Source organism: Typopeltis vanoorti, chromosome 7 (genome assembly GCF_054136105.1).
Source record: "Typopeltis vanoorti isolate ZY-2024b chromosome 7, IOZ_Tvanoo_1.0, whole genome shotgun sequence".
NCBI classification, from domain to species: Eukaryota; Metazoa; Arthropoda; class Arachnida; order Uropygi; family Thelyphonidae; genus Typopeltis; species Typopeltis vanoorti.
In genome coordinates, this window is record NC_143555.1 from 149,918,350 (window position 1) to 149,990,438 (window position 72,089).

The window sequence follows — 72,089 nt, forward strand, 5'->3', positions numbered from 1 at the left end:
CAATGTCAACAAGATATCGCAAAGAATTTTACAATATAAAATTGGTTATCATTCTACCATGAAATAAGACCGTATCTAAGCACAAGAATATACGTGAATTGAGGTATCTCTCCCAAGAAACAACTCTCTAAAATAAAACATAGCAAAAACCCAACCGGAAAACTAAAGACATTCAAAATAACTTTCAAAAAAAGGTTCCGTATTCACATCAGCAACGTTCGTAGTCTTACCAACAATTTAAATAATAAGTATCACTACCTGCAGTCATCCACACAAGGCTTTTTTTTATTCTTTAGGGAATCTCAGCAAGTGATTTCGCAGCCTATTGTCCATCTGAACTAAACAGACAACATCTTAAACAATGACAAGTGGCACATGCGCATTCAACCAGACTCCTTCCCCAGCTGAGTGCACGATCTGCTCTAGCTCAAAATTTCGTCATCACACTTCGCTGTATTCATTTACGGTCTCTATTGTTGTCCAAATTCTGATAGCCACTTTGACCTTTCCGATTACTTGAATTTTTTGCAGTATTTACTTTATTTTCCTCTTTCTACCCGAATACCACATAATCCTGCCTCACCACCCTGATAGTATCTTCGACCTTTTCTCAATCCTGTCCAGCTTGACTTGTGCTCCTTGATTGCTGATCCTCTTTTTCACGGTAGGATCACAGTTTCCTTCTCCTGATAACTACCTGTTCTTACCGAATTTCCGACCCCTATCCAAGTTCCTGGATCTCCAACAAATATGCCAAGCTGGTTCTAGAAAAAAATTAGCATATCACAAGTGAGTTTTCAATAGATCTTCAGTATCACACGATAGCTGAAAAAAAAACATAAACAAACCAATCTGATTATAAAAACGCGAAATGTAGAATATTTGCTTCTTGTTCAAATGTCAATCGAGCCATCGGATCCCTTGCCAAGCTGCTGCACGTAACTTTTGCCCATCCATGTTTCCACTTCTCTCGCATCAGATTATACTATTGTAACATCACCAAAGACAAGGTTAAGCTCTTGCATCATCCCTCTCCTCCAACTGCTGCAATAATGACGAAGGTAAAGTACTGCTCACTGTATATCTCCCTCAGGCTTTCCTCAACTTTGAAATGACTTAACCGTCTCAGACGAAGACCAGTTAAGTCATCTTATTATTAATTATTTGCATCATGGATGGTATTCGAATGAAGGTTTTCCAACTAAAAATAAAGAAAAGAAGTTAGCTGTGAAGCTGGACAGGAAATGGATGTTGATCACCAACACCTCATGTTGGATTCCTAAATCATTTAATACAACTAGTATTCTGGTGCTGATAGTCCCCCTCCCCATTGTGCTATTATGTTAATTCCAGAATTCACACATACATTGTTAACATCCAGGAATGTGTTAGCAGAGCTAATATGATGATCACTTAAATAGGATGGGAGAGGAAAGATTAGCAAAACAAGTGTTCGCTACCAGGTTGGCAGGAAAAAGATCCAGAGGAAGACCAAGATATAGGTGGATTGATAATCTGATAATGTTGGAGTCTTGACAGGTAATAGACTGATTTGGAGGAAAATTGCAGATAGGAAGTTAGTAATAATGTAAATTTTTCATGTAGTACTATCATATCGTACACTCCTTGAAGGTACATGAGAGGAATTTGATGACGATGATGATGACACATACTGTTTACCATCTTTTCAATCTTTCCTACTTCACTCCTACATTCAAAAATGTTCATAAAAATAAGATAACAATCGGTTCTGTTCAAAAAATTAACCCTATCAAAAATCACGCAAGAATTCATCACTGGCCAAATTCTTCACCATTTGCCGATTAGAAGCCAACAGTATGAATTATTTCACCATGCTCGATGTACAGAACAATCTCCTATCCACCAATCATTTTTGGACTCAAACCGTGGAAAGATTTAGATAAAGTATTTGGTCGCTTTTATCATTTTGGTCCGGTAAGCAAAGAGGTTTACTCAGCAAACACCCATCTTATGTTCTGCCTTCCACCCTTCGCAAGTGGGTCGTCAGCTTCCGTCCTGTTCATTACCACACGTGTCACGGTTGATGGCTTCCTCTCTTCAGATTCCCAATATTGCTGGAGCAGCCCAGTGCTCTCTCCTTTTACTCGCTCACAGTCTTAATCTCATCGCTTGCAAGAAACATCTCGCTTCCTCTTGATAATACCTTAATCTCCATGCATGATAAGATTTTGTGTTTACACTTCTAGCGTTTCCTGACACAAATACATCTCACTATAGGGATGCTATCCCCCCCCCCAAAGAAACTTGTTATTCTCTTCCCGTACCACTGCTAATACTGCAGTAATCCGAAATTGGCCTAACCTTGGAATACTGTTCACACATCTTAAGTAGTGGTACATCTGAAACCTTCCTAAGATTGCTTAATACACTGCAGAAGAGGGCAAGCTACATAGACATTCAGAAACATTCACGTGTTCAAGAAACACGTGAACAGATCCCTTCATTCATATTACTGTCTTTTTTCTGCACACGGCACTGATGTGCTAAAATCTTGCAACTTTTTTGTGTGGATTTGATATTAAGAAATGTAATAAAGACTGGAGGTGAGAGAATTATTAGTATCAGACAAAAATATTTTTATGTACATATAATAGCTGAAGATATTAAATGAAATAATTAAACTAATTTAAATTTATAGTAATATTAATGTTGAAAATATTAAAAACCTTTCTGTTTTTCTATTACAACTATTTATTTTAAATTTAAATTTCATACACCTTAAATTTTTTTTATAAATATATTACTATAAATAATTTGAAATTGAGGAGGGAGGCTAACTAAAATCCTACCAGAATACATTGGTCCTGTACCCATCATACACAAAAAAGAAGAAATAGATGAAGCAGTAAGCAATCTAACAAGCCAAATTAAAAAAGCACTAGAAGTAGTCACCAAAACCACAACCAACCGCCCAACCAGTCGGCTCCCAGAAAACATCATGGATCTCATCAGAACAAAAAACAAAACCAGGAAAAGATACCACAACACAAGAGCCCCACAGGACAAGAAAATACTGAAAAAGTTGAACAACCAAGTCAGAAAAGCGCTTCAAATCCACAGGAATCAGGATTGGGACAATAAACTATCATCACTCAACCCAGAAGATCACTCAATATGGAAATTTTTGAAGATTCTGCGCACCAAACACAACCCCCTACCGCCCATGCAAACTGCTCATGGAATGGTGCACACTGATAAAGAAAAAGCAGAAGCAATAGCAGAAAACCTAGAAAAGCAATGGAGCCCATCATATGACAATATAAACATCACCCACATATATAAAGTCCACCAGCAGGTCAAGCGTACCTTAAGACAGTCCGAAGACAAACCAGCCAGCATCACTCCTCTACTCCAGTTGAAATAACCAACATCATAAAACATCTAAACAACAAAAAAGCTCCAGGTCCAGATGAAATTACTAACAGAATCATCAAATTACTTCCTAGAAAGGCTATTATGCACGTGGTTAACATAACCAATGCAATATTGAGGATACAACACTTCCCCTCTGCATGGAAAACAGCAGACATCATACCAATAAAAAAGCCAGGAAACAATCCACAACTCCCGCAAAGCTACCGTCCAATAAGCCTGCTTTCCAACCTAGGAAAGATTGCTGAAAAAATTATCCTTTCAAGACTACAAGAAAAATCAGACCAATTAGGAATAATTCCAAACGAACAATTTGGCTTCCGCTGTATGCACAACCGACTAGTGGAGCATATCACTCAAGGATACAACTGGAACCTTCACACAACTGCAGTTTTTCTGGATATTGCCAAGGCCTTTGATAAGGTATGGCATCAAGGATTACTCTACAAACTCATTCAGGTCAACATTCCAATAAACCTTACCCGTCTAATAAAGTCATACCTCACTGACAGATTCATGCAGATAAAAATAAATGGCACCATCTCAACTAGGCGCCAAATCCTGGCAGGAGTACCACAGGGATCTCTATTGGCTCCTTTACTTTTCACAATCTACGTGGCTGATATTCCTCAGAACCTGAGGACTACCATCACCCTATATGCTGACGACACAGCCATAATGACAAGATCTCTCCGCCCGCACCTGGCGATCAGTCGTCTCCAGGATACCATCACAAAGCTAGAGAAATGGTTCTCCGACTGGAGGATACAAGTAAACCCCGTCAAAAGCTCAGCTATACTATTCACCAGACGCAAAGCCTTCATCCAAGATGATATTCATCTCCTCGGTAAAAAGATACCATGGCAGACAGAAACCAAATACCTTGGAGTACAGCTAGACAAAAAAGCTAAATTTCAACAGCCATATCAAGCTCATAGGCACAAAGACATCCAGAACCATAGCCCAACTCTATCTCCTGATCAATCGCAACAGCAAATTGGATAAACGCAACAAGCTGTTATTATATCAGATGGTAATACGACCAGTAATCACATATGCATCCCCGGCATGGAGTCACACATCCAAATCTAACATCCGGAAACTACAGAGGATACAAAACAAATGCCTGCGGATGATCTTGGACGCCCCATGGTCCTTCAGAAACACGCAGATCCACAGAGAAACTGGAACTCCTGACATCCGTTCTCTCCTTCATGACCATGAGGAAAAGTTCTTCAGCAAGGCACATTCTCATCCCAACCCACTAATCAGACAAGCTTCCAGTTATAGTGAACATGACTATCACAAACATAAAAGACCTAAGGCAATCCTGCTTTCAGCAGAACAGAGCTAACCCCATAGTTCACAAAGTGCGAGCATAAGACTCACAACCTCCCCATCAAGCTTCTCGACACAGATAAAGGGGAAAATAAAAAGCATTTTATGCTTCACCCAGCAAGCCAGTAACGTTGTTGTTGTTGCTGTTAGGAGAGAGGTTGGGCTATGGGATTCATTCATTCAATCCAGTACCCTTGGAGGGTAATTGATCGCAATGCTGTTGCCAATGAAGTTCTAACTGAGGCTCGGCTATTGCTGTTACCCTCCTGCCATGATCAGAGCTTTAATAGCTCAATAACACCTTATCCCTACACTGTCCTCTACAGATAACGGGGAAGATGAAAAGCATTCTTGCTTCGCCGCTTTAAGCCAGTCCTTATAAGGATAAGGACTAAAATAATTATCTTTTTAACGAAAAGCATTCAAAATATTTCTTAAAGTTAAGAACTTTAAGAAATATTTTGAATGCTTTTCGTTAAAAAGATAATTTCTATGAGGTGTAAATAACTTTTTAGTAATCGCTGCCCCTAGTTTGTTAAACTTTTTTAAATAAAATAATTAGAATGACAAAAAAAATCAGACAATAGAAATCAATTTTACTTCAATATTACTGTAAGAACTTTAGGAAATCAAATAATGTTCTTTGTTTGCTCATTTTATAAAGGGATAAATTTTAAGAAATAACAAATCAGCGTTATAGCACTGAAAGTTTCCAATAGTAATTGCACTTAACAACGTTAAATTCTATGCATTCGTACTAGTATTGTTTGAATCTTCAGAGAATCACTTCTATCCCACGTTCACCAGTCCAGTAGGCAAATGTCACGACTTGCAGTGTTGCCAGCAGAAAAAAAATTGACTTGTGGCGCCACCACAAATTGTATTAAACTGCATAATTCAGATTACTAATACAAAACGATACAAGTTTGAAACAAAGTAAAATAAAGAGCAAAAATAAAAATTTTAAGAGATTTCAAAATTTTAAAAAGTAGAAACATTCCATAAATTCTCCGCGGCCCCTATGGGGGCGCTGCTTATAAGTTAAGAATCACTGGATTAAAGGATGTGAAAAATCCATAATTTCTTAGCCTCACACTTGAATTTGAAACCATCTCAAAATTGACCAGAGTTTATAAGAAAGCAACCGTTTGCATCGAATACTGTCATGGTATTGTGCTACATAAAACACTCGAACTCTGCGCATGAATCCGGGACAGAGTTCTCGTTAGAATACAAAATACTGTTGCATATTTTTTGTTCATAGGGAAAACGTGGAACATTATTTCAAGAAAATATAGATTTTCATAAAAGATTTTAAATATTAAAAGAGATCACACTTCTCGTTGACCCGAAAAAAAATATTTATTTTTATTTTATATGTTCCACTACTGCAATGAAAACTGGATCACACGAAAAGCTTGGATATATAATTGGGCAAAAACGAAATAAAAAAAATCAGAATTCCCTAATTGGTCATTTATTTATTTTTATTTTTTATTTTTGGTCAATAATCGTGAATTATGTTTTGACATATTTCTAAGAACAATCATTTAGATTTACGATGGGAAGTGATTAACTGAAATATCTTATTTACTTCCGTGTGCCAGGAAGGTTTCGAAATATGTGTTCGACTAGCACAGTCCTTTCTTTGATTTGTTCTCCTCCCCATTTCCTCCTCCATAAGCATCCTCTTGTCTCCCGTAGTGAGTCCGATAAAAAGCTTGTCTGAGAAGAGGAAGGTTTAATCCTTTGAAAAGGTCCACACTCCATTTTTTTATGATGCAGTCATTCAAGCATACCGTTCATTTGTTTGTCGTCTTACGGTGTCCATTTTAGAATTGACATAAAACTTTTATTTGGGATTATTGTGGAATATTGCGTCGAAGTTTCCACTCTACTTAAGGTTTTAAGAAGGAGAACAGGAATTTTTCTTAAAAATATGTAAGAACAGCATATATTTTTCGACTGAATCTTTAATGCTAAATCTTACAATGAAAAATAAATAGCTGATTTTTGTAATAACCCAGTTCATAAATGACTAAATGCCGCACACCTGAACGAATTTATAATCCTATCAGTGATAAGCATCCCACAAGACTGAAACAATGCAAACATAACCCAGCATTGCTTGTGGAAAGCTGCAAATAAGCCAGTATTATTATTCACTGTTTGTTTCTGTGATTACTGTATCAAAATTAAAAGCAAATTATATTGTGGAAATTGTTCTTTCGAGCAGTAGGAAAATATTCATTAATTGTTCTTTCGAGCAGTAGGAAAATAAAATTAAAAGCAACTTATATAAAAATTAAATAATTATGGAAATTGTTTTTTCGAGCAGTAAGAAAATAAAATTAAAAGCAACTTATAAAAATTAAATAATTATGGAAATTTTCGATATATTTATTAATCGTTCTTTCGAGCAGTAGGAAAATAAAATAGTAATAAATAAATAGGAGTATTTATTTTATTTTAAGATTTTTGTTTTTGTTTTAATTAGGTCAGATTGTCACCCGCTGACAGTCTTTTTGCCTCTGATTTTTATCGGTCCTACCAGAGTTTAAATATATAAAAATCTCACATGATGTGAAAAATAAACCTGGCATAAAGATATTCAACTTAAAAAAAGACAAACAGACCTCTCCTTTTTGTTAATTTATTGCTAAAAGTGACTTTGCATAAACCGGTTGAGCGCTCTGCTCATCATGGGTCTCTTTTTCAGGATGGGGAGTTATTTAGCTATATAAGCTCTGGTCATGGCTGGGTTACGGCAATAGCCGAGCCTCAGTTAAAACTTTATTGGTCACAGCATTGCCATCCGTTACCCTGGAATCTTCAGGCCCTACCAAATCCATATCCAGAACAGATAAACACTTTCAGTTACCTTGGATGTGAAATATCATATGAAGGAGAAAAAGACATAAAATTAAAAACTTCAAAATTTTTAAAGATTATAGACCTGATAAATACAGTAGAACACTCAATCCAAATATAGAACAAAAAGAAATATACTTGAAAATATACAATACTTGAGCAGTGTCCACATTATTATATGTCAGTGAAATTTGAGTAATAAACAAACAAGATAAACAAAGAATAAAAACAAGTGAAATGAGATTTACGAGAAGAACTGCAAAATACACATTATTAGATCAAAAAAGGAACGAAGACATTTTAAAAGAACTAAAAACAAAATCAATAGAAGAAAAGCTAAACAATTATAAACCAAAATGGATTGAACATGTAAACCGAATGGCCAACACCCGACATCCTAAACGAATACTAAAATATAAACCAATTGGAAAGAGAAGGCAGGGTAGACTACAAAAAAAAGGATATTAGATGGATAATGAGACCTGAACAGACTAATATCGTCTATACCCATAATTAGCGTTATGATGATGATGACTTAAAAAAGATCGCACGGATATCAAATTTAATACAACGGGCTTAGGATAAAATTAGGAACTTCTATTGTAGGGACCAAGCATAGAACTTTTAAAATCCTCCAATAAGCAAAAGTGGTAGTCACACCCCGGAGGGTATACCATTCACTGACATCCCTGGTGAGATTCTAACCGCAGCAGTTGGGTGAAGTTGATTCTGTCCACTTAGCCAATCAGCAACTTTCCGCCTCCGTGCAATTCTCATAACCATTATGGGTTATTCGACGTAACTTTCGTCATTTAGGTCTTTAAATCATTTTATAACTGAAAGCCTGAAATGCATACACTGGGTTGCAAATGCTCTCTTCTGTTGGATTTATTCTCCCCGAAAAATGGAGTCGTTTTTTGTAGAAGTCAGAAATGATCAATTTCCAATCTTATACTTAGTGTTCTTTAGGTTCATATAGGGATCCTGTGTATTATTCCCTTTGTACTACTAGATTCTCAGAATATGCGTCTTGTCGTACATGGAGCCTTTTAATAGAATAATCACAACTGACAAAATAGAATTGCCCCTTAAGTCAATATTACGTGGAACTGACCCTACTTCCCAGGGTTACGCAAATGGTTCACAGTTGCGGTACACGCAGATCATGTGATTCAAATGGTGTGTGCATCTGAATGCTCACACCATTCTTTAGCTGTCGATGAATTTGCAGTCCAATCACAGCGACCTCACATGTTGAAATGTAGTGATGGGATGACGGTGATGTATGCAGGAGCTCTTCCATGGAAATGAAGGTGAAGGACTTCCAGCAGACTGGCTTGTTTGGCCGAGTTGATGGTCTCCACTGTACAACCAAAAGAGGCTGAATCCCACCAAGGACATGGATATTATGGAATACCTTTGGGTGGTACAAGAATTTTACCTCCTCGTTAACAAGGTTTTGTGTGTTAGTGTGTCAAATGCTTTTGTTAGGTCAATGAATACGACTATTGTTATTCTGTTTTTATCCAATGCAGCATTTATTAGGTTTGTGAAATCTTCCAAGCGTGTTGCTGTTCCTTTATTTTTTTGAAAGCCATATTGTGTTTTGGGTATGATTTGAAATTTTTCAACGTACGTGAAGAGTTTGCGATACACGAATAATAATAATAATAATTTTATTCGAAATGTTGAAAAATTTCAGTTGATATCTTCTTTCTTTCATCGATTTAAGGCAAAGCAGCCTTCCAGTCTCGTGCAATTGTTTTTTTTTAGTCTTCCAGTTCTTCTTTTAAATTTTTTTATATCCCTATGTATTTCTGAGAGCCTGCTATTGTCCATTCAATTTAGGTGTTTTAACCATTTTTGTTTATATTTACTTAAGTAATTATTTATTGGTTTTATGTTCAAGGACTGTAAACTTTCTTCATTTGCTTTGTGGTCACACTTGGTATATTCAGCTGTTTTTCTGAGAAATTTCATTGCTACTGCTTGAATTATTTATTTATTTATTTACGGCCATTGTTTCGGTTCCATACAGTAAAGCTGGTTTAGTAAAAAGATTACATAGTCTCATTCTGGTGTGTTTTTTGTACAAGGTTGAATTAAATATATTATTTATTATACCATTTACTTTAATAAAATTTGATATTTTAATGTCTATATCTTTTTCTTCTTCAAGACATTCATTTAAAATATTACGATTTAATGATATTATCATATTAATATGATATACAGTTAATACTATTTATTTAAATAGTATTTAAAGTATTAACTCTAAGCAGTTATTATTATCGTTATAAGTGATATTTTTTCAGATCGTATTTCACAATAGAATCAGTTATATCGATTTTAAAAACTACTTTCCTAAAGAAAATAAACAACAACAACAACAACAAAAAAACATGATTCAATAATGAAAGTATTTCTTTACTACAAAATAAATTATCGTTTATTTATTGGAAGCAACAGATTTTATTTTCAACTTATTAATGATTCAAATTTTAGATGTTTAACGTATATACACACATAACTACTGCTGTAGCCAAGGAAGTTTTAACTGAGGCTCGGCTATTGCCGTTAAAAGCTATTGCCTGAGTAACGGCAATAGCTTTTAGCTCAATAACACAGATTTTCTTCAGTCAGATGAAGGGATGAAGAGTCAAGCACTCAGTCTATTCCCCCCCCCCCAAAAAAAAATAAAATCTTCAGTATAACTACACACGAATAAAAATGAGAATTAAAACCTTTGCATAGTTACATGATACTGTCTACTGATGTAGACGGTATTGACAGGTACCTAGACAAACTTTTGAATATCTATAACAATACAATCGCAAAAATTATTTTTATAAATATTTTGTTCATAAAACAGCAAACTGAACGATCTTTTGTAAAATTGCGTTTATTAAATGGTAAGCGCATACCTTTATTTTTTAATATCTCAATAGTTAAGTAAACTCCATGCAGAATGCTGGTTTTGCATAATTCCCGTCAAGGAGAATGGTTATTAAAATTTATGTTTAGCCAATCACTTGCATCTATCTGCACAGGGCATACCTAAAGTTTAACATATATGAAAAGCAAACTAAATAAAACTAAACTAATAAAAATTTCTCTCTCTCTCTCTCTCTCTCTCTCTCTCTCTCTTTATAACAAAAAAACCAACCGTGAACACGCACTTCTACAGTCATAAAAATTGCCCCCCCCCCGAAAAAAAAAAAACGTCAGACTCTACGACGGTTAGGATTTCCCACAGTCACATAATCATAGCGTACTCTGCGCTGATAAAAGCGCCATAAGAAGGAAAATAAATAAATAAATAATATTTATTTATTTATTTATATATTAGAGAGAGAGAGAGAGAGAGAGAGAGAGAGAGAGAGAGAGAGAGAGAGATGTCTATATCAATTACCAGTCCTTCTGGGAACAGCTTGGCCTCTACAGAATATATGCCGAAGTCAATACCAATGGCTTCCCATCCAATATGACAACTTCTGTTATTAAACTTATCCGAAAGAAAAGAGACGCTACAAAATTAGGAAAGTGGTGACCCATCTCCATCATAATCACCGACTGTAAAATAATATCAAAAGCAATTGCCAACAAACTTAAACCAACGCTGCACGAAACAATAGATGGGCCCCAGAGCTATTCTATCCTAGGACGATGCATCTACGAAACCTACACTTCATAAGGGATCTGATAAGCTTAGCAAACAACAACAGTGAAGCAATGGGCCTTGTAACACTTGACCAAGAAAAAGCTTTCGACCGCTTTGAACTATTTAACTTCTTGAAAGCCTTCGGCTTTGGTTCAGGCATCATTCAAGCCATTGAGTTGTTATATGCTAAAGCACACCTGTATTAAAATAAACAACAGGCTCACCATATCTATACCATACAGTAGAGGCATTAAACAAGCCTGTCCACTTTCCGGTCCTCTTTACACAGTTGCCATAGAGCCCTTTTTGCGCAGAGCAAACACATTGCTTAGGGCACCCCGTGCTATACTTTCTTACCAAGACATAACCCTGACAGCATACGCTGATGATGTTCCTGAAGCAACGTCTGTTCATCATATACGAGATGCGATGCGGTTGCGAAAAGTGACTATACTGCATGTTAGGACGGCCTAGATGCAATAATGTCGAAGAGATAGATGAGGAGAATGTGGTCTTCACCATATTCTCTTTCTGCCCATAGTCAACCAAGAACTTGAAATGCAATGCAATAGTGATTGGGACGCCTTCAACCATTACATCTCAAGATAAAAAAAGGGAAGAATTTGAAAATTCGTCAAGGTATGGTGTTGCTAGTGCAATAAATGATGTTGCTATCCCAAATCCAAACGAGAGGATAACAAGAGATTAGGCCTTTCTAAGATGTAGAAGTAAAACTTTAAGAATGGCAACGTGGAATGTCAGAATATTGCATCAATCTGAAAAATTTGACAACCTTCGCCAAGAAATGAAAAATATGAGATGAGACATTATGGGACGTAGTGAAGTAAGATGGAAAGAAGATGGAAAAATCTAAAGAAAAAATCCACACAATTATGTGCTCAGGTGGCCAATCACATACAAATAGTGTAGCAATAGTAATGAAGAACACGTGTCCGGACACTTGATCGCGGGACAATTTATCACTAGGACAATTCATCGAGGAGAAAATTCATCTCCGAAAAATTCATCGCGCGAATTATCGAATTCGGAAAAAATTCGCTGAAAATGTTATTACTAGAAAATTGAAATGATACTGCATTGCAGTGCAAGATAATTTTCACAAAATAAAATTTTATTATTATCTATGTATTAGTCCGCGCGGTTAGCCAAGTGGCTGGTTGCTTCACAACCATATGCCTGGGAAAGGAGTGTCCTGGAATCGAATCCCGGCGCTGACACGAGGAGCTTAGGATCTTTCTCAGACTTCGCCAAGTTAGCCAGTTTTGGGCAATGATTGCAGGGTTTTACTCCCCGGTTTATGTGGGGATTTTTCCTCCCTCAAGCAGGGGCAAACCGTCCTTGAGAACGTAACGCTTCTACAGACATAGGATGCACTGAGAGGCATAGGGCCAACCACCTTATCCTATATCTTATAGATAATAATAAAATTATATTTTTATATATAATTTTATTTTAAGAAATTTATTTTGCACTGCATTTACTTTTTATACATCGGTATCAATGAATTTAATTTTCTAGCGAATAACATTTTCAGCGAATTTTTTCCGCGATCAATAGTTCGCGCGATGATTTTTTCTGTGATGATTTTTCCCACGATGAATTGTCCCGCGATGAATTGTCCATGAACCGAAGAATAACACTGCCAACTGCATGCCAGGCTACTGGCCCATTAATGATAGAATAATAATGGTGAATCTGGCAGCCAACCTTTTAATGTAGTTATCATTCAAGTATATGACCCTACTTCAGAACACCAAGAGAATGAAATTAATAAATATTACGAGAAAGTTCAAGAAGCAATTTCTACAACAAAATCAAATGACGTATTACTAATAATGGGAGATATGAATGCCAAAGTTGGAAAAAACTGCATGGGACATTATGGACCGCGTCACAGAAATGACATAGGAGACAAACATATCAATTTTTGTAAAGCACATTGTGATAATTAATAAAATGTTCACACACCATCCGAGAAGAATTTACACCTGGAATAGTCCAGAAAACCTGACAAGAAACCAAATCAACTACATCATGATAAAGGACAGATTTAAAAATTGCATAAACAAACAAAGACATATCCGGAACAGACATCAACTCAGATTATAATCCAGTGATGGTAAGAGCAAGATTAAAATTGAAAAACATAGAAATCAGTAAAACAAATCCAAAATACGACACCAGTATTCTTAAAGAAGTTAGTATAAAAAATAAATTTGCATCTGAATTCAATAAAAACGTGGATATTATACTAACAGAACTAGAATGTGTTCAATAAACATCCAAGAAACAGCAAAAAGATATTATCTAAGAGAAACAAAAATGAAAGGAAACCGCGGATGACTAAGGAAATGCTCAACATGATGGAAGAAAGGAGAACACTGAAGAGCAAACCAGATTATAAGCGAGTGAACAAACTCATAAAAAAGGATGCAGGAAAGCGAAGTATACCTGATATACAGATAAATGCAGGGATATAGAAGAACTGGCTAATGCACACAAAGAAAGAGACTTATACAAGAAAATAAATGAACTAACATATAAGAAAAAGAAAAGCTTGAGGAGCAATATCTTAAAATCACAAGATGGTAAACCTATCATTAATAAGGAAGAAATGCTGGAAAGATGTCAAGAATACAAGAGCAACTGTACTATGCCCTGAGAAGAAAAACCTAACACAAACATCCTAGAGGTCCTAATACTCTTACTAGTGAAGCATATAATGCAATAAAGGGATTGAAGGACAAGAAAAAAGCAGGAAGCGATGAAATCACAGAGAAATGCTAAAAACTCTCAATGAAGTAGGCAGCACAAATGCTTTAACAATAGTATGCAACCAAATTTACAACACAGGATATCTCCCAAAGGCCTGAGACTCTATCTTCATACCCATTCCAAAAAATAACAATGCTACAGAATGCTCAGAGTATAGAACAATTAGCATCATGTTGCTAAAATATTGATAAAATTATTCTACAAAGAAACAAAAGAAAATTCAACTGGGAAATAGGTGAAAATCAGTTTGGATTGAAAGATAAACCTAGAATAAGAGATAGTATTTTCACTCTAAGAATAATAATAGCAAGATATCTAGAAAAAAAAATAGACATTTATATATGTTTTGTAGACTACACCAAAGTTTTTGATTTAATCAACTATATGAAACTAATCAGGTGCCTCAATAAAATCGGAATGGATGGAAAAGATATGAGGCTGTTAACAAGTGTAAACTGGGAACAAAGAGCAATAAGGGTTGATAATGAGATGTCAAAAGAATTTACAATTCAAAGAGGTGTATGACAACGATGTATACTATCCCCAATACCGGTTAATTTATATACTGAAGAAATATGCAAAGGAAGTTGAAAACATAAAAGGAATATCAATAGGAAGAAGGAACATAAGCAATCTAAGATATGCTGATGATACAGTTCTGTTGGCAGAAAATAAAAAAGACCTAGAAAATCGAATCAGCAATGTAAGGGTTATGAGTGAGGAATATGGTTTGTTTTTTAATACCGAGAAAACCAAGACCATAGTAATAACCAGGAAAAAGACAACACCTAAAATTGGTATCAAAATAGATGACATACCTATTTAGCAAGTAGACAAATTTTCATATCTCGGTATGTTAAGAACAGAAGATGAAGTACCAGAGAAATAAAAAGAAGAATTGAAATAGCTAGAGAGAAATGCAATATAATAATCAAAAATGTCCTAACACTTAGAGATCTGAGCATAAAAATGAGGATTAAGGTTGACAAAATGCTTTATATGGTCAGTACTATTGTATGAGACCGAGACATGGACAATATTAAAAGAAGCAGAAGATAAAATTAAAGCTTTTCAGATGTGAATTTTAAGAAGAATTATGAAAGTATCATGGACTCAGAAGAAAACGAATGCAGCAGTTCTACAAATGACAAGAGAAAAAAGAAGTCTTCTTAAAACTATCAAAAGAAGAAAAGTCAAATTTTTCAGACATTTTCTAAGACACGACAGCTTACAAAAAGCTGTTTTGGATGGCAGAGGGAACGAGGAATGCACTGAATTACTTGGTGCAGCAATCTTAAGAACTGAACATATCTAACATATGAGGAATGTGCAAGGGAAGCACAGGAACGAAGTTGGTGGAGTGACATAGCAGTCAACCTCCTGGATGGAGACGACACATAATGGTGATCAAGAACAGAGAGTCAGAATAAAATAATAATATATTGAAGAATTATGAGTCCACAGCTAATTGTTTTAATATTTAAAATCACACACACACACACAAACACACATACACACATACACACGTGCTACGAGTACTTATGAAAATTCAGATCATAGATTCTAGATTCTACTAATGCCTCTGGAAAGAGGAAACGCAGTGTGCCCGTGGTAAATATTGCAGACCTCTGAGTCTTTGTCGCCTCAGAATTAATTATAAACTTAATTTGACATTGAAAGTGTGTTGTAGTAGGAAAAATCGTAGGTCAAAAATCGTTCCTCCGTCACCTGGCACCCTTGGTGATAAGTATTCTCGTGTTTTTTTGTAATAGAGTAGAAAAAATAGATGCCATGAGACAGTTATTACTTAGTCCAAGAACAAACAAGTAAATTATGAATTTTAAGGTTGAGTAGTTTAGTATTCAAACTTAATTTGTTCAACATAAATAATACTAACCAATGTAACTGAGGCAGGTTATTTTTATAGCTCAGCAGTTAAGCTAAATCAGTATGACCAATGTCCTTTTGTTATAAGACGTGGATTTGAATCCCTCTAGGGCAACGACTATCGCTAACAAGAATTTTGTGTTTTTGTCGCCCTTTGTTTTTATAGTGTTTACATTTCGACATTTGGAAATTAACAGGACGTTTACTTAAAAAAAATAAAGAGTTTATTTCCGTGTGTTTCCTTGACTGGTATCAACAAATTCTGTACCTCTTTTAGAAAATCGAAAGAATATTCTTTTTACAAGTATCATGGCGAATGCAGGCTAATGTTTTAGTACTCATAAAATACAGAAGAGGTTTAAGAAATGTCTTGAAATTCATTAAAGTTAAGATGACCCACTTAACACTCTTCCTGAAATCTCCCTCCTTCCTGATGCGTTCTCGGGTGGTGTTGGACTAAATCGATTTACGTAGACGTCATGGCTCGTTAATTAGCTCTCTGATGTATCTTCGGAGCTGCAAATTACCCTGTCAAGCTTTTGTTTTTTTCTCCCACTAAAACCCTTGAACTAATTTCTAAGCAAGCAGGTCAGTCACCCATCACTGCTGTTAAATCTTTATTACACACTCTTCACTTTAAACGCGCCCGACTAGTTAGGGGAGAGTCGCTGCCCGAGGAAATGTTTAACAACTTGATAGTAACGAAGTTGCCTTCCATGTGATATTTTACAAAGAAACCAATGGAAAGAAATGATGCAAATCTTGCAGTTGAATTCAAGAGCAGATATTTCTCAAAACAGAATTCCTCTTAAATAGTTTACTATTAAGATCAGGGCCGCGCCAACCCGAGGGTGCAAGGAGTGCACAGTACCCCGGGCGGCAGCATTGATAGGGGCATTTTATGTAGCTAATATCTAATTTGGATTATACAATGCAGTATTAGGGGAGGCCGATAAAAGTTTGCACACGGGCGGAAAATGACCTTGGCGTGCCACTGATTAAGATGCTAAGTCCTCCATTATATATATATTTTTTGTTTTTAAACAGGGAATTTTATTATCATGTGCATGTTATCATGTACATTGCTTTTTTTTTTTTTCAAGTTTTACTGTAATTGTTTAAAAGGCATTTTTTTTGTGAAATATTAACACATAGTAAGTAGCGCCTGTGTTGTTTGTTGTTACTGCTTTCGGATTTACGACGAAGCAACTCAGGCTATGAGAATATTATTGCTGTTACCTTCGTATGTTCTTCTTGCCTGTTTTTGCAGGATGAAAGCTAACTCACCTTCAACTGAAAAGTTCTGAGTTCATAGTTCAAACCATAGACGGGATTTGAACTCAGTTTTTGTGTGTGTGTGTGTGTGTGTGTGTGTGTGTGTGTGTGTGTGTGTGTGTGTGTGTGTGTGTGTGTGTGTGTGTGTGTGTGTGTGTGTGTGTGTGTGTGTGTGTGTGTGTGTGTGTGTGTGTGTGTGTGTGTGTGTGTGTGTGTGATTCATAATCGAAAAACAAGAGGCTGAAAAATCACTTACTATGTGTTAATATTTCACAAACAAAATGCCTTTTAAACAATTACAGTAAAACTTGAAAAAAAAAAAGCAATGTTCGAATTTTTCCTCTTCAGTCAGCATTTATTAACAGCAGATGGAAATATTTAAAGTAAAAAATTCTATAATTCAGGAACTGGAAAATCAATCGGACCGAAACAACGTAAAACGACCAAGAAACAATAAATTAAGCGATTAGCAATCTTAGACATTTTAAAAGTATCAAGTGGGATGTGCGAAGCATAACAACAAAGGAATTAGAATTCGTAAAATAAATGAAAACTAAAAATATTAATATATCCGTGGAAATTGAAGAGAACAAAAGATAGAGATGGTTTTGCTATGCTACAAAAAGTGGAATGGACCAACATGTCAGAGCTTCTAGTGGTGTGGCCATTTTAATAAACGAAAGTACAATTTCATAAATGATCGAATTATAACAGTTAAATTAAAAACAAATGGAATCTATTTAAATATCATACGAGTATATGTCCCTGAAGAAGGTAGGAAAGAGGATTCCGAACAATTTTATGATACAAAAACAGTTAAATGTAATAGATTATATATTAATAGCAGGGGATCTTAATGTTAGAGTGGGAAACAATTCAATCCCAAATATTTACGAAATTCTTATATTTCGTAAATATAAGAAATATGGAGAAATTTGCATGAATAACAATGGTCAAGAACTATTAGACTTCTGTATTTTCAATCGTTTTAAAATAACCAATGCTTTTTTTAAAAAAAAAAGAATATAAATAAATATACTTGGAATGGCAGAGGAACAAGATCTATCATTGATTGTATCATTACTAATCAGAAACTAGCTCCACGTGTGAGAGATGTGCATGTTTACAGAAGAAGTGAAATTTTTTCAGTTCATTATTTAGTAGTCTCTGAAGTAGAAATACTGGCAAAATGGAGAAATGTAGTAAATAAGGAAAAAAAAAAACAGTATACAAAGTACATCTATTACAAGAATAAAGCATTGGAATTCTATATTAATCACGATTAACAGATTACCTAAAAGAAGTCCCAATCAGTGACGATATAGAAGAATGGAAAACTTTAATAAAGATAATCCATAAAGCAGCCTCTGAAAGAAAAGTAAACTATTAAAAAGAATAACATTAGAAATCTGGAACACAGATATTGAAAATGCAATAAAGGAAAAACAAATAGTATACAAATCACTCCTTCAAAAACTTACAGAAGAAATATATAAAAACAAAACAAATATAGCTAAAACCATAGTACAGCAAGCTTGGGAACAGATTTATTAATAAAATAGAAGAAGTCATACATGGAACAAGACATAGCCTATGAAATATTAAGGAAATTAAACAACGAAAAAAGAGATTCAGCACAAATCAACATAACACAAGAGAAACAATGGATAGAACGTTATAAGAATTCATGGTGTGACCCAAATTTAATAACAGTACTGATATAGAACAAATAAAATTGGAAGACCTAAAAGAAGCACTAAAGGTATCCAAAAATAGAAAATCAACCAGATTAGATGGCATAAATACAGAGCTTTGGATTTATGGCTTACATCTCATGGAACCTCACATTTCCTGCAACAGTTATTTATTAAAATTAATAAATAACTGTTGCAGGAAATGTCAGGTTCCATCAGATTGGTTTAAAGCTAAGGTTATATCCAGTGGTGAGCTATGGAAATTTTAACAAAGGACTCTCGAGCCAATCAAAAAGTATGAAGGGACAATCAACCTGTAAAGGCTATCATTTTTAAACCAATATTTCACGATCTAAACATGAAATATTTGCTCACAATCGTCTGTGTTAATTTATCTTACATAATAAAAACATTTTTTTACTATCAAAATATAATAAGAATAAAATCTTTTATATTAGCACATATGAAATAGTCTGCATTTTTTATAAACAAAATAAATTTCTTTTGTTTGCGATAGAAGTTTTTATGACAAACAATCTATAAATAATAAATAAATAGTATCTAAACACAATAATATTGAAGTACGTTATATTTCTCTTTTGGTTTTATACTTCAAGTGATAATCAACGGTACCAATCAAGGGACATTATTTTATAGTCCTGTTTATTTATATGCGATTACCAAAAGTGAATTCTTATTTGTAAAATGGTAGTAACAGTAACTATAATATTTTATTTCATAAAACCACTTTGTTAGGTTAGGGTATGGGTTTATCGCTTAATATATTTCAAAAAAAAAAATATATATATATATATATTTTTTTTTAAAAAAATAAAAAAGTAAACAAGAAGCCAAGGGGTTCGCCAATTTGAGAAAAATTTAACAAAGGGTTCTGGCGAGTCCCCGCGAGCCTCTTATAGCTCACCACTGGTTATATCTATATTTAAGAAAAGAGAGAAATTATTGTGGAAATTACAGAGGAATAAGTTTATTAAATACAGGTTACAAAATTTACAGTAAAATCCTGAATAAAATGCTTAGAAATATTGCAAACAACTCTCAGAAGAACAAAATGGTTTCAGACATAGAAGATCACGTATAAACAATAATAAGAAACATTCAAAAAACAAAAAATTGAGTTACAGCCACTCCAAAATTCATAAATGTTTTGTTTATGCATGGCTCTAGCACAAAATGAAGTTACTATACTATACTATACTATACTATACTATACTATACTATACTATACTATACTATACTATACTATACTATACTATACTATACTATACTATACTATACTATACTATACTATACTATACTATACTATACTATACTATACTATACTATACTATACTATACTATACTATACTATACTATACTATACTATACTATACTATACTATACTATACTATACTATACTATACTATACTATACTATACTATACTATACTATACTATACTATACTATACTATACTATACTATACTATACTATACTATACTATACTATACTATACTATACTATACTATACTATACTATACTATACTATACTATACTATACTATACTATACTATACTATACTATACTATACTATACTATACTATACTATACTATACTATACTATACTATACTATACTATACTATACTATACTATACAACACATAAAAATCGTATCTTTTAGATATAGGCGAGAAAGAACAGAAAATGGTGTCTTTATAAATATGACAATTTTTAAAATTTTTTATTAACAGAAAGGAAAAAGTAATGAATAAATATTAAAGAATTAATTATGTTTAAAATTTTTTTTAATTATTTATCTTAAAACAGTATTTAAGCTCGCGCACTTTCTCTTAGGTTTTTGAATGATATGAAATTTAACAAAAGTAAAAGAGCATCAGCATAAATTGCTGTTTGATGGATAAGACAAAGGGGGTGGGGATAGATTAAAAAATACGTATTAACCCCGTGATTGTGGTTACAAGCATTTCATGTCTAAAAATAAAACAAAAGGGTTCTAAGTAAACGGAAATGCATTTAATGCAATTAATGCTTTATATAAGTAATTTAATTTATATATGCATTTTAGGTGACTCCTACCCATGAAAGGCTTATTTGTAAACCTAGAGTACAAACCTACATTACTTACAGCATTCAACAGCAAACATGAACATAAACTTCTTGATTGGAAGGCAGTTTCAAGTAGAGTTATGTGGGCAAACTTCAAAATTGGGAAATAGATGAATGAAATTTATTTGTACCTATGGTGACACGGTCTCCTATGGAAGAAGTGGAAGAGTTTTTCCAGTCATTAGAGAAGGCATTTGATATAAAGAAAAAGGAAAAAGTGTTTTGTTGGGAATCTGAACAGCAGAGTAGGAAGTGAATTCCACCAGGCATACAGAATTGTTTTGAGAAAATTTGGAGAAAAGGGATGATAATGGAAGCTCTTGCTGGATTTCTGCTCAACATATGAACTAGTCACTACTAACACTATGTTTCAAAATAAAGATGTGCACAAGTTCACGTGGAGAGAAGGCATAAGAAATAAGTAAAGCCTCATTGACTACGTCATTGTTTATAATGATATCATCAGGCTGATTCAAGACACAAGAGGGTACAGAGGATTTGAATTTGGAAGTGACCATCACTTGCTTCTAAGAAGGATTAAAATGAATATGATATTGAAAAGAACACTATGTAAGAAACTTTTAAAAAGAATTAAAGTTGAGCGGCTTTTACAAGTAAATTGTAGACTCGACTATGCAGACATTATTGAAGAAAAAATGAAACAAATTGAAAACAAGAACCAATCCTTGGAATCTCAGTGGTAAACTCTGAGACATTGATTCAGCTAGAAAGGGATGTGGCAAAGTTGTTTGCAAGGATAGAAAAATAAGAACACCACACAAGACACAGGTGGGCACAAGAAGTTAATGAAGCAGTGGAGGAAAAGAAGAAAGCGTACGATAAATAAGTCGGCAGATGTCCTAAAAGTATACAGAGAAAAGCGTAAGACAGCTAAGTTATATGTGAAAGTAGCTAAACAAAAGTCTTGGGAAGACTTTGGTAAGAATAGGAAAAATAAATATCAGAAAGGTGGGAAAATGTTCTGGAGGCTACTGAAGAAGCTTAAAAATGGAGGAAAGTACGGTAAAAGAATCAAAGATGATAACGGCGACATGATAACTGAAGATGTGGATATCCTAGATGTCTGGAGTAATTACTTTGAAAGACTGTTAAATGAACGAAGCAGTGACAGAGCCATACTAGAAAATTTTCAAGAAGAATGCACAGAGGAGTACATATCAATACTTGAGGTACAATGAGCCATTAAAAACTTGAAATGTAGAAAGACAGCTAGAGTAGATGATATTTGACCAGAAATGCTTAAGTATGGAGGTTTATTCATTCATTTTGTATGGTGATTCAATAGCCGTGAGCCCCTTTTACGGGGAGGTACGGCACCACCTCAATTCCCCCCCCCCCATATTTTTATCCGGGCTCGTGACCGGCGTAGCTGACAATTCAGACCTATGGCTGAAGGGATTGTCTTAAATATTCCTGACTATAGCCGTGTGTGTTCACGAGGCCAGTTTGCTTGCTTGCGGGATGAAAAACCCCAGATAAACTGGTGGGAAAAACCCTGCTGTCCACGCCCAAGAATGGCTAACTTAGCTATGGATGAGAAAGATCCTTAAGCTCCTCACGTTGTCGACGGGAATCGAACCTAGGACACTCCTTCACCAGGCATATGTTTGCGAAGCGCATAGCCACTAGGCTAACCGCGCGGACAGTATTGAGGTATAAAAGTTGGTTGGAGTAGAGCTCTCATAGTTCCCATCCATAAAAAAGGGAATAAAGCTGAGTGTGAGAATTACAGAGAAATTTCTCTACTAAGTGTTCAAGGTAAGATTCATGCCAGTATACTTGAGAAACGGTTGAGAAGGATTGTGGAAGAGAAGCTTGGTGAAGAACAAGCTGGATTCCGGCCAAACAGAGATTGTCAACATCAGATTTTCACTTTAAGACAAATAGTTGAGAAATCGTGAGAATATGACAAGGATCTGTACTTAAATTTGTAGATCTGAAAAAGTCATACGACAAGGTGCCCAGAGAAAAGCTTTTCAAAACACTACAATTATATGGGGTGATTGGAATATTAGGCAGAGCAATACATAGTCTATATTTGAGTTGTCAGTCAGCAGTTAGAATTGAAGGAAATACAGGAAGATGGTTGGGTGTAAGACAAGGATGCACATTATCTCTACCATTAGTCATCATCTATATGGATCACATTATGAAAGAAAGCGGCATTAGGCCGCTTTCTTTCATAATGTGATCCATATAGATGAATTGAAGGTGTAAAACAGCTCGGCAGATTGATCTTTATGCAGATTGATATTGTACGCCTAAACACATCTATGCAAGTCTCCAAAATTCACTAACTAAATTGAATAACAGCTGTAACAAATTTGGCATGAAAATCAGAAATAAGAAGGCCAAAACTATGAAAATAGTAGGAGCATAGAAAAACTTCAGCTGAATTCTGAATGGATATCCTATAGAACAAGTAAAATATTTCAATTATTTAGGCAAAGTTTTCAGCGGAGATGTCAGGCTAAATCTAGAGATACACAACAGAATAAGCAAAGTTGTTATGGTGGGTATCCAGCGGAATACATGTATATGGAATAAGAGAGAAATTAACCAAACACCTAAGAAGCTGTATACAAGACAATATTCAAACCAGTTTTAAGTGATGGCTCTGAGAGTTGGGTTAAAAATGGAGCACTTGATCAAAGACTAGAGACCGCGGATATGAGGGTACTGATAAAACTTAGGACAGTGAACCGATGGTATCAATGGCAGAATCATATTAAAAATGAACATATTGGATAGGAACTTGACATTGTCAGCATCCAGGAGTGGGTTAGCAGAGCTAATTTAAGGTGGTATGGTCACTTAAACAGAACGGATGAGGAAAGGTTAGTAAAACAGGAATTTGATGCCAAGATAGCACCAGATACCTGTTTTAGTAACCAGAGGTCTAAGTGGATTGATTTAATCAGAAGTACGGAATATTAGATATGAAAATATTGGAGTGTTCACAAGTAATTGGTTGATTTGGAGTAAAATTGTTGGGTGGAGATTAATAATAATGTAAACTTAATCATGTAGTGATGTCATAGTAACCTGAACACCTCTTGGGGATACATATCAGGAAATTGATGATGATAATGATGATAGCACATTCCGCTAAGGATTGTTTTCTATTTTGGTATTTGTTGTTCAAAAATTTATTTTTACATACAGTTCGGAAACCTACTCTAGAGACTACACATGAAACTTTTTTACGAATCCTTTACGCAGGTAAAGGATTAATTTATTTACATTTATTTACAAGCAATAAATAAGATTAAGATTTTACATAAATAAAAACACTACATAAATTACTTATATCAATAAAACATACCGTATAAATTATATAAATAAATAAATTGAATTAATTAAGCAACTTTTTACCGTATCAATAACACTTGTAAAATCTATTTTAGATCACTTTTCGCGTTAATTGCATTTTGTAACGAAATTCCATTCGACTTTGTACACATTTAAAGGCACAATTTTCAAGCAGTAATTCCCACATATTTTTCTCGATTTTGTCAGGTTCGTTTAATTTAAATCTTTCTATGTTGCTTTTTTTTTAGCGTTTAATGAAATTACATTTCGAAACTTAAAACGTCGAAGCAAAAACGTGTTACAAGAAAAGAAGGAAACCTAAAAAAAAAAGGTGAGAAAAAATTTTCAAAGCAAAACATTGATCCATTTTCTTTTAGCGATTCAAATAATGATGAAAAGAATTGTTGTAAGCGTTGCTCGTACAATTAACATAATTATTATATTATATTATATTATATTATATTATATTATATTATATTATATTATATTATATTATATTATATTATTAAAAATTTTAATGACTGGTACCGAGAGATAAAGAGATGACATGGTATATTTGAAAAGATACTATTCGTTTACTAGTTTCGTTGAATTGATCAACATCTTCAGGTATCACAATCAAAGAAGTATATAAAGAATTACAGAGACTTAAAATTGCATTAACAGAACCAGTACAAAAGACAGCAGCGTGTTTGAAAACAAAATGCGAGCTTGAGTTCCAAACAAACGTAGACTACGCGCTGTCGCGAGTGCGCCAATACTGAACAGAGGCAACGTGTGCGTCAGAGAGATAGAAACTTAGGCTGTTGTTGATACGGGAAGAATCTAGAGAAATTTCTCTAAATTCGACAATCTTTCTCTCGAGCTCATCATAGCACACATGGATGTTCGAAGTTTGAGTCCAGTTCACACTGTGTTGGCGGCCTTCGTCTGAGTTAACTGAAAAGAGAACGTTGCTAGAGAGAGCTCTGGCTCTAGTCCTGTTGTAGGAGATATCTCTACGGTGTTCTTCCAAACGTAGAAGGATGGATTTAGCAGTCTGGCCATAGTATGGCTTTCCACAATCACATAAAATCTTGTACACTCCTGGAAACTGAGTTGGAAGATGTTTCTCTTTAGGTTTGCTAAGTGTTGAACGAAGTTTTGGGAGCGTAGTGAAGCAAGTTCTGAAGTTAAACTTCTTGAGAATTTTTGCCAGGTTTGGTGAAAGAGAGTTGATGTAAGGCAAAGAGATGAAGGATCTTGGGAAAGAGGGATCTTCAGTTGAGGGATTGGGGAAGAGAAATTTGTAAATTTTATTAGGAGAGAAACCATTAATAATTAAAGTTTTTTTTAAAGAAAATCGTTATATTGATGATTTTTTCCTCATCTGGGAATATGGTGCCTACAACCTCAAATTATTTTTAGACCACCTAAACAAGTGCCATGAAATTCTCTTTCACCTTCGAACTGGAATCCGATGACTGCCTCCACTTTCTAGACCTAAAACTTACCAGATGTGCTGAGAGTATTAAAATCTCAATTTTTAGAAAACCTACTCATACTGATAGATACCTTCATGCTTCTTCCAATCACTACCCCCCCCCCACAGAAATGTGGTATTATTTCCATCTTATCTCACTGAGCCAAAACGTTATTTGCAGAAGCAGCAGAAATTGAAAATGAACTCCTTTTTCTTAAAAAAACTTTTATTAATAATGGTTTCTCTCCTAATAAAATTGACAAATTTCTTTCCCCCAGTCCCTCAACTACTTCTGAAGATCCCTCTTCCCCCAGGGCCTTCATCTCTTTGCTTCATATCAGCTCTCTTTCACCAAAACTGTCAAAACTTCTAAAGAAGTTTAACTTCGGAACTTGCTTCACTACGCTCCCAAACCTTCGTTCAACATTTAGTAAACCTAAAGAGAAACGTCTTACAACTCAGTTTTTAGGAGTGTACAAGATTTTATGTGATTGTGGAAAGCCATACTATGGCCAGACTGCTAAATCCATCCTTTTACGTTTGGAAGAACACCGTAGAGATATCTCCTACAACAGAACTAGAGCCAGAGCTCTCTCTAGCAACGTTCTCTTTTCAGCTAACTCAAACGAAGGCTGCCAACACCTCGTGAACTGGACTCAAACTTCGAACATCCATGTGTGCTATGATGAGCTCGAAAGAAAGATTGTCGAATCTAGAGAAATTTCTCTAGATTCTTCCCATATCAACAACAGCCTAAGTTTCAATCTCTCTGACGCACACGTTGCCTCTGTTCAGTATTGGCGCACTCGCGACAGCGCGTAGTCTACGTTTGTTTGGAACTCAAGCTCGCATTTTGTTTTCAAACACGCTGCTTCTTTTGTAGTTGTTCTGTTAATGCAATTTTAAGTCTCTGTAATTCTTTATATATTTCTTTGATTGTGATGCCTGAAGATGTTGATCAATTCAACGAAACTAGTAAACTAATAGTATCTTTTCAAATATACCATGTCATCTCTTTATCTCTCGGTACCAGTCATTAAGACTTTCTAATGATATTTCCCACCGAGTAAAAATGAATTATGATAATATTATATATATATATATATATTAAATATAATATATTAGTCCTTATTCTTATAAGGAATGGCTTAAAGGGGCGAAGCAAGATGCATGACACGCATGAGCTACATTGGTGCTATTCTTATACCCGGCAACCATAAGGGTATATATACATGTATATATATATATTTGTGAGTTCAACAAATCCTCATCATCGGCCTGTAGAGTAAGATAGGCCGAGAGTCAGCAGATAGTAGGAGAGGAAATAAAGATGGAGTGCATAGTGGTAGAGTAGGTTAAAGAGGCCTCAGTTGACCTGTTTTAGCTGTTTGCCCCCCAGGGGCGTTCTAAAACGGTCGTTGATTTTTCACTTTACAAAAAAGGAAAAATCCTAAAAAGGAAACATGTAACAAAACAAAAACAAAAAAGTACACAGAAAAGCAAAAATTGAAAGTTAAACTTAGAGGTGGAGGAAGGATCTGGCCCGAGTGATGCAGCTCACAAGGAACTGCACCGCCTCGCTGTAAGCCTTCGCCGCTCGGGTTCTCAGGTCCTCCCCCACCTGTGATAGCTGAAACCGGTGAAGCTGTGTACAGAAACCCCACAAGGTGGTTACTGTGTCTTTCTTTTGTTGTGGGCAGTTATTATTCTTTTGGCCACCTCACTTCCCTTGGCCATGTCTAGTTTGCAGAGAGCTATGAAGAACGCCGAAGCTGCCTTCTCGTCTAAATCCTGGGCTACCTCTACTTGCTCAGGGGTGATTTTGCTGATGTCATCAACGAAAATGTCACCCCATTTTGCACTGACGATGTCAGATCCATGTTCTCCTGTGAGGAGGAGTTCAGGTTCTCCTATTTTTTTTATCGCTTCTTTGAATTTTTCCGCCATCCCTGTGATACCTCTGATGAGATGGCTGAGAGTCTCCCCTGCTTTCGCGTGAGGGACTTCTGGGTGAGCGGTCTCAAATACTTTTGCTGTTTTGGGCGTTACCAACTCTTCTTCCTGTGGGCTTAATGGCCGTTTGGAGGTGTTGGTGTTCACCTCCATCTTTCCTTCTTCCCTATCTATATCTGTATTAGTATCTATATTGGTATTGATGGTTTCAATAGCGACTGTTTCTTCTTTTTGGATTTTACTGCTTGTGGAAGTTTTTTTCCCCTTTCGGTTTTTCTTAGACGTGGAGGTATGGATTTCTGTTATATCAGGAGCAGCCTCGAAAGGAGGAGAAGCTTCCTGTGCTGTGTCCTTTCCATTGCTTGGTGGAGTTGCTGGCGTGATTGCACCACCCATCCTCTCAGCAAGGGTTCTGGATGGGCATGTGTCCACTTTGTGGTCAATGACCCCACATTTCAGGCAAGCTGACTCACAGTTTTCTTGGTTGTGGCCTGCTTTGAGGCAGTTTTTACATTTCACTCTAGGACAGTCCGCCCCAAGGTGAGTGAAAACACCACATCTAAAACATTGTTTTTTTACACCAGGGTAATTTATCATTACTCTGGCGGATCCAATAATAATGAAGTTGGGAACGGGCGCTTTGATCTCGAGGGAGATGTGGACTTCACCCGACTTCCATTTCGGGTTTTCTGCGTCATTTAGGACTTCCACCCTGTGTATAACACCCCATTTCTCGAATATTTCGTGGATGATCTTTACATCCGTTTCAATATATTCTAAAGGGAATCTTTGGATTCTAAGTAGTTTGGTAATGCTCCCTACCAAAAATGGAAGTATTGTTTTTCCATTACATTCGAATCTTGCAAGTAGTTTGTCTCTTGTTTGCTCACTCCTTACTACTACTTGGAAGCGGCCACCACCAAAGGGAGTAAACCCAAAAATCTGCTCAGCGCCGACGCTTTCGATGAGGGCTTTGGCCAAACATCGAGGTCGTAGATCAGCTTCCACTTCGATTCCAAGGGTCCGCGTACGCGGCAAAGCCATGCTGGTGAGGGGGGGGCCTAAGCTATTCCCACCACCGAGTGTGTTGTTCTTGCCCCAGTCTGGGGTTTATTCTGTATCTTAAGTTCTTAAAGTTCTTAAAAGAACTGGGCGATGGACTGAGTCCTTGACTCTTTATCCCGTCATCTGAATGAAAATAATCTGTGTTGATGGGGTGTTATTGAGCTAAAAAGCTCTAGTCATGGCTGGGTAACGGCAATAGCCAAACCTCAGTTAAAACTTCATTGGCTATAGCATTGCCATTTATTACCCTGGAAGTCCTAAAAAGGACTTTTTCCTTTTTTCAAATTTTTTTATTCTGTATCTCCTGCTGTAGTTTATTATCAATATATATATATATAAAATAAAAAAAAGGTGTTTAAATTTTTTCTCGCTTGCAAACAAAAATGCACTATACTCGGACTATTCTCTATGATATTTGCTTTATTTTTTTAAAATCTATTAATACCAGTTAATATCTTTGAGTAATTTTAAACAACAAATGCCAATCAGTACTATTACTGTACTATATAAAATTAAAATCTCAAAGCTTTTGATTTGTTGCGAGGTTCATAACCAAGGTGTGGAAAAGGGAAAAAAGAAAGAATGAAAGAATAAAAGAGCGTTTTATTATAATTTACAAAATATTTATATTATTGACAAATTATAAGTGATTTGTAAATAATGTATATGAAGAATCTATCAGTAAGAATAAGAATAAGAAAAAGAAAGCAAGAATTCCTTCACGGAATCCACGAGTCATTTTCAAATGAATGATTTTTTATTTATTTCTTAAGCTTAGCAGAAACTGATAATATAAGTAGCACACATAAAAGAATTAATATTCTCTCATAAATAATTTTGGAATTTTATTTTTTTTAAAAAGAATATTTATAATAATTAATGAATTTAAAAATCTCTAAAATTGAAGTTAGTTTATAATAATCCATATATTAAATATAATAATTATTCTTTAAAATACGAGTGGTGGATTTTTATGAGACGATCTCAATAACCTTATCCCTACACTGTCCTCTACAGATAACGGAGAATATAAAAAGCATTCATGCTTCGCCCCTTTAAGCCAGTCCTATGAGACGGTCGATGGAATATTGCTGGTCATACCATATATTATGGTGAAAGTGCTATTCAGCGTGATGAAATAGTGGTAATGTCTCTGAGTTGTATGTCTTGTTTTGCAGAGGTAAGAAAGTCTCTCGTGAGGTAAGGTCGTATCTAGTTTCTCTCGTATGCTGATCCTTTGGCTAGTAAGATTTTTTTTACTAGCATTTTTTTTACCAGAATTTTTTTTACTAGCACACCTTCGATTCTACAGGATTTTTTCGCTGGTAGGTCTTCTGACCTACGAAATTTTGCTAGTAGACTTTCGGGTCTACAGGATTATTTGCTAGCAGGATTTGTTCCTACGGGATACACACTGTAGTGGTTTAACCACTGCACTTACTGTACCCCTCCCCCTTTTTTTTTCTCGTATAATAGTTTAAAATTAGTTATGGCTTCGGTCTTGTCTAGAATGTTAGGCTTTGAACTAGACCTGAAAATAGAGGAATGTGTAGTAGGCCAAGGTTTATGCGAAGCAGCAGGATCTAGCAATATTTATGACTTCAACCCATATGGTGGAGGAAGATTTCAGTTAGTGGTCAAGAATACAGAAGCGAGAGACAATTTTCTGCAGGGTTATAAATGACCTAAGTAACTCCGGTCTTGATCGAACAATCAAAATAGATAGATTTTCTTTAGAGCTTTGAGAAGGCCACCACGTCATTCATGAGTTCTTGAAATGGGGAACAGACATCAAGAAAGATACTAACAACGATAAACCAGAGTAGAAATCTGGAGAGATAATCTTCACTACGGAAATGAAGAGCCTTCTTCGTAATTTCATACTGATTGGTTCTGCAAGGGTCAGTGGCGCACTCAGGATTTAATCTTGGAGGGGGGGCCAGTTGAGTGGACGATTTGAGAATTACCTACTACGCATCGCATACGACCTATGACTGAGCATCTGCAATGATCAATTAGGAAAAGATTTCTGGAAATTTTTCTGGTATTTTTTTCCTTTTTCTTTGGGGATGCCAGGGGCCTCTTGCCCCCCCCCCCCCTCTGGGTGCGCCACTGGCAAGTTATAGTTATACTTTTCGATTTCTTTAGTTTTGAGACGCCTAATCTGGACAGGAATAAAGAGGTGCTTTTTACGGAGATCAAAAACAGCCGGGGACAACCTTTTCACTGGGATGTGGCTCGGTCAATTGCATGATACTTCGCTAAAGGGGGTCACAAGGTCGGGGACGATATTGTGATTTTACTAGTTACACCGGGAATCGGCTGTAAGCGAATCTCCAAGCCATATTCCGGTGAAAAGTTTGTCCCAACTAAATGCCCATCTTCCAGTGCAGTGCATTTGACAAAGGCTGGCTGAAGTGCTTACGATTCCGTTGCCCACTTTCTCTGATGTGATACTATCGCAGTTCCTCCTACCTGTGAGAAAAAACAAAAAAATACCACATTTTTCTCATCAATATTATAAAATATCACATATGGAAAGTAGGTAAAAAACATTTCCTCACTGAGGAAGACAGAATCTATCGTCGAATTAGGAACTGCTTCTCCTCCTATTCCCTCGATTCCTGGAGCAGGAAAGATACCTCTTGGCCGAAGAACGGTTCCTGAGGAGATGGCGTAGGCCATCTCCTCAGGAACCGTTCATCTCCTCAGATTTCCTCAGATTTCCACTCTGGTTTATCGTTGTTAGTATCTTTCTTGAAATCTGTTCCCCAATTATATGTCAGCTCACACGGGGGGGGGGGGGGGAATTAAAGTGTGCATATATTTAACATCGTTGTTTTTATGACCTTTTAGAGTCAGATTTAATTAGTTTTGTCATTTTAGTCTAATTTTATTTTATTCCAATGTGGGGGGGTTGGCCTGAACAAACCGGAAGTTATTTTTGCATTCTCTTGTTATGCTTTTGCGTTTCCTGTTTGTTATCGATTTGTTTACTGGTTTTAAGACACTTTTTGTATATTTCTTCAATTCTGATCTGATTGAGGTTTTTTTTTTTTTTTTTTCCCTACGAATTTACGTTTCTATAGCAGTTAAATTTCAGTTCTTATTTCAGATGCATAAATTAAAACTGGTTTCTTAGACTCTTATATATACCTGTCTTTGGGGAATAATTTAATTTTTATTTATTTTCCATATCGTTTTCTGTTTACACATTCAGACTTTGGCTTAAGTTCTTGCTCTTTTACTTCATCTTTTCTTATTCATTCGAATTAATGTGAGTTCTTGAGTATTTACAATTCATCGCTTGTTCACTTATGTTTCTGTTTATTTATAGTTTACCCTGATTGGTTGCGTACTAATCAGGAGTTTGTACTTTTTTTTTTTTTTTTTTCATTTGATATTTCCATATTATATTTTTGGAAAAGTTGTGGAAATTAAATTGATTCCGTTTCCGCTATCGTTTGTACGTCACCAAGAAAACAGGTTTAAATATTTTTTTCTCCTTTATAAGTCATTTTGGATCAACAGACTTAAAAAAAAAAACTTTACACAGGTCGAGTGATCCAAGCCAAATTTTAAATTTAAACTAAATTGGAAAGCACAGCCATACCCTTCATCTTATCACAATATGATGTAATTCTCATTGCCATTTTACTTATTTCTGGTTTTACGAGGGGAGAGAGGGCTGAAAAGTTCTGATAAACACCTAGAACAAAAAGGATATTAAAGCAACTGCAACCGAGTGTTTATTAGTATTCATGTTTGACAAATACTTTTGATTTTCGTTTTTGTACTCCCATTAATTTGCTACCAGCGGGCAAATGTTCCAGTTTTCTTCTTCTAAATCCAGGACTGTTTAAATCGGAAGCGTGCGACTTACGGTCTGCTACCAATTTTGGTTTCTTGGAATATATTGACAAAATGGGATTCGCAACATCTGTTTATAATAAGTCAAATATGGTCAGCCTCGAATTGTTTACACGCACGCACGCACGCACACACACACACACACACACACACACACACACACACACACACACACACACACACACACACACACACACACACACACACACACACGGTAATCACGTGGTTATCTATTAACGATATGCAAAGAATATGCATGTCTTCTTAGGCGCTCGCAATCTCTCCGTACTGGCACCAAATACGTCCTGATTTGAAATGCAAATACTCAAACAGCCTTTTGGTTTTCTGACAAACCGCTGACGTTATTTAATAGCCCATCCATTCTTACTTTCATTCGTTTCCTTTCACTTTCTTTGTTTACTGACGAAAGCATTTCGCGCGTCAATTTCCTCCTTCTTTACAAACAAACCCGGAACAGCGGATTTTCCTTAGCTTAAGCTCGTTATATCGTATCACAACACGCGCACTGGTCCGCCACTATTGTTCTCCTTCACAATTACTGAGGCCAAAATTACGAGCTGTTGTCCGTCCCGCGTTACCGCAGGTCGGAGATGTTGACACTAATTGTACACAAGGCAGGAAGAGAGACAGCGCAAGGAGAGTGTTGAGATTCATAATTAGGTTGATTCCAGCTTTCCCATGGTCTCTCTCTCTCTCTCTCCCTTTCTTTCATTCTTCGCCGTTGCATAGTGAACCGCAGGATGTCCAGGTCGAATCACGAGCTTGCAAATGCGGATTAGTGTTCTGAGAGAGAGAGAGAGAGAGAGAGAGAGAGAGAGTCGTACATTGAGATATTTGCCTGAGTTTCGTGCGTGTCTTTTGTCTTCGGGTTGAACCACGCGCTCTTCCGTGACGCAATGTCAAGTCCCCATCGACTGTTTCTTTTGATCACAGTCAATGTGATCGTTCTACTTTTCATCCCAAACTCCGACACAGTTTCATCCCTACGTTAAATCTGAGAACGAAGATGGGAAAATTAAACAGCATGCACGCTGTCTGTTAGTGGAAGAACCATTAGACTGTAACTGTTATTAACTATTCTGTAGGATGTTTCCTTCATTCCCCCCCCCCCCCCAAACACACCAAAGGTATTTCCACCAGGAAAACGGGAATTTTTTTCAATGAGTGTTTTTTTATTTTTCACAAATCAACATAAAAATATGGATTCTTTTGGCTCCACAAACAAAAAAAAGTATTTTTCTGTTATATACTTTAAGTAATGTATTTATATTTATTTTTGTGATAAAAATAATTATCTGAATAAAAAAAGATTTTTTTATTTCGTATGATAATGTCTTTAATTGAAAGACTGTTTTGTTTGAAATGAGATCACCACCATGCTTACTCGAAGTCTAAAGTGACTTGGAAAAAATGCCAGATTACATAACCCATAACTCACCAATAGTGATAATGTGCTATTAGAGCCTTTCGTGTTGCGTCATTCCCATAAAAAATAATGAAGGAATATATATATTGTTTAAAATGTTCGAGTTTTCATACGAAAAAAAAAAAGAATTATATATATTTTGTGAGTTCAACATATTTCATCTTCGGCCTATGGAGTAAGACAGGTGCTGAGATTCAGCAAATAGGAGAGGGGAAAAAAGATAGAGAAATATAGAGGTAGAGTAGAAAAAAGAGGCCTCAGCTGACCTGTTTTAGCTGTTGACCCCCCCCCCCCCACACACACAGGGGTGCCTCTAAAACGGTTGTTGATTTTTCACTTTGAAAAAGGAAAAATCCTGAAAAGCAAACTGTAGAAAAACTATGGAAAAAACAAACTATGGGAATATTGCAGAAAAGAAAGAAAGAAATCATGTGAAGGAACCAAGAAATGGGGGAAGAGCCTGGCCCGAGAGCTGCACCGCCTCGATGTAAGCCTTCGCTTCTCGGGTTCGATCAAGCCAACCCCCTCCTTTGTGAACTATAAAGAGAAAAATAAAGAGGGGAAAAAAGGACTTGTTTACTATCAGGTCGACTCCTCCTATGTGAACTACAAAGGAGGGAAAGCCTTTAGTTTGCCCCAAGATTGTTCCTCGCGATTGACCCGCAACATCAGAGATTATGTAGCCTCTTCATGTTTTCTGCTAACGGGATAACAGTGTCACACAGCACCCTTTTTCCTTCTCCATTTCGTTCTGCAAAGAACCTCTAAATGCTCTGGAGTGATCGTTTTTATTTCGTTGACGCGGATGTCCTCCCAATTCAGCTCTATGCCCCCAACCGATACCACATTTTGACCAGCCAAAAAAAAAATTCTGTTTTTCCAACAGAATTATATTCATTTCTGCAGTTGAATTAATTTCATTAATAAACCATATATCAATTATATTTAATGGTGTGTAAGAAAATATATAATATATTTCTCTCCTTTTCAATTTTAAAGAAGAAATTTTAACTAATTTTATAATATACATCTAAGGAAAGAATTAAAATAAATCTATCCTTAGTCACCTATAATCTTGGACAAGAATATAATTGTTTGAAAAGGAACAATAATTTTGGAAACTATGTTAAATAGTATATCATTAGATTAAACAAGCACAGATGTAAAAAACTGGAATAAAAAATGAAATCAAAGAAACGGCAATCATGTTACAATAATGTTAAAATAAAAGAAAGACAAAAATAAACGTACAATTCAGTTTTTGATTAATAAAATTATCAAATTCCTTTCTGAAATATTTGTGAAATAATAATAAAATTGAATAATGTTATACTTTTTTTAGATAAATTATACTTTTAAGGAAATTTATTTTCCTGCAACTAGCACCGATAAAGATCTAGAATTTTTCTATGATTAAATGCATCAGCTTCATGATGAAAACTTTATTTTATTATTAAAATAATAGGAGATTTTAATGCAAAGTGGAGGAAAGGTAATTCAAGTGTATCATCAGTGTGAATCAATGATGATACACTTGATGAATCAGCGGTAAATCACAACCCTGCAGAGTAGGATTCCTGTTTGTCATCCCTTAACACGTGCAGTGCCGATGATGCCCTTTTCAACACACAACAATCAAGCAGGGAGCTAACAACTCCATTCCAGGACGATTCCCAGCCAGCTGGCGAATACTCCTGCTGTTATTTACTCCGCTCGTGCCTGGAGTGGGTAGTATACAGGAGCACCGTCAAGCCCAATAAGACTGGACACTCCCTGTATGGAAGTCATGTTAGCAAGCTTTTCACCCCCCCCCCCCCGCCATATGTCCCTGCTCTACAAGTTTCTAACATCGCTAACCATGAAAGACGTCATTAAAATAGCAGCGATCCTGTCCAGGGAAAACAAATCGCCCACAAAAATATCAAAAGTACATCAGAATTCCATGTTAAAATACTTTCATATTTACTTCGCCAGTATTTTGTTTCAACATAAAATTGAGCGAACGTGCCTCAAAACTTGGTCTGCTTTCTTCTTACGAAATCACAAGTGGCATATCAATACTTACTGTTCACCTCAGCTATCCAAAGTGCAATCGGATTAATTCCTTCTAAGAAAGAGTACGCGTGTATCTCCTAGATCTGGTATATCATTCCAGAGATGACAAAACTTAAAATCCTCTCTGGGTCAAAATTTCTTTGCTCCACTTTGCTGTTTTCATTTGCTGTCTTTACCACCCTCCTAATTCCGATCACTGTGCTGACCTCTTTGACTCTACATCTCGGAACGTTGATTTCATGCAATGGATCATCTTCCTTGGAGATTTTAAATGGCCTCCGATCTTCAAATATACAGATCAGGCTGGAAGAGATGCTAAAGTATTTGCTGTTAGTAATGATCTAACACAAACTGTCCATCTTTTAAGCAGAATACTGGATAATCTTCAGCATTCTTCCAACATCGGGTCCTCTTTCAAATATACTACACGTCGCCTCTCTTCTTCACCCTGACCATAACCTTATTTTCATTTCCTTTCTTAACACATCGACTTTCACCAAGCCAAGCGTGTCTCACCCCTGTGTCCTTTAAGCACTACTACAGTATACCTCAATGGGACAATAGTCATGATTTCATTCTCTCTCTTTCTCTCTGTTTTATTTTTCTTTCCCGAGGATTGAATCCTGTTTTATTGTCTTGACCCAAACACCAAGTCCAATAATTGAAAGTAACCCTTTCTGAAATGTGATCCCATCTTTTCTGATCCAAACGAAAATATTTCATTAGTCTGGATGTCAGTACCACAGTTAGCGCGCGTGGTATCTGCACGATTGTGTTCAAAATCTGCGTTCTGGCATTAGCATCCATCTTATATAGTCGAGCCATGCTGCTATACTCATCTGGTATCTACCTAACAGCACGGAAGTAATCCTATCCAACCCCCTTTCCTCCCCAAAAAAGGCGATAAATAAATATTAAATTATGTATCAAACTAACGTTCGACATAGCTGATGAAATCAGCGAAGAAGGTCATCAAAGATATCAGCTGACATTAACACATCACATCCATAGCCCATTCAGCTCAAGAAAGAAAAACTTGGGTTTCTATTACGTCTCAGACTGGTGTCTGAGATGTACCACTCCAACTCTATAAAATGCAAATCCTCTTAAACGTAGAATACTGTTCTCGCATTTGGCATAGAGTACCTTATGGTGCTCTCGGAATGTCGATGCGATCCAGGAGAAGACAGTCCTCTTAATAGTTGACCCCCCTTCACTCTATAGCATTAAATGGCGCTGAACAGGACATGTTATGAGAATCTCTGACAACAGACAGACAAAGAGAATAACGTAGTAGTCACACTAAGAACTGGAAAACGAAGACCCAGTAAACCAGCATTAAGATGGGATGACGAAATAAAAAGATATTATGGCCATTTATGGAGTAGAGATAGATAGACAAGATGGGAATAATAAATAACATGGATATATATTTATTTTTTTAACTTGTTAAAATATACATTAGGAGATAGGTAACAAAAGGATTATTTACATATTATAAGTATATATATGACAGAGAAAGAAAGATTTTTCTTTCGCATATACAATGGAAAATGCAATAAATGAATCAACATTACAGTTCAATTTCACTCTTAGTAATCTTTCAGATGAAGTGTATTGTCGCTGCAATCCAGAACAAGGTACCAGTTGGGTTCCACTCCTCTATGAATTTCGTGACAGTTCTTGTTTCTTTATAGTAATCAAGTTCCAGTGAAAGTCTGCTTTGCAGTTTCCGACGTAAGCTATATATGAGGGTTTGTGCCGATTCGGTGATGGATGGGTGCTGGTTATTTCTTGTGTGTTTTAGGTAGAAGCTGTAGATGACGACCTTAGTGCAGATGAAGAGGAAATTGCATATTCTTTGTTTGTTTTCTTCTGTATGGACAAAATTCTAGTAGTCTTCTTGGTTGGCATAGGTGATCATCGCTTTGTGAACAGGACAGGTTAGATATGTGTGTTCCAATGTACCTGAAACTTTTCAGAATAGACACAGATCCGTTTCTCTAAGTTGAAATTTGTGAAGCTTAGAAGAGGTTGGCATGGATAATAACATAGATAACAATAGATGGCATTGAAAAGAGATAGATGAGATAGATAGATAGACAATATGGGAATCACTTGTCTTCTAGGGACTGTTACATTTTGGTTTCCTTTGGTTTTTCAGTGGCAACCTGAAATTATTAAAGAAGATTATCGTTTATAAATAAGGGTGTTTTGTATTATAACAGCTTTATATATTAGAAAATGAAATAAATGATCATTTATATTATAAATTATTTTAGCATATTTTATGTTATATAATGATGTATAGAGAGTATGAAAATACTTGTTGAATGTCTTTTCCTAAAGTTCAGAAATAGGAAATTATAAGAAAACATCGAATCCTTAATACTTTAGTTTTATCAATCACAGAAAAGAAATATACTAAATTATATTTAATAATTAATATATTAATTTTGTTTAATATATAATATTTAAAAATATTTATTTATACGGAGGATATAACAATAATAATAATTATTATTATTTATTGATTTATTTTACAAGAGAAAAATATAATTTATTAACATACATATAAATGTTTATACACAAGTACATATATCTTTTAAAAATGATAATCAGGATGACTAAATTTTCTATAACTAAAATTAAAATATGCGAAAGTACTACATCCACACATTATGTTAATTAATACACTAATACATTAATAAACTCACTCGAACTTAGTTTGATTGTTGAATATAATAACGGATTCGATTCTTTTAATCAAAAATAAGTTTAATTTAAAAATGTAAAAATGTAAAATCCATTTAAAAATTTAAATTTACATTTAAATTTTTAAATGGATTTAAATCGATTTAAAATTTAAATGTAAATTTAAATTTTTAAATCGATTTAAATCCACAATCTAAATTTAAATTAAAAAAATTTCAATCGATTATTTAAATCTAAAAAGATTCTGCTGGAAATTTTCTACTCTCGTTCTCGGATACATTTTCCCAAGAATCTCAAACGACTTCCTCCTTTATTTGTTCGGTGTCACTTACAAGGAATTGAGTATGTTTACTGTGTTCCTAATACACAGAAACTGCTTAGAAAAAAAAAATCCCAAAATCACGTATATTAGGAATAATTTCTCCCACATCAGTAATTTTGGGCCACTTTCAGGAAGAAAAGCAGCACTTCGTGGCCTACAGGAAGGAATTATCATTACGCCTGATGGAGTTTGGCTATTTGTACGCATGCTGGAGATCGAAGAAAAAAATGTTCCCCTTTCCTGTAATAAAAGAAGCGAAAAAACACCAATTTTTTTCAACTTTCCTGGGTGTCTAGTCTAATGTTTTATTTTGTTTTTAAATCCTTTTATTTCAACGGATAAATGCATGTTCATATCTTACGATCAAATATTAATGCTTGTTTCATTGTATCTTGATTGTCAGTCAGATCTCTCTCTCTCTCTCTCTCTCTCTCTCTCTCTCTCTCTCTCTCTCTCTCTCTCTCTCTCTCTCTCTCTCTCTCACACACACACACACACACACACACACACACACCAAGAAAAAATAAAATAAAACAAATCTTAAAAGTTTCCAGCTTATCAGTTTTACTTGTACTAAGTTAAACTGTTAAGCTAGAAACTTTTTAAAGTTTTTTTTTTTCCTTAAAAGTTAGTTTAAGAAAGAAGAGTACTTTGTTTCTTAAATTAACAAGACAAACTACCTTTTTCTTTGAGAAACCAGAATTTTTCGAATGTGATAGCATTGTTATAACAGGCGGAGCTAGCACCATCTTTGCAGTGCGCGGATTCTGCGTTACACAAAGTGATTTATACATATTAATAGTTTTATTTCTAAAGGAAAGAAGAGGAGGTCATTTAGCTATGACTAATTTTTGAAAGTGACCGCTATTTGTAGAATTCAAGAATTTGGGAGTGAGCGTACGAAAGGAAACCGCCGCCATATTTGATTCTTAAACACTAATATATATATATATATAGAAAAAACTTGAGCTACGCTACAGTCTCCCAGATTGTCATTCAGCTGTAATCATGTACTGGCGTTCACGAGATGCTAGTAGCACGCACTTTCCCAACAATACAACAAACGAAAGAACAGCTTTAAATACAACCACAACGATTTAGTGTCAATTATGATTGACACTAAATCGTTGAGGCTCTCTATGATGTTCATACTTTATTTATGCTTCAATGTTTTATTGTTTTTTCTTTTTTTCTTTCTTTTATAATGTCACCTGACGAAGGCTGTTACAAGCTGAAACTTTATATATATAAAGTGGCCAAACTGTTATTGCTTTAAGGAAGGATAGGATGGAGATCACTGTTGAAAACAAATTATCTTCACTTGTAGTTACATTTACATATAATAGTATGCGCTTAGTATTTGTTTCTTCGGAACTAGCTTAAATTATGTGCTCACAACGATAGATCAAGTACGCAGAACACAGAAATACAATTGTGGTTGGCGTTAAGCGCAGCAGAATGTAAGATTCCAGAATAATAAAAGTTCAATAATCATATTTCTTGCTCTTTCAGAACGACAGATTATTATTATTATTATTATTATTATTATTATTATTATTATTATTATTATTATTATTATTATTATTATTATTATTATTATTAAGAGATACCTCCAGAGAGTCATGGACTCATCAAGGCCGCATAGTAGGCACCGCTATCATCATACTTATTCTTGACTAAAATTAACACACACGAACCACAGTAGTAGGTTTTTTATTACGTAAATATTTCGTCTTAGGTATCTTAGGACATCATCGGTACAGTAGAACAATACTAGGACGTACAATGGAATCCAAATTGGGTGCAGTGGCGCGTTGCGGCCTGAACTTAAATTAGATTAAATCGAATTAAATTAAAATTAAATTACAGTTAAGTTATACAATCATTCTCTATATAATCATACTTATTCTTGAATTCATTCACACTGCTTGCACTCACAACATCCAATGGCAATCCATTCCACCCACTCACCACCCTGTGAGAGAAAAATCTAGACCTCATCCCATTCTTATCGGAATTCATTCTCAACTTCCAAGAATGTCCTCGCGTCCTTTCTCCACCCTCCATAAAATGGAAAATTTTATCAACTTAAATCCTGTATTACCCTTTCAGAAGTTTTTAAGTCTCAATCATATCACCTCTCTTTCTCCTGTTTGTTAGTGTCTGCAGTCTACAAATTCTCAATCTGTCTTCATAATCAGCATTCCACAATCCTGATATCATTTTTAACACTCTCCTTTGCACTCTCTCCAATATATCAGAATCAGAACGGAAACCAGACCTGCGCACAGCAGTCCAAATGAGGTCTTATCAGGGCCTTGTTAAGAGGCAAAATGACATCCTTATCTTTATATCTCAAAGTTTGTTTCAGCATTGCAATTATCTTTTGAGTTGTATTAGCAATCTTTGCTACGTGGTCCCTGAATTAAAACTTGCTCTCTAATAACATTCCAAGATCCCTAGCCTCATCAATTTCTTCTAGCCTAATCCCACCAATATAATACGACATTGGATATCTAATCACTCCGAAGTGAATGACTTTACATTTAATAAATTTAGTTTAATCCTTTATCCAAGTGTGAGCAAACAAAGCTTGCGCCTGACAGTATCTTCAGGACTGAGGTAAGGTGGTACACACCACCTTACTGACTTTTTGACTTTACATTTGCTGACATTGAACTTACACCCATTTTCGCATGCCCACATTTCCAGCCTATTCAAATCATTCTCCAAGGACTGCATATCAGCAGCATTCCTGATTAACCTTCCTATCTTTGCATCAATAGCAAATAGCTGTATGTCGCTTGTCAAATCCTTCCCAATATCATTAATATACAGATTGAATAACAGTTGACCAAGCACTGACCATTGTGGTACACCACTGGTTGTCTTAAATGTTGCAGACTCACATCTCCTATATACAACTTTTTGATATCTGTCAGTCACCTATCCTCTTAGCCATGCTAATATTTTATAGTCCATAGCGATATTCTTCAATTTATGCAACAGTCTACCATGCTTTTTTCTGTCAAAAGCTTTAGCAAAATTCAAAAGTATCATAGTGTATCCATTCCCTTGTCTAGTCGATATATTGTTGTTATTATTAACATTATTATTGTCGTTGTGGCTTTAGCCGTTAATCACAACGTCCTTTGATCATTTTGGAGAAAGGTAAAAAATTTGGAAGCAGTTTAGTAAACAAAATGTGGATCTGATGCATCATTTATTATTAGTCTTAATTATATATTTTTTGGGAAATGATTTATATTTATTTGTATTTTATGTGTATTTTTGCTATTTCTTAAATCAGGAAATGTTATTTATGTTTATTTATATGTTGTTAGTTCTAGTCTCTCATTATTGTCCTTTTGAGTATAATAGAAGCGCTGAGATTTATCAGATATATCAGAAGTATCCACAGGGTTCTTCTAAAATGGTCTTAAAGGAAAAGTCCCAAAAAAAGAAAAAAAAATGCTAATAAAATATGCAATAAAAACTATAAAACAATAAGAATGCTAATAAAATAAAAATATAAAGGAGAAAAAATAAATAAAAACCAGCGGAATAAAATAAACGGAACAAAAATAATTAAAAAGGAAACAAATTGGGGAAGACCTGGCTCGTCATTTGCAAGGGTTTATTCACGCCAGTCCCTTATCTTGGAATAAAAGTAATTTAGTGTAAATTAAAATGGCAATAATTGAGATTAAAAGAGAATATCACGTGTATTTTTATCATTTCTTACTCTCTTCTTCTTTGGTGCATTAATCCGAAGATTGGTAAATATAGCAGCACATCACAACATCCTGTCTTATCACTTCCTTTTTATCTCTTCATAACTGTTACTCTTATAGTCCTTATAAGGATTGGCTTAAAGGGGGGAAGCAAGGATGCTTTTCATCTTCCCCGTTATCTGTAGAGGACAATGTAGGGATAAGGTGTTATTGAGCTATTAAAGCTCTGATCATGGCAGGAGGGTAACAGCAATAGCCGAGCCTCAGTTAGAACTTCATTGGCTACAGCATTGCCATCCATTACCCTCCAATGATATTAATCAGCGCATCTCATGGTCGATTGTTTAAATTCCATCCAGCTTCTCCATAACTCTTAGCGCCAGTTAGCATCATTATGTAAATAATTTCTTACATTAGAATTATGACTGAAAAAAAATTCCAACATTACATGTTATTTTACCATTTTATTAATAAAAAGGTGTCTTTCTAAATACCAATTTTATTTGAAATTGAAACAATTTCGAAACATTTTTTCTTGTATTCTATATTATATTATACTTTACAAAAGTTATCTAGTGAAAATCTTCTTCCCTAAAAAATTATGACATCTTAAATAACATATATATATATATGTTTTTTTTTCATTCCTTTTTATTTTGTCGTTTTTTTTAGATGACGTGTACTACCACGTGAACCGAAGTACGCTAGCAAATATTTATTGCGCACATTTCTTGTCATCATTGAGAAATTTCTCATTGCGCAGTCGCATTAAATGCTAACTGCATAATTAGTATTTTAATATTCACATTGTTATGGTTAGCACTTTCATGTTTAAAAACATATATTTCTTTATTTATATAGGTCGAGGTTTCTTTAATATTGTACTTGAATGACTTCGATGTTGCTTTTAAAAAAATGCTTTCACATTAGTAAGGAGATTTATGTCCAACTGCAGTGCTGTGCACTGCTTATGTGGTTACTTTTGAAAATTGACCAATTAGAATCGCAAACTAACGTCCCGTGACGCCACAACTAGCGATTTCTTTGACCTCTTAATGCCTCTTGCAATTTGTAGAATCTGATACCAGTTTGATACAACCGCATTTGTAACGCTATTAAGCTGTAATTTGAGTGCGGTGGTGTAGTCAGACAAGAAAGTTAATTCGAAGCACTGTTTTCAAACCACTGCGTAATATCCGATCTATAAACAACGATGAAGTAATTAATAAGAAATTCAGAGGAAATGTAATTTTGTTATCCAATTCAGCAAGAGAATTTTTTTTTATCTCATCTCCGCAGTCAATTCCTGTAATTTGCAAACTCTACTGTGAATACATAAGCAATAAAAAGTACAAAATGAGTATTTTTTTATACGAGACATATGATGACGTCATTCACCGAGATACAATTGTGTCGCAGCATTCTGCTTCTTTCTATTGTTGTTGAACGACTATTTGCTTCAGTGCGCATATTTAATGTTTTTCTAGGACACTTTCGTAATCATTATTATTTCCCTCAAAATGATAGTAGTAATCTGATAATCTTTTTGTCGCAAAAATAATCATAAAAAAATACGATACACTATACGGTAAATTAAAAACTTACAATACAAAATTGATATTATGGGCGTTTCCTTCAAAGAACAAAACTAGTGTGAACGTAATAATTCAAAAAATTGGATTAAATGAGTAGTCTACATGTGACACCAGGAGGCGATTACGTGTCTTCATTAAGTTGTTGAAGCACAGAATTAGGTAGATTGCTGCATAGTTTCATGCCAGCACAAATCAGCAGGTGTTACTGATTCATTTACTATGTGGAATTTCTCTTTGTTTGCACACAAAAAATTGCAGCAGCAACTGAAATGTTTTGTTCATAAAAGGACACTTAATTGCATATAATATAATATAATAGAATATAATAATAAATATATATAAATAAAATATTCAGATATTCATATATATATATATATATATATAAGTGGATTATTGTGCTATTTAACGAAGTTGACTTCACAATCAAATTAATGTAAGATGCAGACTTTTGATAATAAAACAAAGAAACTTTAGCGCTGTTAAGCACTTCATGAACACTTTTATTATTGATGTTCAGAAACCATTTTATTCCCGATGTTTCATAAATGAAATCCAAACTCAATTACGGTAGACAGGGATTTACGCATAAGCTAGACAATCTACAGCTTAGGGAATAACATTACAAGGGACATCAGACTCAATACAGATAACTAAAATTTATTCAGTAGAGGTGACATGATAGCAGAAATGTGGACATGATAGCAGAAAACAACCTGGATTTATTTGACTTGCCGGTAACGGTCGCCAAATTTATTACTCTGTCTCTGGAAAGTTGTGTTATACTAAACAGTAATCTATTTTTCCTCCACAAGCTTTGTGCTAAATAAATATAGTAGAAACGATGATCTCTTGTTTATGTTACATCACATGTTTTGTATCGATATTGGCAATTTTGAACATTGAGATCTATTAGGGGGAGCTTCCATACTCAGTATCTATGATGGCCTTTTGCCAGAAAAACATGACGTCAATCCCGTATGGATTCGAATCCAATAAGGCCTCTTCAACTAAAGACGAGTAAGCCACTTTCAAACGGAGGTGAAAGAGTTTTCCAGTAGAAACTTAGGTTTTCATCTCGCAAGATAAACATCTTGGAAATAAGGAAGCATCAAAATCATTGGCGGCAAACAATAGACCAGTTTGTATATCAGGAAGGGGGGGTTACGTAAAGATGCCAAGGGACTATTGGATTGATGAGAACAAGTGCCCTCCTTAATAGACTCATGTTACCCTCTTTTGAAAAACTAACATGAATTACTGAAGGAATTTTTGTTTCAGTAAGCTAATTAAGTTTTATAACAGAGTGAGCACTGTACCGGACATGGAATCTGCTTATATTCTCTGTCCAATGTACAGGTTTTTCTAGATTTTGCAAAAGGCAATATACTACATCGCAAGCTGTTGCTTTAAATTGTAGGAGATGGATAGTCATTTGTAAGTCAGGTTAGAGGGATGAGTGACCGATAGAAGCTAAAGAGTTGTTTATGTGGGGTAGGGTGGAAAGGAAAGTTGTATCGAAAGAAAAGTTGATAAGTGGTATTCCACAGAGGTGAGACGGCGATGTTTAATTTATATACCGATGATATAATTAAAATTTGAAAGGAGATATTGAATTGCCTTTGAATTCATGGAGATATACACATCAGATTTCCGAATGGGTTGAATAGACTGATGTTTTGCACAGCGGATATCAGTTCAATGTTATGAATATAGACTTTGGTTACAGGAAACAGCATATGGCTTATTGGTAGCGTTTAACACTAACAGGTGGAGTAGGCTAGAGATCAGGGCTCAGGAGACGAATTTCAAAAATTGTGAAGGTTAGTCATCAAAGTGCTACCGTAATGCGAAGGACACTAACAAGTGGGAAAAACAAAGTGTCAGTTCCACTGTATAAAGCACCAATCAAGCCACATATAGATATAATATAATATATGAAAGATCGCAGCAGGTGGCGATCCAGAATGGTATTCGAGAAATTATTAGTAAGGAAAATTTTATGCCTCAGAGTATCTTATTTGATCATCGCCATACTTAAGACTTATAAATGAGGAAATTAGAATATTGTTTACAGGTCACTATCTAAACCGGCTACAGCAGTGCAGTTGCTGACCAACAATTAAATTTTATTTACTTTTCCCTCCTCCTTATCGCGCGATCAAAGTCATTGGAACTGATCTGGTCGATGACCTGTCTCTCTCTCTCTCTTTCGTGCTAAAAGAAAGACTTGGGGAGGGGAGGAGGAGTTTTCAAGAGTTGATTGAAACTACGTTAGCTGCTTAGGAACCTACCGATATACAGCTCATTTATAATAACTTCGCGTGTCAACCTTATTTTCGTTTATTTGGGTGTTATTTTTTTACGTGTTTCATGTATGACACTGAATGGGTTAGGCGTAATTAAAGCACAAGCTTCAGAGACTTCCGGGTTTCCACCCAACCCTCGAGGAAGTATGAAAGTATATCAACAACTAAGTTTCTGTTTTTACTTTTATATTTTTACTCTTAACACTTGTTTTCAGTCCATAATTCATAACCCAATCCTACACAACGACAGACACAATTACAACTTTATGTTGTAGTTCTATGCTTTTTAAAAAATGGTGTTGGAATGAAAGTTACATTTTGATAAGTACAAAGGGATAATAAGAAACAAAGAGAGCATACAAATTGTAAACAATGAAGCTTATGGCATAACTTGAAATGATACAAGGATACATAAAGGAATTATGTCTTTATTTTGGGGGGTGTATATGAATATAGACAGAAAATATATGTTGTTTATCTTCCGTGGTTTGTCCATAGGCGATTAACGCTTAGACCTCCAGAATTACCTCGGGTAATAAGAGGCACCTTTTTTTTTTTTTTAAATCTCATCGTAGCTTTTAAATTACCTAAATTTTAATGGTTGACTACAGACAGTTATTAAGAATTGAACTGGGCTACGAGCAAGATTTCTAAGGAGAGCTAGATTGCTAAAAATGTTTGTTTTTAAGTAGAATTGTATAGTTATCCATAATTACTTAAACTACTGAACTGTAATAACCCTTTGGTTCGACGAGTATAATAAAATTTCTGGAAAATAGAATTAAGTAGGAAGAAGAGATGAGAAGTTTGAACTTAAAATAGATGGCTGCTGACAGCAGTACTATCTAAATTTAGGTTTAGAGCGGGATTGAATTACAGATGCTAGTGAAATTCCTGTGTATTTGCAGAGGAAAGTCAGATGATAAATCGTTATCATGAAAGGCGTTATCCTCTATAGGATTATCTGTTATCTGAGAAACCGGTCTTTAGAAGTTGTCGGAGGGGATTATTTTTTTGAACTGAATAAGAATGCACTATTTTTAGTTCCATGTGAGAAATCCAGTAGAAGAAAGTTCATCGATGTTAGATACGTTATAAAATTCTAAATTCTAAATAAATAAATAATATATAAATTAAAACTAAACAGTGAAATGAAATAAATATAAGTTTAAAATAAAAATAAATAAATTAATAATATTTTATACACTTTCCTATATATATATATATATATATAGTTTTTGCTCGTCATTGAATATTCAGAGCCACGGATGGGATTTTTAGGAATGATCCTTTTTGGGTCACTCATTGCGATTTAGAGTGACCTTGTACATCATTCAGAGTGTTTGGAGAGAAATATCCCGCACATTAAACAGCATCGCTTTTCGGTCTTGCTCCTACCGATCGCATTCAATAATGTTCATATTTGGCCTTGCTTGCTTCCTCTAGAGCAGCACTTCCCAAACTGTGGGCCGCGGCCCCCTTGGGAGCCGTTAGTTTTGTTGAGGGGGCCGTAAAATAATGAAGACAAATTTAAAATGTTTTAAGACTAAGTGTGGCATGTCAAATGTGTATGTAAGATGATAAAAATGTAATATTTGCATTTGATTTTTATTTGATATTCGCTGTGTATGTTTTGTATTGAATATAAATACAATAAATATTATAATAATATATGTCTGTATTATGATTTATTTTTGGATGGGGACCGTGAAATATTTTAATATTTTCAAGGGGGCCTTTATATCCATAAGTTTGGGAAGCACTGCTCTAGAGTATAGTGGTTCTGCTTGGTGGAAGGTTTTTTTTTCTTCTGTCATTGAACAGAGTACAGATGACATTTTGATGAGTTTAGGAGTTGATCGTTTTGGTCATTCTGTGAGATTTAGATTGAGTGGCATCGAAGATCACTCAGGTGAAGTAATCTCCCTGCTTTATCCCAATCAACGGTATGTTTCATTAAAGTGTTATTTGTAAGAGAATATATATACACATAGAAACATCTCATATGTCATATATAAAAATAAAAATAAATTGGAAGAAATTTATTATAATATATAATAAATATTTATTATAATATATATATATATATATATATATATATATATATATATATATCCATAAGTTTCAGAAAGGTCAGAAAGGATTAAGTGAGATAATATATATATATATATTATCTCACTTAATCCTTTCTGACCTGAATTTTTTTTTCCAAGTGAAACAAAAAGTTTTCTTTCTATTTATTTTGTCTTTAGGTCTAAAAAAGCAAGAGTATCAAGTATTTTGATGAAAAATACATTTCAGGATAGGAATTCTGACCGACTGATTCCATATAGAATTATTATATTCTGGTAGCAAATATTCAACTTCTGAGTTAATACTCTATAATCCAATATATGCATATTATTCTACTAAGTCATAAAAACAGATGTTGGTAAGAGTTATATATAATACATACCTGTTATTATAATAAAGAAATGGAACTATGACGTACGATACCAATTGGAGTCATTTGTCACGTAATATGGACTACGAAAGCCATCTTAGTGATTCCAATTAGAATCACTAGGGTAGAAAGGACTAACAGTAACATTAACACTAACGTCAGAATTTGACTCTATGGCTTGCCTAAACGAGTAACTTGACTTCACGTAAACCAAATTAATAGCATGACAGATTAATTCTAACCGCATAGTCTTTAAATTGACCTTAAAACGTGATCCCTGCCTTACAGTTTTAGTTACTTTTTCTCGTGCGTACGAGTACGAAGTCTATACCTAAATCCGCTTTTAGTTTTGTTCTAGTTCACACCTTTTATGTGACAAATGTTATCAGAAACTCATAAAAAGATTTCGTACAGACACAACCTGTTGTTCTTTTTCATGTTTTTCTATTCTGTTATTTTCTTTTTGGAACAAGAAACAAAATGCCCAAAGAGCAGTTGACCTCCTGGGGGCTTACCTTTATTTGTACTGAAATATTAATATTTTGTTAACTCATCAGACCTTATATATTAAGAAAGCTTTATCTTAATTTATATTTTTGTGTCTAAAAGGGAAGTTGAAGGCATTCTTCTCGCCAAGTGGATTGTATGATTTCAGCGTCTAAAGTTACGCTTCAGAAGCCTAAAAAACTCCGATGGAACTGTAGTTATGATCATCACAATGTGAAGTATTCCGAACTTCAGTGAAGTCCGGTGTGTCTGCAGCAACCAAATAATCTGCCTACATCTGCACATTGGGCCTGCTAGTAGCACTTGATAAATTTCCTCATACAATAGACACTTGAAGTTGCCAAAATTATGACCATATTCCAGAGCACAGTCCAGAGAATCATCTGGACTGTGCTCTTTTACATCCCTCAGACTGAGGGATGTTTTTAGAACTGCGTGACACATCATGGAAATATCACATCTTTTACCGGAGGGGATACTCTCAAAACGGTTATCTCTCAGACCAGCCGCTAGACCGAACCTAATGGCAACGTTTCAGGAGACGTCGAAATCAACAAGAGAATACTTTTTCTTTTGCATCCACTATTCGACCAGGAGCGTCTGAAGGGAGTTCTAGTACTGGTTTGCGGGACAGCACCGAGTTCACCATTTGTAGAAGAGTTAGGTAAAATTCTCTATGTACAGGGCTTGGTGAAGAATCCATTATTGTATATTCCATGTCCCCACCAATTTCAACTTAACTAAAAACAACAACTATAAAAAGTGAAGGAAAAGATAGATTACATGTGGGTAAATCAAACCTCTCAAGTCACCATTTTTCTCAACATCTGTAACTAGAGTAGTTGCTCTTACGCTTCAACCTCAGTGATGTTCATTTCCGCCTCCTACTTGGGTTTCCAATTTGATCTTTTTAGCTAAAAATGGCTTTCCTAATTCATTTGCTCCATTTATCGCCCTTGTAATTCCATCATCCCTTCTGAACTTTTTTTTATTTCCTTTCTTTAAATGTTGATTTTCTTCATTCCAAGTTTCCTAATAATGAAGTCCCTTCCTTGGAGATTTCACTGTTTGCATTCCCAGCTACTTCTTCTTCAACTGCACATATCAAGCAAGTACAGATGCTGAGACACTAATAATCTTAAATATTCACATGCCTACCCCAAATAACCTAACCATTGTACAAATATTCCGATCCCTTCCTCGCTGATGAACCTTCTAAGTATAATGCGGATGTTTTGTATCTTCTGGCCACTTCAGAGCACGTCTAGTATTGATTTCAAGATCACTTTCATTCAGGCATTACCTTGCATTATAAGAATGCCAGAATTGTCTCATTTCCTTGCTTAGATTATTGCCTTCAGTCATTTGATCCAAACATTTCTGCTAAACTATCACTGTAGCAATAAGACTTGTTTCTAAGCCTTGATTTTCCAGGCGGGATGCCAAAGCTGTATAAGATATGCAAACAAATTATTAGTACATGCAAAATTTATTTAGAAAGTGCTAAAAGTAAAGAACCCTACATCTTCAAATGGTAATCATACTTTCTGATTTGTTGCCAAGCTATTGGCCGTTCCTTTTGTCCATTTCTTTTGCATTGCACTGGAATGGTTCCTTTTACATCGTTACACACACACACACACACTGAATGTCTTCTCCCATTCCTAACGCACAACATTCGATGCTCATTTTAATTTTTCTACTATTGAAGTTTATCACATTGTACTGAAGGTTTTTGCTCTAGGGTTGACTCTTTGTGTTGTCTTTTTTATTTATTAATTCAGCCTAAATTTTGCCCATATTCAACCTATTTCTAGGAAAGACTCAGTGTGTAGACGAAACCCATTGGTTAGAAATACCTGGGTTCGAATCCCGTCTACAACGACAAGAATACCCTTATAATGGCTTTTCGACTAAACGTGATATAACCAATCTCATACGAAAGCGGTAGGGTTTTTACTCCTGATTTTAGCAGCCCTGAATTTTCAATAATAACACGACGCATGAAGCGGAAAAAAAAGTTTCTGGGAACAAAAAAAAAAAAAAAAAAAAAAAAAAAAAACCAACTTCCGAGCTGAAAAGAGACCGGGTAACTCATGTTCAGCTGCAATCTCTTTTAAAGATTATTCATATTCCGGAAGGGATTCGAACTCGTATTTTTGCAAAAAATTTTTCGATGATTAATTGAGCTATGGAGAGTATATCATGAATATTATAATAATTTTATATTAATAGTCAACTTCACATTTAACTTATTTGTAATAATTTTATTAAATTACCTTTGAATTCATAACTAATTTTGAGCTCCTACTGATCATTTACTTGTCCATCTGGTTCAGATGAAATAATATTTTTAAATTTGTAAAAAAATTTATATTTTAATTATAATTTTATTTTAATTTAATGTTGAATAAATATAAATAAAATTGATAATTTTTCTTTTCAAAATTGGAAATTAAAGTAAAATAAAAACTTGATAATCAAAACATTAAAAAAATTAATGAATACAAAATTGGAAAAGATGGCTTTCCCCCCTGCTTTTTGTGGGCTTTGGAGTAAACATTTGTTTTCTCTGTGAGAGTAATGGATGGCAATGCTGTAGCCAATAAAATTCTAACTGGGATCGGCTATTGCTGTTACCTTTCTGCCATGATCAGAGCTTTAATATCTCAATAACATCTCTACAGATAACGGGGAAGATGAAAAGCATTCTTGCTTCGCCCCCTTTAAGCCAGTCCTTATAAGGACCTGCTTTTTGTTAGCATATACCAAGAAAGAGGGATGTATCAGTATATGTTAAAAGTATACTGACCGTGAAAATGAAAATTTAGGATAAAAATGTTCATATGCAAATACTTATATGTTTAGTTTAGACTTTAAATTACAGTTTTGCGTAGAAAAATCTTGTTTAAACATCCTAGTTATGTTACGAACTACAGTGATGCTCTGGATATTAGGAAGAAGGGATGAGAAAGCTCTTCTTCTTCTTTTGGAATTCTTATCGACCACTTTGAGAAACACTGAAATATAGATGATTAAGGGGTGTTTGGGAGAAGGATTTACTACATAAAATGGATTATTAATATTTTGCCGGTTTTGTGTGTTATGTTTATTTGCATGCCATTCTAAAAACCTGTAACGTACTAATAATCAAAAAGCTACGAAATCTAGCAACATTATGGAGTAAAGTATTAGTTTGGTGTACAGAAGGAACACATTGATGCTAAACGAACAATAGTGGCTGAAGAAGCGACGTTAGTGACTTCCAAGAAAGAGGGATGTATCAGTTCCTTCAAATATGGAGGGGGTCGATGCATCTCTAAAAAGTAAAGAGAATAATAAAGACGCTGATGGTTTAAACCACACAGGTTTCAGCCATTGATCAGTGGTTCACATTTTCTACTTCTGACATTACTGTACTCAGCCTTGACTAATATAGCGAGGATAAGGAGGAAGATTTTCGAACAATGACATAACTACAGTACGATATTTTTGTAGTTACTCAACTTACGAGTTGAAATGGATGCTTGGAATCTGTGTTGAAATTCATGGCAATAAGTTTATCGTATTTGCATCACAAAAAAAGGATAACTCAAAGTAACTGATATGCACTTTAGTTTTCATGTAAAAATTCTTTCTGGATTGTTTAAGAGTTCGTCAGAAGCGTGGTTTAGAACCGATCTGAAACTACTTTTACTCATAACTCAGGCTGCTGAAGCTGCTTTACAGGTTACGGACGATCCAACTCGATACTGCCTATCATTCTCCAGATTCTTTCTCATTTTTTCACCATCCAGAGAAGATTCTATTATTTATTTTGTATGCTATATAATTTGCTTTATTTGTGTCTTATAAGTCTGAGTTACGGTAATGTATCTGTAAAATGTTGACTGATGAAATGCACTTCCAAAATTTTCATTACTACAATAGGAACCAATTGGAGAAAGAGAATTTCAATTCACCCTGCAATACAATCTTTATAGTTCATATTTAAATTTGCTAAAATTTTTAATCGCAGGATACGTCAGACGCTAAACTCCGAAACAGACAACGCACGTGTCTGAACCCATAACCTTGCATTGAGGTGTACAAAACAAAGGGCAACACCTGCAAAATAATATGATATCTTGTTGCTAAGCAACACCTGCAAAATCATCTGACTCTTGGTTGCTAAGCAACAAATTCACGAGACAAGGAAATGAACATTCCCAAAGAGCAACCACGAGACACGAGGATGCTGTTCTACATTGTTTTAAAGCACGCGCCCCATGTCACGTTTTAATGCGACCTAACGGTTATGTACAAGTATAACACGAAAGAAGATGAACCCTGATACGGAACTTTTAGGAAGTGCGGGATGTAAAGAAAGGACTCCGTTATCGTCTCGTGTAGTTAAGAGTGGCTTCGGGTCAACGCTGTTGAAGCAAAAGCTATAACCCAGTTTTTCCCGTTGTAGTGAAGCCACAATTACCAAACCAGTCTTTAAAGAAGAGTCTGGAAAATCGGCCCGATAAAAGTGGAGGAAAATAAAATTTATTTTTACCTCAAAAAGTAAGGACGGACAGAAGTAGAGTTGACTGGGAAAAGTAGATCGCCTTTTTTTTTCTTTTCTTTTTTTCCCCTATGTTCTTTTGTCGACCTACTGGCTAAAGTGGGTTAACGCAGCTGCTACAGTTTATCGACATCCCAAGCTCTGCGTATTTATCCCTTTGGAGTGTTTACACAGACCGTCTATCTCCGAGAATGCTTGAAGTATCAGAGGGAAATAAGCCCGGATTTGTTTGAATAGCTACGACACTACAAGAGTTCGTAATGACCTAAAATTATAGCAGTGACAATAATTAAAACATTCTCAAGTGCCAATATATTATTGGCTATAAATAGTCGGTAATAAGTGATGTTTTAACATAGCCAATCTAGTGAGTGAAATCCTGTAGCCAAGCCACGGTTGATTTGATTGCAACTTATTTAAATAAATTTAATTTTTACTGAATTTTAACTGGATACGTGAATTTCTTTAAGAGATGGACTGAGTCCTTGACTCTTCATCCGAGTCCTTGATTGTGGATGAGAGGTTTGGTGTGGATATTTAACCGCTCTTTGTGAGCATTTGTGTAGTTTTAGCTTTGTTTTGCGATGAAGGATTTTGGTCTTCTATATTTGAATTGGATGCGCGAAACACAAACTCATCTTAAATAGGATTCAATATTTTGTTAAATATAAGATGTATTATAATTTATAAAAAACTATTAAAGATATTTGTGAATTTCAAATATTAGATCAGTTATAAAATAATTGTTTATAAATTGTTTTAAAATTCCAAAAAAAGCGATTATCTCTATATATTGTTTTCACCGATTGTGAATTTATAACTCCACGTTTGGCTGCAAATACAACACAGAAAATAACCAGAACAAAAAGAGGGATAAAATTAAAAGCAAGTCATAAAGATAAGTCATATAACAATTTATATTTTTATAACGCTATAAAAATCCACAGGAAGAATTTGAATACCTTAAAATTGAATTTTAATAAGAAATAATTTTCATTACCAATTATTTAAATAATAAATGAACAAGTACACCACTCAATATAATCCTTATATTAGATATTTTAAATGCAGTGTTTAGTTAGCATTTCATTTCGGCAGAATCAATCGACCGTGAGATGCGGTGATTGATTCATTCAATCCAATACCCTTGGAGGGTAATGGACAGCAATGCTGTAGCCAATGAAGCTCTAACTGAGGCTCGGCTATTGCTGTTACACTCCTGCCATGATCAGAGCTTTAATAATAGCTCAATAACATTATCCCTACACTGTCCGCTACAGATAACGGGGAATATGAAAAGCATTCTTGCTTCGCCCCTTTAAGCCAGTCCTTATAAGGACTATAAGCATTTCATTTCGAATTAAGATTTTCAGAGAGGGAATGAACACCTGATTCCCGGAAAAGTCCTTTTTAGGACTTCCAGGGTGACAAATGGCAATGCTAAAGCCAATGAAGTTCTAACTGAGGCTCGGCTATTGCCGTTACCCAGCCATGACTAGAGCTTTTTAGCTCAATAACACTCCATCCACACAGATTTACTTCATTCAGATGACGGGATAAAGAGTCAAGGACTCAGTCCATCGCCCAGTTCTTTTAAGAACTTTAAGAGCATTTCATTTCACAATATCGTTATGGATCTCGTTATAAATGTTGGTACTTGTAGAGAATAAAAGTCAAAACTGCAAGTAAAAATCATTATTTTGTGAATACATTTATTAGCAGTATTAAAATTCGTCCAAGTTCAAAGCAGTTCAAATAAATTCGGAATATTAAACCAGAAATCTGTTGAAAAATGTTTACATATCCAACACGAGAGAGTTTATTTGATTTTAGTTGTGCAATCACGTTGAAATAAACTTGGGAAAATCAATCCCTCAATTCTAGGGCTCCTGTAAATTATATATATTCTGCAAGATAAATGATGTACCACTAATTGAGAGTTTCTTAAACTTCCTCCTCATGCGTTTATTGCGAAAGGTCATGGATATAATGGATTTTTCTATTGTAAAAACTAAATCCTCCCACTTCTCAGAATAACGTTAGGTAATTTAGTGCCACAGATATAATTGACTTCCCTGTTGTAAAAAAAAAAAAAAAAAAAACTGAATCTTCCTAGAGGGTGTTACGTAATTTAGGAACAAATCCCGATCTCATTTTGAAGGTGTAAAATGTAAACGAACGAAAATCGTGTGATTTTTTTTTTTTTTTTTTTTTGCACAACACGTGTAAAGCATCCTACATTAATAACAATTCAACTACGGTTGCCTTGGTAACCGATGTGTTTTCGAACCATTTGAAGCAGTAGCGAAGTAGAACGTTTATTGAGCAGTCACTCAACTCTCTACTGCGCTAACTGCACCTACAAGTTACATTTTCCTGAGCCCGAGGCATGTTTATTAAGGGAGAAAATTATCCCGTAGGCACCTGCTAACCAGAGCGTCAGACGGTTTACCCCAAATAGACAGCATCTGGCATAGTCGTTCGATTTCCTCTGCAAGTGACCACTGCATTCGCAACTTATCAGATTGAACAGAAATTCGCAAATGTTCCCATTTAGTGCGAATACGGAAACGGGTGACTGACCAGTCAGTTTCAGATCGCGATAAATCAGAATTCCCACACGTCTGTTATGGTTGTGGTCTCGCTAATGCGACTTATTGTGCGTAATAATTACATTATTGGCTCACTTACTCCCATTGCAGCGATCAGATCTTGAGACGTCTCGTATTTGCTATGTAATGTCATACTGTGAGAGTTCGTAATAGATTCTATTAAATCAGTTGGATGGCTGGAAAATAATAAAAAAAAACGTTAATGTTAATGAAGGTAGATGGCGCTCCTTTCAGACTAATACCTATCATCGTGATGTAAGGGTGAGTCATCACTTCGGTGTAGATTATGGGGGGGGGGGCGACCAAATCGGAAGACATAAAAACAAACAAGCTCATAAAATCTTTCATTACTTAATTTTTCTTAGAGGTTCAAGAAATGCTTTATCAAAGATCAATACGCTGTCTAGTAGATGAAATCTCCCCTAAACTAGTGTGATAATATATTATGATTCTGTAAGTAATCAAACTACGCAGTAACTCATAACAAACCATATTGGAAAGAATAATCTATCTGTTATTATTATTAAGAGAGACCTCCAGGGAGTCAGACTCATCGAGGGAGACCACATACTACACACACACCAGCTATCACACTTATTCTTGAATTCATTCACACTGCTTGCACTCACAACATCCAATGGCAATCCATTCCAATCACGCAACACCCTCTGAGAGAAAATTCCAGTCCTCACACCCTTCTTTTCAGCATTCATTCTCAGCTTCCAAGGATGCCCTCTCGTCCTTTCCCCACCCTCCATAAATTGAAAAATTCCATCAACTGAAATCCTGTGTGACCTTTTCAGAAGTTTATAAGTCTCAATCATATCACCCCTCTTTCTCCTCTTTAATGTTCGCAGTCTACAAATTCTCAATCTCTCTCTCTCTCTCTCTCTCTCACTCTCTCTCTCTTCATAATCACCATTCCACAATCCTGATATCATTTTTAACACTCGCCTTTGTACTCTCTCCAATATATCAGAACACAACGGAAATCAGGAGACCAGACCCGCGCACAATAGTCCGATTTATAATTTAGTCTACCATATGAAATTTTATACGCCCATGAAGGAATTGTCCATTTCTAAACATAGAAATTTTATTATATGAAGACACCACAGATCAATTTCGAAACAGACATCTTGAATTAAAGATGTCCTAGATTTCCAAAGGAAAGAAGATATATTTTGATATTAGTATATTTAAAAAATGTAAGCTTATCCCGTCTCCTTAAAGGGTCCGTTTTTACAAATACACTTACAAAAAACAATAAAATAAAAAGAAAAAAAAGGAGGAATAATAAAGGAAATGACAACCTCAGATTTATTTCTTAATAACTGAAAGAAAGAAAAGTAAAGCAATAAAAAAATCCTCGTGAGCTGTCAGCTTGATATATAGTACCGGATCCAAACGAGCAGCTGTGGCTCCAATTCTTCCTCCCGAAGGGTTGTGGGTGTTCCTTGCAATCAAGGATTACCTGCTAGTCAGGTTTGGGATTCCCCTCGAGGGATGATGTTTACGGTCTTGTGATCAAGTGAATATTAAATAGAAATTAATTATTTCGACTGGGATGACCCCGGAAGTTTTTTTATCAATTGCGGTCTGGTCCGATATTTTCTCTCTCTCCCCGCCACTGTTTTTTTTTTTTTTTTTTTTTTCTCTCTTGGAAACGGAGTTTTTAATAAAGGGAAAAGGGGGACATCTATTACTGTGTTAATTTATAAATGAATTAATTTATAAATGAAGCGATTTATAAATTAATTAATGTATTTTAAGTTTATCAGAAATATCATGATGATGGAAAAAAACCTTACGCCATCATATCAAGCATAGAAAACTGGAGGAAAGGTCAGTTTAAAACTACAAGTTCTGGTACAGCAGTTTCATGTTGTTTAACCAGGAGTGTCTGCACAAATAATATTAATCTACAGTTATTTGTGTTTCTGGACCGAATAGAAAATGGGATATTCTCCTTTTTTAAACTTTTTTTGGCTCAAAATCCCTTTACCCCATTCTGTCAAATTCATTTGTAGTCGCTACCATTCTCTTAAGTCCCGCGAAAGAAAAAAAGTAGGTGAACAAATTAAGACCTTCAGGCTCTGTTCTTTCGCTTAGTTTCTCCTAATTAATAATTTCGCATTGAATTATAATATTCTCGTTATTGGTAATAATCGTAAACTACACAAACAGTTTGCAATTACAATTTTAAGAATGACAATCACCAGCTAAGTTAGCTAAACTCTTCAATTTGTGTCTTCACAATTTGAATGAGTGTCTTCAATTCAGTAAATTCCCAACTGTATTTTTTTCTCTGAAGTCGTTAAATTTTCACTCTTTCTCTCCTCTTTAATTTAAAAGTAAATTTAAAACAAATTAATATATCAATTAATATATAAATATCGTATGAGTTTAAGTCTCTCACCATTGGACTTTTGAGCTTAAAAGTAGCGCTGAGATTCAGCAGGGAGAGAGAGAAAGTCGAAGATTAAAAGATTGATAGAGGAGAGAAAGAGGCCCTTTTTTTTGATATTTCTAAAACGGTCGTTTGACTTTTCGCTCATTAAAGGAAAAGTCCCAAAAAGGAGAAAAAATACACCAAAAACCTAACAAAAGTAAACAAATAAAATAAAAATAAAGGAGAAAAAAACTAAAAATAGTGTAACGAAGAAAAAAATCTCTAAAACCCAATAAACACACCAAAAACAAGGGGAAAATTTGGAGAGACGTAACTCGGTAGACCTTGTGATAAAAAAGGGCTGAGGACCACCACGATGTTGACCTTGGTTTATTCAAGTCAATCCTTTGTCTTGGAATAAAAGCAATTTAGACTAAATTATGACAATAATGAGATTAAGATCTGACTTTAAAAAGGCATGAAACCACTAGAGATAGATTCCAACTTTAATTTTTCCTTGTGTTATGTGATAAATTGTTGGCGGCCTACACCATTTCCTTAAGAACCCTTCTTCACCAAGCAGCTATCTTTCCTGTCACGTAGAAACAGTTCCTAATTCGATCATAAATAATTCTGTTTCCGTTAGTAAGGTGATGTTTTTTTACGTTTCTTCCAACATGGCGTTTTAAGACATTTATAAGAAAGATCAGATCATTTGGATTTTTCTTCACCGGGAAAGAAATTGAAGTAGAACAACTGAGAGAACGCTGTCACTTGAGTAAGCATTTCAGCCAATCTCCGTCAAAAGAGAATTGGTGGACATTGCCCCTACAGTTTCAATTGCGTGGCATGTCACAAGGTTTGGGGTGATATATATAAATGTATAATTACTTGAGTATCCTGAAAAAATGACTTTTTAAATCTGAATATATGTAATTCCCTTACACAGTGTTTCCCAATGTTTTTCGAGTCGTAATCCCCTTTTATAATAGCCAAATAACCTGCGAAACCCCCATATTTGCATAAAAGATATTTAATAAAGTAAAGAAAACGCATTAAAAAGAGATTTTTCAGAATATAAATTTAACCTAATATTTATTTAAGCTAGCATTCAATGCGATGGTTTTACTTGCATCTGGGCAACCAGCTTCAAAATTCGGGGCTGAGCGTTAAAGACAACCTCATGTTATCCTCAGCACTCAGCCTGTTTCTTGCCTTTGTTTTGAAGAAGCACTAAAAATCCATTCTCGCAGAGATAAGTAGAGGCAAATGGAAGAATGGCGACATTTGGATATGACTGACACATAGCACACCAGAACTGAGTCAGCAATTTTTCACAAAGTAAATTACGTGTCGAGGAATCGTTCCACAGATCCAAGAATTCATCTCGTACTTCATCGGGAATGTTGGCTACATTCTGGAAAGTAGAGAATGGGTTTCATACCCGTGCAACTTCTTCTTCTGTAAGCTCTGGGTAGGACTCTGAAATTCCTTTTCAAGGGATTCAAGGTGCCCAGTAATCTCCTCTTTCAGATTCTCATCCAGTTCATCTTCAGATTCCTCTACCACACTGCAGAGTTTTTCAAACATGGCAATGTTTCTAAAAAAAAAGTAAGTCGGAAAGTAAGATTTACTTTCCGATGCCAGTTTTGCAGCTTGGATACTGTCTGAAGATTGACTTAAAATTAGATAACGTATCTGTTTTCTTTCCTTGAAGTTTCAGGTTCAGCTTATTTAGCTGGTCTAAAATGTCGGCTAAGTAAGCAAGTCTTTTCTTCCAAGCTTCATAATTAAAGCAAGCCTCAAGGTATTGATTCTCTTGTACTTCCAGGAACAACTTGATTTCATCTTTCAACTCAAGACACGATTGACAACATTTGGACAATCCCCAGTGTAAAAAAGAAGAACCTCGTGATCAGAATTCGTGTATTTACATAGTTCTTTAAACAGACGGGTATTGAAGGCTTCAGATTTGGAGTAATTCACAATTTTGATCAGAGAATGATGTACTTCTTGCAGAGGAGCTGGAAGAGTCTTACTGGCAAGAGCATATCAGTGAATCATGCAGGGAATGCCCTTTGCTTGGGAAGCAAGTTCCTTCACTTTTGTCTGAAAGCTCGACTTTGACCCTAGCATAGCTGGTGTTCCATCCGTACAAACCATACAAACTTTTTCCCCCATGTAGTCCTCCAGCTTAAAAAAAAAAGTATTTATCTACACCTTTTGTAGTAGTTTCAAAATGTGAAGACAAACACCAATGTAGAAACTTTGATTTTAAGTTAAGGGGATAATAAATCCCCCATTATTTTATTTTAAAGCCGGATACGAAACTCGGAGATCGAAATCTAAGAGTTTCATGCCGAAGAACTATCGGCGAGTCCAGGCGTAAGTCATCACCTGGGTAGTACAACACTAGGGCAACTCGTTTCAAAGGTGGAGCAAGTTCCATCACTATCCTTAATATTTTCTGATTGATTCTTGATTTAATTTTATTCAAATTTTGAAATTTTCAAAAGTCTTTTGAAAATTTCAGATTTTGAAACTTTGATTTTATTCAAAACCCGCTCTTTTACGTCTACGGACATATCTCAAATGCGCCTTTGAATAGTGTTATTGGACAGAGACATTTGTTGCATCTTTTTCTCCCTGGTTTCCCGTCGCATGGACCTTATCTCGCGGTGAACCTTAAGTTACTTCTCCTCATTTATCAAAAAGCAGTGTTACAATCACTAGTAGAATACTGCAGTATGGCCATATTGAAATAAATAAGTGTTGAAACCCTTCGTGGCAAAATTTCCTATAAACATACAGTAATTGCAGCTAAAAATAACCGCGGTGACCCTCGAGAAAACATTTTGCGATCCCCTCAGGGGTCGCGACCTGCAGGTTGGAAACCAGAATCCTTGCATAATGGTATTCCACAAAAAATATAACGCATTTAAACTGAAGATTTTATTTGTGCTTTGAGAATATGGATATATATATATTTATTTTGTGAGTTGAACAAAAGAATATTGACTAGTAGTAAGTAGTAAGATATCTCTATCTCTACCTTTGTTTATGTTTAAAAAAAAAACTTCATTTCCTCACGATTGTTAAGTAATGAGATACAAAACATTTTATGGTGTTGTAATTTATGTTTCATTTTTATCTTAATCTTTAAAAATATTTAAAACTTACTTGCGTACAAAAATTATATCTTGAGTTATAGCTATATTGTTTATTTAACATCATGAATTCGGAAAATATCCTATCTGATTAAGAGATCACGTAGAGTTCTTCGAATCTAGCTAAATATCCTCTACGCACAGAACTTTATAGGTTACGGTAATCACAACAAACTTTGTTAAGTTGTTTTCCTGACTTATTTACGTAAATACAATAACATGGCTGGGTTTATCGGAGAAAAAGTAAACGGATTCATTATTTGTTAATTATGTTTTATTTCACTAAAAGCAATGAAGAGGAAACAAATAAAGAATTATATTTAAATTTTTTTCTTTGTATGTACTGATTTGTACATACAAAGCACTAATATATTTTTGTACTAATAACAAAAATAATTATGTCCGTTCAGAGGAATCGAAACAAAATAATAATAATGATAATAATGTAATAATAAGTGTTTAAAATATCAAATGACACAGATGTAGTAATAAATGCAAAAATGTCTCATATTTTTGAAATAAATAAAAGAAAGAAAACATTAAATTTTTGGAGTTTTTGAAAGATACCTTAGGCAGTACGTAACGGAGGGTACACGAGGATCAAGAGTATTGGATTTGATCATCTCATCAGATGATGTTATTATAAATGAGGTGTCAAATCTTTCACCAGTTGGTGAGAGTGACCACGAGGTGATCACGTGCAGGGTGACCAGTCATTCGAGGACGTCTGTTAGAAAGGGATATATGTGGAATTATAAGACTGGTAATTACGAAAAGCTCAGGAAGCAGCTTGCGATAATAAATTGGAAAGAAGAACTGGATGGAAAGGATATCAATGCTGCTTGGGCCATACTCAAGAACTATTTGGTGGAGGCAATATCAGAGTGTATTCCGAGGGTCAAGAGGGTAAACAGAATGGGTGTAAAATGGATGAATCAAGAGATAAGGTATGCAATATGGAAGAAGAAGGTATAATGGAAGAAACACAAAATGAGTATATATAACAACCAGTTGCATGAGAAGTACAAAGAGTAGGCGAGGAAGGTGACTAGCTTGATAAGGGTAGCAAAAATGCAGTATGAGCAGCAGATAGCTAAAGCGGCCAAAAAAATCCTAAGGAGTTTTTTCGATATGCCGCCAGTAGAAGAAAGAATGATTATGGTAGAATGGGATTGATTGGTGAAAACGGAGGAATGATAACCGCTTCGGAGGATATAGTTGAGATATTTAATGAGCAATTTCTAAAGGTATTTCATTCTTGCGAATGTGACATCATGCAGAACTTGAAAGTTGTGGGAGAAGAGGAGGAGGAGGAACTGTTAGTAAGTGAACAGGAGGTACATGAGGAATTGAATAGACTTGATGTAAATAAGGCTGTGGGACTTGATGCTATTTCACCACGTGTCTTGAGGGAATGTGCCAGAAAGTTAACAACAGCTTTTGTATATCTTTTCAACATGAGTCTCTCACTGGGTCAAGTTCCAAAAGAGTGGAAAGAGGGTAAAATTGTTCCAATTCATAAGGGAGGTGATAAGAGTAAGGCTTTGAATTATAGACCAGTCTGTGTGTCTGGAGTTGTGGTCAAGGTATTAGAGAAGTTAGTTAGGAATAAAGTTCAGAATTGGGTTGACAACAGAAAAATACTCTTTGGTGGCCAGCATGGATTTACTAAAGGAAAATATGCTTTAGCAACCTGCTTACTTTTTATAATAAAGTGACAAATGCGTTGGATAAGGGTATTGCATATACAGTGGTATATTTAGATTTTGCAAAGGCGTTTGATAAATTGCCACATGACAAGCTGGTAATTAAATTGGAACGGATGGGGCTGAACAGTAGATTGGTTCACTGGATTGGAGATTGGTTGTCTGATAGGTATCAGCGAGTTGTCTATGGAGGAGCGATATCGCAGAAGAGGAAAGTTACTAGTGGTGTACCTCAAGGGTCTGTTTTGGGTCCATTGCTGTTTAATTTGTATGTAGATGATATCTGGAGAGGTCTGAATGGTGATGTGCAGTTGTTTGCAGATGATGCAAAGTTGGGCAGAGCTATCAGGAGTAGTGTGGATGCTGTAGCTTTGCAAGAGGACTTGAATACACTGTCTGAATGGGTAAATAAGTGGGGATGTCAATTCAATGTCTCAAAGTGTAAGATTTTGAAATTTGGGAAGCAGAGATGGGATGTAAAGTACACAATCGGTGCGAATATCTTGGAAGAGGTAGAGGAAATGAGAGATCTGGGAGTGATTGTAGACAAGGCCCTAAAATTTCGGGGACATGTTGCTAAAATAGTGAAGACAACACAGCGGATAATGGGAATGATGCGGAGGACATTGACGTGTAGAAGTAAGGATGTTATGGTTCCTTTGTATAAGGCTTTGATCAGGCCACATATGGATTACTGTGCACAGATCTGGTCACCTGGTTTTCAAAAAGATGAAATTGCGTTGGAAAAAGTTCAGAGGCGATTGACTAAGGTGGTTTCTGGTCTCTGGAATGTAGAGTATGAAGACAGATTGACAAAATGCAATTTGCAGAAATTGGTGGATAGAAGGAGGAGGGAGGGGGATATGATTGAGACATATAAGCTGTTGAGTGGTTATTACCAGATTAACGTCGGGGAGGTTTTGCACAGAATGGGTGAGGATAGCAGGAGAACAAGAAGTCATTCCTGGAAGCTGTATAAGGGGAGTGTGAGCAAGGGAGTGAGGAGCAGGTTTTTTGCATGGAGAGTGGTGAGTGATTGGAATGCTTTGCCCGAGAGTGTGGTGTGTGCAGAGACAGTGAATATATTTAAGGCACAGTATGATAAACTGTGTGTATAACAGTGGACCTCCCACGATGAGTCTTTGACTCCATGGAGGTTTTTGTAATAATAATAATAATAAATAATATCGGAATTAGTGTCTTTGTTTATCACAAGATGGCGCGATCATATTTTTGCGTATCTTATAATTGTACAACCTTATTTTCAGATAACCTTTGTGCTGGAAACAGTCAATTAGGATTTATTTATTTTGTTGTAGCAATTAGGATATGGGTGTTTGAAATTTGTATCACCCAATACATAAATAAATTAGAAAGAAAAAAAAATTGCTGCCTTTAGCATTTTCTATTCGAGTGTCTTTTGCAGTATGACATTCTAAGATATAAATCTCCACCTCTGTTCCTAGGAAAGAGTTTATCTAATAAAGAAAACATTGTTTGGGGGGAAACAATTTCCAGATTACAAAATACAAGGCGGTCAGTAACCTGATTCAATAAAAAGGTCTCAAAATAACGCAGCGAGGAAGATAAAAAATAATCAGTCATAAAAAAAAATGAGATATTCTATACTATTTGAGACTTTTACTACCGATGTGAAGGAAGTATAAATAAATAAATAAATAAATAAATAAATAAATCGTTGAACTAAGAAGAGAAATTAACTTACATACAAATAAAAACCAAGATAAACTGTACTTTGCAAGTCAATTTCTCTTCTTAGTTCAACGATTTATTTATTTATAAATAAACAACAAAAACTGCCATTGTGTTCATTCAGGTTTATTCAGCATTTTTATGATTAATTTTGTTTTCTGAATTCTGATAGTTGACTATTCTGAAAATTATAAACATGTTGAATAAACCTGAATGAACACTATGGCAGTTTTTGTATTTCATGTTATTAATTATATTATATTTAATATATTATACTTAATATGGTTTGTATTATATTTAATATATTTAATAATAATAATTACTCAAATATTATACACCTAAAAATAGAATGTATACAAATAGAACATCTTTTGGAAGCCGAAATCACATATATATATATATATATATATATATGATCATTCCGTTTCTAAAGTATATTTCTAAAGTATATATATATATATATGATCATTCCGTTTCTAAAGTATATTTCTAAAGTATATATATATATATATATGATCATTCCGTTTCTAACGTATATATATATATATATATATATATATATGATCATTCCGTTTCTAAAGTATATTTCTAAAGTATATATATATATATATATATATGATCATTCCGTTTCTAAAGTATATATATATATATATATATATATATATATATATATATATATATATATATATATATATATATATACTTTATATATATATATATATATATATATATATATAAATATATATATATATATATGATCATTCCGTTTCTAAAGTATATTTCTAAAGTATATATATATATATATATATGATCATTCCGTTTCTAAAGTATATATATATATATATATATATATATATATATACTTTATATATATATATATATATATATATATATAAATATATATATATATATATATATATATTTGCAGCTTAAGGTCCTTATATATATGGTCATATATATATATATATATATATATATGACCATATATATAAGGACCTTAAGCTGCAAATCCTTTTTAGGACTTCCAGGGTAACAAATGGCAATGCTGTAGCCAATGAAGTTTTAACTGAGGCTTGGCTATTTCTGTTACCCTCCTGCGATGATCAGAGCTTTAATAGCTCAATAACACCTTATCTCTACACTGTCCTCTACAGATAACGGGGAAGATGAAAAGCATTCTTGCTTCGCCCCTTTAAGTCAGTCCTTATAAGAACCTTTTTGTGTGAAATAAACACATGGCGGCTCGGTTGTTAGTGTTTCGTGTATATCTGATGGTGAATTCCGAATTTGATTGATATGTTTTTTAGCGATTTATGCTTTCGCGTCGAGTATTATGTTCACATGTATTGATCAAGCTTTTTGATTACGAAAAGTTTTTGTAAGTTGCAGGTGAGTAAATACTTTAATTTCAATATTTAGTTCCATCGGAAACTATCTTCTAAGCCTAATCACTGGGTATACTAAACTATATATCGTACTGCTGGAAAACACCAGATTGTGTCTAAGGTATTTGCTATGGCAAAACCTCTGAAAGAGACCATTTTCGAGGAGGTTTATAATGAATTCCTCAGATTAGGAAAACTACTGAGTGATAGTTTGCCTGGAAAAGTTAAGCTTTTTGACTCATTCTCACCCTCCGCAGAAGATAACTCAAACGATACAAGTGAGAAGCTCATTACTCAGTTGCAGTCTCCCCCAGACTTTGAAGATATACATGTGCGTAAAACCACTGACACAGAACCTCCCATAGATGTTAGTATGGAAGGGGATACTCCCAGTTCCAATCCCTCGACCGCCACGAAAGAGAGGGTTCCACCGATAGTCCTCCGGGAAAAGAAAAGATGGACACAATTAAGGTCCACCATGATAAATTTACAGATACAGTATCCCTCAGCCAAGAACACTGATGATGGTATAAAATTCAGCCGTGTGACTGATTACAGGAAACTGACCAAAGTGTTAGAATCTAGCAACATTCGATACCACACCTTTTCTCTTAGTTCGGAGAAAAATCTGAAAGTAGTACTGCGGGGGGGGTCACGGAGGATATAACTACAGATGAAATTGAGGCTGACCTGCCACCTATTAAGATCAGCAGAATGACTAGAGCGGACAAATCCCCTATGCCTGTGGTCTTGGTTGAGATCCCCAAAGCCTATAAGAACATTTATGATTTAACATCGGTTTTTGGACTCCGGATCATCCCAGAGCCACCCCGTAAAAGGGCATCTACTGGTCAATGCCAGAAATTTGGCCATGCTCAATAACTCTGCAAGCAGAGTACAAATGCCTGAAATGTGCTAAGAACCACCCCACTAACACCTGAACCGAGCCAAAAACCATCTCAGCTAAATGTGCCAACTGTGGTGGCCCGCATCCAGCAAACTACAAGGGATGTAATCAGCACCCAAAAAACAGAGGAATGGAGACAGCTAAACCGCCCTCTTCCTAGATCACCTGAGGTCCCTGCTCCTCAACCTGAGACTCGGCAGCAACAGTCGGTGACCTGCAAAGACAGTGGAAGCCAAAGGCAAACAAGAAATTATGCTGATGTGGTCCGTACTAACCAACCAATATCAGAACAAAATCAGCTAATAGCACCTACTAATCTGACAGCAGTTATTACAGCCTCTCTAGCTAACATGCTACAAGATTTCAGCCTGTGTAACCCTTCAGTAACCACCACTAAAAGATTCCTACGGGACACACGGGCCATCCTCACAGCAATCATAAATGCATAAAAACAAACTCATTCCTACCTCTTTTCAGATCATTGCATGGAATGTGAACGGCTCAAGGAAGAAAATTCTGGAGCTACAAGATTTCACTTACAGATACCAACCTGATATTATTCTGATCAGTGAAACACACCTGATTAGAATAATATCAGGTGTGTTTAATATTAAGGTATATTAATAATACGCATGTTAGAATAATAAGACCCTCTGACAGTCCCAAACTTCGCGGTTATCTCATGAACAGAAATGACAGATCCAACTACAGAGGGGGTGGCACTGCCATTTTCATTAAAAATTATATTAAACACCATTATGTGAACAACCCACCAACAACTAACCTTGAAATTACAGGAGTGGACGTTTTCACCAGCTCTGCCGGCATATTGAAAAAATCTATTCAGCTTACAATCCACCCTTAAAAACTCTACTGCACACTGATCTAAATGCCATTTTAGGAGTTAGAGTACCCATCATTATTGCTGGGGATTTAAACTCCGAGCTCCTTGCCTGGAATAGTAGAACCACCAACAAGAATGGCTGCATCCTTTCCGACCTACCTAACCAACTCATCTCGGTACGTTTGGCACTGCAGACATCCTGGATATAGCTATCCTGCAAGACATTAAACTTCAGTACAGCCTTAAATCACTAAACGAGCTGTCATCGGATCACAACCCACTTCTACTACAATTGGGAGAACAAGAATACCTCTCTCCACCCTCTCACTCATGCATATCGTGGGACAGATTGTCCAAAGCACTTAAGGATCAAATTGGACCTATCCCTCACATATGCACACCAGAATATGTGGAATCTGCAGTGACTAGCCTTACCCAACAGATTAAGTCCCGCTATAACGTTGCAACCTTCCACAAACCTGTTCCCAAACCTAATCGTTTGCCTGAGGATATTATGGACCTGATCAGAGAGAAGAACAGAGCTAGGAAGAGATTTCGTAACATTCGCACTCCTCAGGACAAGACAGTGCTTAATAGATTGAACGGGGGAAGTGAGAGATGCACTTAAAACTCATAGAAACCAAGTTTGGGATGAAAAGTCAGCCTCTATCTCACCTACTGATCACTCTATCTGGAGATTACTGAGAAACATCAAAAATAAAAACAGATCCCCCCCCCATAATCTCTAACTAGGGCCTAGTTCACACAGATGTAGATAAGGCAGAAGCCATAGTAAAGAATCTAGAAGTGCAGTGCAAACCTTCATATAACAACTTAGATTTCAATCACTTATACAAAATCCACAGACAGGTCAGACACGTATTAAAACTCCCAGATACCAGTGCGGACCATATTGCACCCAAATCACCTGTTGAATTATATGATATTATTAAAACACTAAAGAACAATAAAGCTCCTGGACCAAACTGCATTTCGAATAGGGTGATCATGCTGTTGCTTCGAAAAGTTGTAGTTCACCTGACCATTATAATTAATGCAATCTTAAGACTTCACTATTTTCCTTCCACCTGGAAACTGGCTGATGTATTCCCTTAGGCAAGGAAGGACGGCAAAATTATCGTCCAATCAGGGTAAGGGCATCCTCTCACGATTCTAAACCTCAGTAAATGACCTAAACATCCTCCCTAAAGAACAGTTTGGGTTTAGGCAACATCATAGTACTACCCAGCAGATCCACAGATTTGTGCAATACATCAGCACCAGCTATAACTGGTGTCAGTGCACAGGAGCTGTTTTCCTAGACCTATTCATAACATTTGACAAAATTTGGCATTTTGGACTCCTACACAAACTTATCTCAGCCGGTACTTCACTAAAAATGGTTCATCTAATCCATTCATATCTCCAGAACAGACCAATACAAGTCAAAATCAACGGTTCTACTTTATCCCAGCGCCATATCTTTGGTAGAGTACCGCAGGGATACCTACTGGCTCCATTGCCGTTATCTGTATACATGTCGGAAATCCCGCACAATCCGATGTCTTCCATTTTGGCCCTGTATGCGGACGATACAGCAATACTAACCAGATCTCTCAGACCCCATTTCATTACAGAAAGCTTCATGAAAACCTTCTAAAGCTGGAGGGCTGGTTCTATAAGTGGAGATTGGAAGTCAACCCCCTGAAAAGCTCAGCTATTCTTTTCAGACAAAATTATTGCTAATGTCTCCTGGGAGATGTGTTACTATTCAATACTAAAATTCCCTGACAGACAGACAGAAACAAATTACCTGGGTATAATTCTCGACAAAAGCTATCTTTCAATCAGCACACCAAGTCCACTGTCCTCTACACCTTTTTGTAGGCATTCCCATGTGGTGGCCGGGATAAGAATAGCCCAATGCAAATCCAAGCATGTCGTAAGAGGCGAATAAAATGATCGATGAGTTTCGAGAGTTTCTCTCTCTCAGGTTTCTTCCGGAATTTTGATCCCGGTGAGTGGGGCTTGATTTGGGGGGGTTTTCCCTGAAAGAGCATTTTGAGTCTCTGGGGAAGGTGTTCTCCGGCGTGGCCCGTGAGGGGCCTCGTCGGTGGGTGATTTTCCCTGAAATATGGTTGTTCTGCTCGGTGGCGGAAGGGGTGTGTCACTGAGTGGAGCGAACCCTGAGTTGGACGATCTTTCGGCCACTATTGAGGTATAGGATCGTTCTAATTTTTATACACGACTTTACTTACGCATCAGCCGCAACGTAACTTATGCGTGTCGTAAGAGGCGACTAAAATGGATGCAGAGTCTTGCTCTTTTCAGGATTCTTCCGAAATTTTGCTCCCAGTGAGGGGGGGGGGGTTGCCCTGGGAGAGCATTTTGAGTCGCTGCTGAGGGTGTTCTCTGGCGTGGCCCGAGAGGGGCCTTGTGCTGGATGCTTTTCCCTGGAATATGAACTGTTCTGCTCGGTGGTGGGAGGGGGCATCACTGAGTGGAGCCAACGCTGAGTTGGACGATCTTTCGGCCACTATTCAGTGGTCTAGTGATCGTTCTAATTTTTATACTGGGCTTTACTTACGTATCAGCCCCAATGTAGCTCCTGCATGTCGTACGAGGCGACTAAAATGGGTATCTAGGGAGGGTAATGGATGGCAATGCTGTAGCCAATGAAGTTCTAACTGAGGCTCGGCTATTGCTGTTACCCTCTTGCCATGATCAGAGCTTTAATAGCTCAATAACACCTTATCCCTACACTGTCCTCTACAGATAACGGGGAAGGTGAAAAGCATTCTTGCTTCGCCCCTTTAAGCCAGTCCTTATAAGGACACCTTTTTGTAGTACAACAAACTTTATTCTAATTATAAAGTGCACTAACATGGTAGCTTGTCTCCATAAATCTACATAATGAAAACAAAAGGTTTATTAAATGAGAAA